Source organism: Pelecanus crispus, chromosome 11 (genome assembly GCF_030463565.1).
Source record: "Pelecanus crispus isolate bPelCri1 chromosome 11, bPelCri1.pri, whole genome shotgun sequence".
NCBI classification, from domain to species: Eukaryota; Metazoa; Chordata; class Aves; order Pelecaniformes; family Pelecanidae; genus Pelecanus; species Pelecanus crispus.
The window spans coordinates 27,305,460-27,377,548 of NC_134653.1; the positions used below are offsets into that span (position 1 = coordinate 27,305,460).

The window sequence follows — 72,089 nt, forward strand, 5'->3', positions numbered from 1 at the left end:
TGCAATTAATGGCAGGAATTGATTTGTGTTTATACATCAGTTGTCACAAAGAAACCAAAACTGCTGGTTATACCATGTGGTCCTAAACTCTGTATTATGCTTTCAAGGTTTGATCTTCCATATGATCTTCCAGGTATTCAAGGCTTTGTACCTCTTTCTTTTTGTGTTTTAACTATATGTATCTGATTGAAAGATACTCAACACTTTCAAATTCTTAGTCTACAGTATAAATTTTGTTTATGAAAGCTTACTCAGGAAAAATATTGAAAACATTTTAAATAATATAGTTCCAGGTGTACACATGAGATTTCAGTCTACTTGCATTTCAAGTTCAGAAGTAAATTTGCTATATTAAAAATGTAAAATTATCCAAATAGTCATTATAAGAATTTCTCAGCAGTTTTGTGAAAATGTTTGTGATACATACCACTAAAAAATAAATAGTATCTGTCTACAGAAGAAAATTCCATTAGGTCTATAACTTATAGATGTTAATGTTGTAAGCAAAGGATACTTGGAGGAAAAAATAACCATAAAGACTTCAGTAGAGCCTTTTTTAGTAGAAAGACTACGTTTTTCTGGAGGGAATGGGAAAACTATTCTGAGGCCTTCGGCCAAACATCAAAGGCTTGCCATGAAACCTGGAGGTATAAGAGCTTCTCAAAGAAATACCATAAAAGTGTTTCACAATGGAAAGTACTAAAGTGTTAGGCACTTGGCATGCCACGGTGATGCCAGCACATCAGCAATCACATCAGGTACATGCCGTACTGGTCCTGGGCTTTTAGTGCTTTCCCAGTCTCCATCCCCATGTAGAGTCCTGCATTGCTCCAGCAACCAAAATGTCCAAGGAAACAGGGACTCCATAAACTGGTTAGTGATTCACCCTTTTCCAGAAGGCTTGGAATAAAAATGTGGAAGAGAAACAGTATCTTACTCTTTTTCCTGGGGGAGGGAAAAGAAAATAGTGGCTGTAGATGGGAGCCTATCCATCCTGTGCCAAAGACTTTTCTCCTGTATGACTCAAATATATGTCCTTGGGCTTCCACACTGGGGTAGGTAAATGCTCCTCCCCTAGTGATACCAGGGTATTTAGGAAAGATTTGCATGCAGTTCTGTCTTTGTCTGCCAAGCCTGAAGGATTTTAAACTAAGTAATGAGTGTGCTGCTCACAGGTCTTGGAGGTGAAGGAAGATGCGGGTCGGAGCACAGAACTCAAATCAATAGATAGCCAGTCTTCACTTACCATCTGCGGTGGTCTGAGTGCCATGTTTTGTCTTGTGTTGATTGCTTAAAAATAACACAGTTCATCTGTTTCCTCATCTGTCTTACCACGTGGCTCCACAGAATATTGTGGCTTGGAAAGTGGTGGTGGATGGGCAGCAGTAAGAGGTTCATTTAAATCAGGGCTGTTGCTGAGTGTCCAAGAGGCTGAGACTGAATTAAAGCAAATTTAGGGCTATATCATCTCCAGAAGGGTGAGCCTTCCTTCTTGTTCCCAGTTCACAGTCCTGCTGCTTCCTTTGCATAGTATCTAGCAATTATAAGGTGAGTCAGATCAGTCCTGATCTGACTGAAAGACCAACTCATCAAGAAATGAGTTGAAATTTCATCAAGAAATTCAAGAGCTATGATCTCTAGAATTGAAAGAAGAGAGAGGACTGAGGAAGGGGTGGGACTGCCTCTTTTGGTGGCAGGGTGCAATTAAATTATTTTCTGACTAGCTTAAGCAGTCCCCAGCAGGCACTTCCCCCCTGCCGCCCGCCCCCAGCCTTAGCAAAGCTGGCTTGTGCATGGGCCATTCCCTTGGTCCAGCTGAGACCAGAATGGTCCTTTTGGGCTGGGAATCCCAGAGCCATAAGTACCTGGGGGCTAGGAAGGTCCTGGGGGGATGCATCTCTCTATGTTTCTCCTGTTCTCTTTTTTTTTTTTTTTTTTTTTTGGTGCAATGCCTTCAGGAATGTTGCCAGACCAGGTTGGTGGTGAAGTGGACATAGTGAGCACCCAGTCACCTCCCAGTTCCAGAAATCCAGGCAATAGAACGTCTTCAAGTTGAGAATACATTAGTCAACAGCTGGTAAGAATAGATTTGTCATCGTAACCATGCTGAAAACAGGATTTGGGGTTTTTGGGTTTTGCACGAACTGAAGATCTGATGGAGTGTTTTGGATGAACATGGAACCTGGGCGAAGTTATTAACTTACCTCGCAGGTTTTACCTGTAACATACTTGTGCTGGGAGCCGCTGGTCTAGCTCCTGAAATAGCACGTTGCGTGGCCTTTCTCTGTCCCCCTTTTTCTGATGGGAGCTAGGCTACTGCCTGCCTGCCTTCTCCTTGTGGACTTCATGCGGCAGAAGCCTTTGCTGCACTTGTTGATACAAGAGTTCAGCTGACAGCATTTTGAATGGACAAAAGGGAAAAGGTCACCACTGGTCACCTACTCTAGCTGGCACTTTTGGGAACAGCTGTGCCAGAGGCAGAGTACATTGCAATGAAATGTTATCTACTGAGCTAGTCAGCTTGAAACAAAAGGAAGCTGTTGTGTTAGTCGTGCACCATTTGTTCTGCTATTCTGCCAGATTCCCTGGTCTTAAAATTGTACATTGCTGGTTTTGAAAGTACTTCCCTGGTGGTGCAAGGAAAATTTCCATGTGTGCAGGGTTATCTGATTGTTGGTTAAGGAGTACAGTATATATTTAGGGTTATGTGACACTAAATACACTTTTGTAACTGGAAGGTTATTGATTTTCGTAATAACACTTGCTTTAGAGCATGCTTGGGATGATGATAGATAAGAATGCTTTCAGTTAACATGGTTGACTGACCAAGTATCACTTTTTAGACTAGCTGCTTTTATAGATAAAGCTGGCCAGTCCTTTGGGAGATTTATTGTGTTAATTTCCGCCCCCCCCCCCCCCCCCCCCCCCCGAAAATCTACAGTGCCAAAGTATAGAGTTGGTTCTATTTTATTGGAATGTTAACCTGAGGGGTTTACAGAGAGGGTTGAGATTTCTGCTAAGTTTGTTTAAGCCTTTAAAATCTGACATAAAGGTGTAATTACTATGCAGGAAATAGGTATGTATTACATCATCTGTTAGTTCATGGCTTAAAATTTGGATGCAACTGTGAAATTTACCAAAAGGAGTGAAAAACAACAACATAGCCAAAACCAGGTTTTAGTGTCCTTCCATGTTTATTGTACTACTATTCTACATATTATGTTCCCTCTTCTGTTTCCTTTGTCATGTTCTGCTGGTTGAGGTTTATCTCAGCTTGCACTTTAAGGGACACACAGACTGCCTTCAGATATAAGAATATTTTTCGTTACGTGTATTATCAACACCAGTGAAACAAAACCTGTATAATAGTAATGTGGATGGTATTCTCATCTGTAGTGTGAACAGCCCGAGTTAAGGGGTGTCCTACAGGGTACTTAGCCCACTTAGAATACTTTTTGATCAGCTCTAGGATGGATACCAATAAGGTATAGAATTACCTGCTCTTTTGTTCTCGTTTCCAAAACCGTAATTCAAAAAGAAAAGCTTCTGAAGGTGCAGTCAATGTAGAAGTTAGTACTCAGACCAAGTTATGGACAGTGCTCCCCTTCCTTGTGAAACAGATTCCCCATGCTAGGAAGAATCAGCTGGATTTAGTTGATGAACACTTGGGGTTTTTTTCCTTGGCAATGGTTTGAAATAGCAGCTGTTTAAAGTAGGAGCTTGAAAACAAGACTACATTATTTAATTTTGTTGTGAAAAGGCTTTTAGAGCACAGTTCGTAAGTTTAGGAGTTCTTCTGTAAATGTTCCTGTCACTTGTCTGGAATGTTAAGTATTGCAACGGTTACACATTGCTCACAGCAGTTACAGCTCTGAATTTTTCTCCAAAGAAGGAGTAGAGAAATTTAGGTGTATAACAGCCAATTCTTGCCCAAAGCTCTGGTCTTTCCTCCCTTCTGTTTAAAAGTGAAGTAGCAATAGCAAACGTGGCTTGAAAACAGTGGATGGATAATGTAACTTAAAGGTAGAATTCCTATTTTTGTAACTCCACAACTTGTAATGGAAAACCGTAAAGGCCCTTTTGAATTTTTAAGATAGAAAGTAATACGAAAGTCTTTCCTCTCTAAATAACAGTGGTTGTCCCAAAATTGCAGCACCCATAAATCATTGACATCTGTGTATTTTCCTCATGGCATAAGAAAGTAGCAGACACCATACTGGCTGGAGCAGGGATCCGTCCCACCTGGTGCTTTGGGTCCAGCCATGGCTGTGAGCAGATGCCTCAGGAAGAAAACCCCAAACTGAACTCTTCCCTCCTACCCTGACTATGTTCCCATCCTGCAGTTATTTTTGGCTCAGAGGGGTTTCTGAGCCCTTTGTGCTCAGCTATTTAGCATCCATTAGGGAATTTCTCTACCCTGTGCATGTCCAGTCTCCCCTTCCACTTGCGCTTCATGCAGCCACAAGATTCTTTCACTCTACGTTAAAAACATGGCTCATTTTTCTTATTTTGAACCTGGCTCTAACTTCATTTGTTGGTCCTTAGTTTTAGTACTGGAAGAGATGATTAACAGCCAGTCCCAGATCCCAATGTCATTCAAGATTTGATAGGGTTTTGTCATATTCCCTGTGTAATGTCTCATGGGAGCTATTATATACCTTTGATCTTATTTTTGCCCCTTGCTGAACCATTTTCAGGTCTGTAAGAAATCCTATTTTTGAGGTTGAGAGACCAGAACTGCACATACCAATTAAGTGGGTGTAGATGGGCAAAATATTGATTTGTTGAGTGCGATATTTGTGGTTTATGGTTTCTGTTCCTTTCTTTAATAATTCCTGGAGTTGCTTTGCTTTTTTTGCCTTATCCCAAACACCATACGAATAGTTTAATGAAGCTGTGAATCAAAACACTGAAGTCTTGCTGAACAATATTGATGAAGCTGAGGTTGCTTTTCTCCAAGAGATAGATTGCTTTGTGTTTACCTACACTTAAATTTATTTGCTGTTTTTATTGTCCAGTTAGTCTCATAAGGGTTTTCTGTGATTCCATGCAGTTTCCTGTTATCCTTGGTATCTTAAATAACCCTCTAGCATCAGCAAACTTTCAAGTCCCTAAAACTGATGTCTTGATCTTAAGCAAGAAAACAAATGCACTGCTTGCTCTGGGCTTTTGGAATCCAGTGGTTAATGGATTATGGTTTTGGAATTATTGAGCAAGAGACATCGTTTTAGAGTGCTTGTGCAGCTTGCAGGCTGAAAGTTTGAGCTGCGGACATTGCATTGTAAGTGTAGAGAACTCTGTTTCTTACTGTGTAGCTTATTTCATATCCCAGATGTTAAGTTGTTGGTGACTATGCTGTCTCGCCTGCAGAGACTTGGGGAAGTTCTGAATCTGTGTTTTACAGGGGGTTGAAGAGGCTGTATTTCATAATCTTTTCTTCGCAGTTCTGCCTTTTGGGACTGTGTAAGTGACCTAAAAATGCTATTCCCTAATTATCTGGGCAAAAGTTGTCAACCTAAATATATCAAACCCAAAGAACTTGTACAAATAGAGAGTGAAAGTGTACTGACTCCATTGGTCTTAGATGTGAATATTTCTATTTTCCTCTGTATTTTGGGTATTTGATGTTTCAAAAATGCTCAGTATCCTCAAATTTGAGGGATCAGTTGTTTCTATTTTTCTGGAACTCTTAAAAGATAATTCTAAGACCATTTATCATTTTTGTAGTAATTCACATTTTTTAATAGATAAAACTGCTTAATACCTCTTGATACTTTGTATTTTCAACCAAAGGCAAAAGGCAATTAACTTCTTTGCTGCTTAACCCTCTCTCACCTTACAGGCCCAGGAAACTATTTTTTGTACTCTTGTGATTGAACTTTACTTTTGTGACAGCAGTATTAGCATAAATAAGCATATTAAATAATGGGTGAGATTGAAATAATCACAGTAAGAAAACATATCCCCCCTTGAAGTTTTCAGGTTTCTAAAGAGTACGTAAGAATAACCCTGAAAGCATTTCATATTGGCTGGGTGGATGTATCATATCAGTTTACAGTAAAGAGCAGAGCCATGCTATTGGGCAAAACACTTTTAAATTATTATTTATGGAGTTGTATTTGCAGTTGGTATAAAATGCAGGACTGGTTTCACATGCCTCCACCAGAGCAAGGAGAGCACGCTCCTGAACAAGATTCCCTTTTGTTTCCTGTACTATGTGTGCTGCGGAAAGAGAGACATCTGGGAAAGGATACAGGTTAGATTGAATAGTTACATTTGAGTTTAGGAATGCAGGCTTTCTATCTGATATTTTGGGCTTGTTTTGGCTTTTTTCCATCCTGATTAATTTTATAATTGATACTGTAGCACTAGCATTAATCAAATGTTTTCCAATAACATCTTGTGTCTGTTGATAGATGAGTAATTTGTTTAGTAGTGTGGTATGAGGGACCGCCAAAAGTCTCTCTTGACTCTCTCATGGAGTTTCAACTCTTAATTCCAGTGCAACTTTTTAGTGTTAAGGTTCTACTTCTTTTTTTTTCCCTCTTTTCCCTCTTCTTTTCCCTCTTCTTTTCCCTCTTCTTTTCCCTCTTCTTTTCCCTCTTCTTTTCCCTCTTCTTTTCCCTCTTTTCCCTCTTGTCTTCAGTAATTCCTTCTTTCTCCCTAGGGCAAAGTATAAACTACAGTTTTATATGCAGTATTTGCTTTTTAAATCAATAGTGAAATAATATTTTAGGTCTCATTTGAATTATTTGTGTGGTGTGTTAATCTTCAGAAAGCTTCATTTGGCTAGTAAGCATTTTATTTCTTATTTTAAAATTTAGTGTTGGGCAGAGACAAATTTATTGTTGGTTCCTAATACAGTGTCTTCCTAAGGAATGTGGTGTTCTTTAGAAGCATAAAGCTAGTCTTTATCTGTGATATATGCCTTTTGAGAAACTGAGTGAAGTAGGGCTTTTTCCACTTACAGTTCAACAATATTGATGTCTTCTATTTTCAGTGCTGAAACCCCATCCTCTTTTTCCTTCCTGGAGAAGGCATGAGGGGAGAAATTGGTACCAAGAGGTCATAAATTCACTTTAGGAGCCTGAGTGAGCAGCTGCTTTTAGAATCTGTATGCTAATTAACGTCTTGTCCTTATTTTAAGTTGTTGGACTCATTTGTATCTTCTTCTCAGTTTTTAAACTATAATTACACAATCTTCTTTCAGTGAGAAAGTGACTTAGAGCTTAGTTTCTCTGGAAGAAAAACAGGAACAGTGGTATCTAACCCTCCCTGTCCTCTAAGTATCTTTGAAGTTTCTACCTTTGAGTTTCAGTAAATCACAAACGGTGTTTTTCAATGTCAAATTTACGGATATTTTAAAATAATGCTGTGATGAAGCATGAGGATTATACTTAGTTACTTTGTTTAGTTTCACATACTTACATCACTTTCCTATGCAGTTGCTGTTCTTGAAGCAAATACTGTTGCCTGTTTTCAGGAACACTTCTAAAACATGCTTTTTTTTTAAAAAAAAAAGCATTATGGATGAGAAACATTTGACTTTACGCATTCTTTTGTCACTGATGACCTCTGTGATACATTTGTAAGAGTATAAATGGTTTGTACTGTAAAAGCTAATGTTAGCCTGTATTTCTTTTTGAGTTTATACATCCAGTGGGTTATGTTACTATATTACTTGCTATAATAAGCAGATCCCAAAGGTGTTGGTCTTTTACTGTGCGTGCAAAGATCGCGTGTGCAATGTGTATCTGGCATGTTGTAAAATGTGTCAGACCTGATGAATGTGCTCTGTAGACTTGATAAATGTGTATTGCAAATGGCCATTGCTGGATGTCTGCAGGCCAGCTGGAGCTACTGCTTTGTCTAGATTGCCAGACAAGGTTGTCAAGCTTTGCCCAAACGTATGATAGCCATGTTGTTGCCAGTACCCTAACCTTCATTATAGCACTGGTTTTCTAGCTCTATGAGCTGTTAAAAAGCTATAGTTCTGATTTACTGGATTTGTTGCAAGAATATAGTTTTTTTCTTTAAGGTAATTTTTTAAATGCAGTCAGCTTCACAACAAGCTGTGCACTGAAAAATCATTTGATTATTTCTCAAGCATGCTACGGATAACTTTTTTTGTGTAGCCTGTAGAATATCAAAATATCATTCAATAGTAATGATGCCAGTTTTACTAAACAACTCTATCCTCTTTGGTCTTTTCAGTTTTAGTTTTCAATTGAATAAGATCAAAAGCACAAGTAAGTGTTCAACTCATAAACATGAAAAAGGCAAGAAATGTAAGTACGGCAACTTGGTCCTACCTGTAAACATTAGCATCTGCTTCTGGAATCTAGTAGGCAGTTGTACCACTTAAAATTATGTGTGTATAGCAAACATATTACCTTCATGGGGCTTTTCTGGTTTGGGTTTTGGTTTTCTTAGGAGTGTCTCATCTCAAATTATCTCTCAGTTATTTAATCTTCTGTGAAGGCGTTCTGATTACTAGTAGCCGTATGGCAAGACCGGTGCATTTTTGACATTCTGATGATGAAACTGCAACGGCAAACAGTTTTCTGTGTCTGTTCATGCCAGCTTTCAGAACTAAAGGGAATCTGGAGGCTATAAACAAATATTTTCAGTGTCTTAAAATGAAACTTCCTGTTGCTTCTGCTAACAGCACTTAGGGGTCTGAGGATGCAAAACTCCTGGAGTTTTACTGACTTTGGTAAAAGTCAGACTTGAAGTATACTTGTGTGCAGCTGAGGTGCTGATGGGAAGGAAGGAGGGTGTGTTAGTTTATGGTGTTAATTTCGTTAGCTGAAATGAATTAGTACTCCTGATCATTGTGTTTTTGTGTAGCACATCTCATGCACTCAATCATCAGTCTGCTTTTTGTGCCTTTGAAGTGCTTCACTTTTTAAGAGATGGAAACAACTAAATGTGTTTCGTGTTTCTAATCAGCCACAGGATATTAGGTTCAGATAAACTTGATCACTTATTTCCACCCAGAATCTGTAAGACTGAAAGGGGAGTGGAAGTTTCCTCCTCTTCATCTTCCATCCTATGTCTTCTGACTCAGGGGAGACAAAGAAAAGAGCAGCCAACTGTCCTACTCTTGCAAGAGGGAAGAAGGTCCCCATGTGACTAGTCCTTCTGGTAGTCCATGCTTCAAGTTACGGTAGTTGGCCAGTCTACCCTTTCTTAGGTTGTCTTCCAGGATTAGCAGTTCTTGTGATAACTGCAGCATTCGCGTCTCCTGCAGCTGCTTCTCATTTGAGTAAAGTCAGCTTTGTTTTCTGGGGTTTCATTTATTTGCTCATTGTTGGAATGACAGTATTGACAGTTGTCTGTTGTTGGAGAAAACTTGAAGGCAAGGTAAAGATGCTGAAGTGTCCTGACTGTGGAACACGGTGGGTTACTTCTGGTTTCTTCTTGGAGATAATCCTCATAATCATATGACTAGTATTACATTTTGTAAAATCCCATGTGTTTATTAACATGATTTTTAATAATAAATAGTTTCAGGGAACCTGAATTTTTCAACTTCTTTTAATTTTTATAAAATAATTTTTTCTCTGCAACTGCTGTTACTCTTGCAGTACTTTAGTTACCAAGCTGGTGGTAATCTTTTCTCAGATCCAGTGTTGTTGGTAATCAGGCTGTTGCCTGAATACTCCCACAGTATTTTCCTTTCCACAGTCAGAAATAAAGAACATTGCTGCCCTAGTAAGCCTTTCTTTTGCTAGCTAACAAACGAACTTGGCAACATGGGTCACTTATAAAATATCCTCAGTACAGTGCCATTTGTGGAAAGAGAAGTGAAAAAAAATTATTATTTGGAGTGGAGCTGTAGGAAGCACTTAGTTCTTGGTAAAAATTCCTTTTTAAAGAAAGCAAAAACCATTGGTCAGTCACATGCATTCTGTTTGGCTCTAATTTGTGGTCTTTACTGCTATTCTGGACTTCTGGTCTTAAATAGAGCATTATAAAAAAAGACATTGCTTTTCATTTGTATTTTATATTTAAAATTTCTTTCTTTCTGCTTGTAGATTTGTTTGTAAATGCATCATAAACAGACAGCCCAGAATGAAGAAAGCAAGCAGGAGTGTTGGCTCAGTGCCCAAAGTGCCTGGAGTAAATAAAACTCAAACAACTGAAAAAGCCAAACCAGAAAACGGCTCCTCGGTGTCTGCAGTAACAAAACTCTCCAAAACCGGGACATCAGCATCTCTTTTAAAGGTAATAAGCAATAGAATGTTCTGATTATTTATGTTTTTTACAATAAAGCTTTAAAGAGTAGAATTTTAAGGCATGTCTATAATGCAGCTTAGACTAGAGATTTGTTATACAGGTAACTGAAGGGAATTTGGGTAGTTGCGCAGCACTGGCCAGGGTAATAGGACTTTGTGTGGCATTCATGCTGTAGTTTTCATATTGCAATGTGTGATGTGATGGAAAGCAATAAACTTTGTAGAACTTGGCTATTCTGCAAAAGGAGCAGAGTGGAAGTTGCGTTCTGATGGATGTTATTAGTAGTGTCGTGTGTTATGCTTGAATGGTGTGTCAGTGACTAATGGGATTTGGTAAGAGCTATTTACAAATTCTGAAAAAAAGAACTAATGAGGTATCTAACATGAGAAACTTTTTGATATCAGTGATCCGTGTCAGGTCAGCGCAGCTGCATTCTTCTAGCTGTTTTGGCCTTTGCTTTGTGTGAAGTACTGCTTGAGATGAATTTTCACAAGTTGATTCTTGCTCCTAGAACAAGTTCAAAGGTAGAGGTTTTCTCTTATATTGGCAAAACAGGGCAGTAGACTTAGGAGCATATGGTTTTCCACAACCAAGAAAAATAAGACATACTGAGGTGTGCTTGTATGGAGTTTTCACCTGCGAGTGAACACACCTGCGTTGGGTGGATGGTACAAGCTTGTCCAGTCTGCCTCCCTCTCCTGGCATAGAAACATGGCTGGACCCACCTCCTTTTGCCTTTCTGCAGCCCAGTATGCAGAGCTGTGGTGCTGCTGCCGCTGCCACCCTGGAGCAAATGAACAGAACAAGGAAAAGGGCTGGTGTCTGCAACTGGGACCTGAACCACTGTCACCTACAGGAAGCCAGATAGGCCATTTAAATAACTGGCAAATAAAGACCTAAAATTAAAGAGGTGGTAAGGGTTGAGGTCTGTCTGTAGTAGCTATGCAGGATTACTGAAGTTGAAAGGTGTGTTCCCTTTCTCTCTTTTCTTCTTGCCCTTTTTTTTTTTTCTGGAAGAATAATTAATACTCTTGCTGATGAACTTGCGAGCCAGGTTTCAGCTGGCAGATTTTCTCCTGGTGCTCCCCCTTTCCGCTGCCACCCAACATATCTTGCAGTTTGCTTAACTTTAATCTTTTGATGCTTGTTGACGCTAATTATTTTGTATTTCTAGAAACTTCTCAAAGAATACGGAAACAAAAGTCCTTTGTAGTTTACTTATCAAGTTTCTTATGTTACACATCTCAGTGAGGTAAAGGAGGAGGATGATCTCACACTGAAGAAATTTGACCCAGTATGCTTTCACAATTTTACTTATATTAGTAACACTTCTGGCTATGTTTGGGTGTAGGATTAGAATTTATGACAATTGTATGATTGAGGCACAGTGAAAATTACTAAGACTTATCTCAGCTTTATGTTACAGCCAGGCTTACTCATACAGTTGGATGTCTTTTACTTGTTAAGCTGCTGTTGTGCCAGCTGTGTGACTTAATAATAGTGATGACTCTTTATCTTCTTAGATTGTTCCATACTTATACAAGAAAGTTAGTTGTTTGTATTTTTTTGACTTACAGATACTGGCACATCACATTTGTAATTACTGGCTTGAAAGGGGTGTTAATAACAAGTTGTATTTTTTTTTAAATAATTTTTTGTATAGTATTATATTTGATCTTGTTGATGAAGCATTTGATTTGTTGTTTTCCACATAGTGGTTGTGGGATCTTCTCTTAAACTTGATGAATTGGGGTGTGTATTACGAATTTCATCTAATATTCCTTGACAGAAAGACCCCAATCACAGCTAGCATTAAATAACTTTAATTGCAACAGCTTACTAATTTGTTTAGTCCTCAAAGTAAATGTGCATATAGATACAGAAAACTTTGAGTAGAATATTGAATGAAAAGACACTATTAAGGACCAGAAATACAGAGTTACCGTACTACAACAATCTTAATCCAGTCAGTAATAATGCTGAGAAATCGAAAATTATGTTCTAATTATAGTATGGGTTTTTTCTTATCCACTTCATGATATAGCCATAGGCCGGTGTTCAGCTTTGGGTGGGCTTCTTTCACTAGACGTTGTTCCATAGTGTCCTTTTTCACTGAGTTTTCAAAGTGTGTGGACAATGAACACAGGAAGAAACTGTGAGACCCACCCTTCTGTACAGCTGAACACTGTTCCAGAGGTTGGTCTGTCTGCTTCAGAATGCCTTTTTTTGTAGGTCACTTTTTCATAGGTTTTTGCCTCCCACTTTGCCCAGGACTATTGTAAATGTTCAGCAACCCCACCACCCCACACACATTATTACAGCAGAAGGTTAACTGCCAGCCACTTCTAGTTTTTAATCTGTCAAAAAATACTCTGCAAATAACAGCATGTTCTTGGTTTTTTACTTCTTCAGCTAATGAGCTTGTGATCATGCTAACACTCACAACTGTAATTAGACGGCAGCTGTACTTCATACAAAAGAACTGCAAAATCCTGTGTCCCTGAAAAGCCAGGACTTGGACACCAACATTTGAATATTAAAAATTAGAATCTGTTTTCAGTATTCATGTGTCTAGGCTTCAGTATTCTGTTTGCAAAGTGCAATAACTTAATTACAGATTGTTGTGAAGTTTGATGTTTCAAGCACTCAAATGCAGCAACAGCAAGCATCAAAGAAAATCCCAGGTAGGAATAATTAGATAGATATATAAATGAATTTGAATGAGATGCAGTAAATAGGATATACATGTTGAGAACCTAAGATGGAATTAATTTAGAGGTGATCATTCAAGTTTCATTGCACTGAAAGAAAGATGGGGGGGAAATGGAATATGAATTGTAGAATTATAAAGTTTTTTTATATAGAAAATCAAAATAGGTCTGGATGAGCATTTCTAATTATGATATTTTCTAATTTTTCATATTTTAATGTAGGGATTTTAATGGTAAGCAGGATTGCAGTTTTCATTAATTTAATTTCATTCATCACAGGAGAAACCATTCTTCTGTGAGGAAGAAGCTGTTTAATAAACATACGACATTGATTTTTCTTCCCTTAAAAATATACACTATGAAAATACTTTGATTTTTAAAGTCAAGAATGGTTGCCATTATCGAGCATTAAGAAAAGAGAGCTAGCTGCTGGTTTGTAATTTTTCCAAAGCTTTGCTAAATAGTTTTCTTTGCCAAGAGTATAGTGTTACAGTTTTGAGAAACTGTTTACTAATTGGCTGCAGAGGAGGCAATGCCTCCCAACCTAGACTAGAAATAGTTTATGGGTAAGTCAGAAGAAGAATAGCTGTCTTGAATTCCTTTGTTCAGAAAGGACTGGAGATGACTAATGTCAGAAAGTGTGTATTTTACGTACCACTTTTTTTTTTTCTTCAAGCTGAGTCACATCTTGACCTATTTGGCTTGATAACATGTACTTGTACTATAAGTGTCTAAAAGCTTAATCTAATTTCCTCACTCTTTCAACAGGGTAAAAATGCTGACAGCTAATAGTCCGTTTGAACTATCATATTTGCCGACTGATGGCAGATTCAGTAGCAAAATAGAAAATAACTGTTCTATGCCTCTTTGTAACACCTTGTTTTAGGTGATAGTCGCATAACAAGGTTGTTTCTGTCTCCCTCTATCCTCATGCCTGCAAAATTAGTTTAGATTAGATAAGAAATCTGATTAGATTACAGGTTAATGGAGGATTGTCATACAGTAGTAGTTTGTGCTCAGCTCTTCCCCCGTGCACAAGTAGCGTGGGCTTTGTCGATTTTGTAGCCCTCCAACATTTTCATTTTCCCGTTGGTACTTACATTGCATCTGGTGTTTTGCATGGCTGTGTGACATAGCAGATCAAGAACTGATCTGACTCCTGGGAGGAAGGAGCTCTTTGAAAAGGCTTCAGTTTACACAGCACCGTGTGTAAGCACATGGAGAAGAGCAGGATAGAACAACAGTGGCTTTTTCACAGCAGAAAAGCCAGCTTAGATGCACATCAAACTAGAGCCTCAGAGTAATGTGTTTTATTCCAGCCTTTTATAAACCTTTTTAGAAGGCTACACCATTTCCTATGTGATTCAATAAAAGCATTCTTGTCCTAGAGGATTTTTACCCTTCCAAATACCTGTTTCTATCTGTAAATTATCTGTATTTCTGACAACTGCATCCGGAACAAATATGTTCTTTTCTCAAGCTCCCTCTTGTTTTGCAGCTGCCCTTCTATGTAAATGGCACAAATCCCAACCATGCCCTTTCCACAATATCGTGATCAGTGTTCCTAACTGTTCTGAAATTCACACTCACAAAATGAAACTGTATAGAATGGGGTGAGATGTAGCTTTTTTTTTTAATTAAGCAAGTGTATCTTCATTCTTAATGTATAGAATCGGAATGTCTGGCATATAGTTTTTAACATGAATATATATGGGAGCTAGAAGTTATAAACCTACAGAATTTGAAAGTCATGATGTAAAGCAACTGGTTAAGTCCTAAGCACTACCTTCTAGCTGGGATGCTGGTTGAGGCTTCAAATGTGTTATCCAGCTGAATAATACAGTTACTCAAGGAATGCTGCTAACACAGCCTCTTCTTTTAATTTTTCTTGCCCTTATAATGGGAAGAATCTTTAGCATATTTTGATTTTTTTCTCCATTTGAAAAATTGCATTTTAAAGAGTTATGAAGTCTGCCAATTAATGCTTAAGAACTTAGTATTTCTAGAGTTTGCTCTATTCTGAAAGATGTATTCTCTATTTGGGAATCCAGTTCTTGAGATTCCTGTGCTTACTGCCTTGTCACATTCCAGGCAGCTTTCTTTGTGGCTAACAGTAGTTTCAGGAAGGATCATATGAGGTCAGACAAGAAGTCCATCAAACAAGTATCCTGTCTCTGAGAGTGGTTAGTAAAAAGCATGAAAACAAAGCAAGGATATATGGTGAGGGGCTTTTTAACCCCCTCTGACTACTGTCCTAGTCTCTAGTTATTTGTGGCTTAGTATTTTGAGCTAGAAAGGGTATTTTATTAATGTTGGATTGATTTTTTTTGTTGCTGTTGTTGCTGTTGTTTGGTTTGATCTTTTTGTTGTGAGCTTGCCCACCAGAATACGCTTGATCATAGTCTATTGAAGGACATATACTAACTTCCTAGTATTTGCTGGTTTAATTGTCTAAGAATTGGTTTCATTTTTATGCTTATGTAAACTTTCAGTCAAAATTGAGAAGTGTTACACTGTGTTGTGTTACTGTGCTTTTCTTAATTTTTTTTTGTCCTTGGTGTTCAAATGTTAATCATTTTGTCTGGGAGAGAGAAGACTCGGTTTCTGTGGTCAATTTGTAAGGATTTGAAGTTCAGTTTCGACTTGCCAACTCTGCACAGTGCAGTGCATTTATACTTTTCAGCATTCTTGCAGAGACACATGACTAGTCAAATATGTACTTTTTAAACTGATGGAATCTTGAACAGAAGAAAAGTTGGCTATGCAGACTTCTCAGCCAGCTGTCTTAAAGCTGCTTCTTCCTTTTCTTTCAGACTAAGAGTAATGATGACCTCTTAGCGGGAATGGCTGGTGGTGGTGGAGTGACAATGACCAATGGTGTCAAGGCAAAGAAGAGCACTTGTGTATCAACAGTATCTTCATCTTCAGGGACAACCATGAACAGTCTGGAAAATAAACCCAAAACTATTGCAGGTAAATCGATATATTGATCCTTAAAGAAGGTAGTTGGGTGGCTTTTTCTTTTCCTGTTACATATTGAGGATCCAGGCTGCCTAATGAAGTGGTCAGTAAGGCCATGGTCCAATCGAACAACTCCGGTGCTCTTTTCCTGTTTTTTAATAATGTAATTGCCTTTTTGGATGATATTCCTTTTAATTTTTTCAGTACTGATTATACAATTGCTATATAAAACTAGATAATAGAATTAATCTAGAGAATCCTGGATTTGTCTAAAGTAATTTAATTTGTCTAAAAAAATCCGTGGCACAAGCACTAAATCTTGAAGATGTGATCACTTGTTGCAGTCAACATTTTGGACATTCTGTATTGCTTTTTAGAAATAAAGTAAGAAAGCTTTCAGAAACTGTTTAGAAAAGTGAAATTATTTAGTGTGTTATCAATATGGATGGAAATATGTCTTGCCTCCAGATGTAAAGCATCTGGAAATAGTAATAATCTGTCCTCGTCTTTATGAAATGAGATGAAAATACATAAAACCCTAACTTTCGTTTTGAGGAATCATAATATGCAGTTCATCACTTAAAAGCTTGCATACAAATCTACTGAAAAGAGATTTGAACAAATTTGAACCTGTAGGAATAGTACTGCTGCAGTTTTCGTACAATTTATCAGAAGCTGTTGAAGACAGAAAAAAAGAAACTTGCAAATGTTTAAGGTCTAACTCATTTTCAAAATACTGGTAAAGCATAGCAATTGGTAAAGCATGTATCAATTAAAATATAACTGCACTGATTCATGATTAAGGTTGTGTAAATGTTTACTCTAAATGTATTTTATGAACTGTATTTACCAGTGTGATTCAGAAAATCAACCACTGTATTGCTGATACAAAATACACAGTCTTCTGTTACAGATACTGTATTTTAAATTAATGTTCCTAACTTTCAAAAAACATATAGGTACAAGTTCCACAACTAAGCGTAGCACTTCATCTGGAAATAAAGAGTCAAGCTCTTCTAGAGAAAGAATACGTGATCGTTCTCGTTTAAGCCAGAGCAAAAAGCTACCTTTGACTGGACAGGGGACCAATGATACGGTACTGGCAAAACGCTCCCGTAGTCGCACCAATCCAGAATCGGATATTCGAATGAGCAAGTCCAAATCAGACAATCAAATCAGTGACAAAGCTGCATTGGAAGCAAAGGTGAATGATCTTTTGACATTAGCAAAAACTAAAGATGTGGAAATCTTGCATCTGAGGAATGAGCTAAGGGATATGCGTGCTCAGCTGGGACTTAACGAAGATCAACTTGAAGGTGATGAAAAATCTGAAGAAAAAGAGGCCATTGTTGTCCATCAGCCAACTGATGTAGAGTCTACGTTGCTACAGTTACAGGAACAAAACACTGCCATCCGAGAAGAGCTCAACCAGCTGAAGAATGAGAATCGAATGTTAAAAGACAGACTAAATGCATTAGGGTTTTCTTTGGAACAAAGGCTGGACAACTCTGAAAAACTCTTTGGCTATCAGTCTTTGAGCCCAGAGATTACAGCTGGCAACCACAGTGATGGTGGTGGTACTCTGACTTCTTCAGTGGAAGGTTCTGCTCCTGGATCAATGGAAGACTTGTTAAGTCAGGATGAAAACACTTTGATGGACAACCAACATAGTAATTCCATGGATAATTTAGACAGTGAGTGCAGTGAAGTTTATCAGCCACTGACATCAAGCGATGATGCCTTAGATGCTCCATCATCTTCAGAGTCTGAAGGCGTACCAAGTATAGAAAGATCTAGGAAGGGAAGCAGCGGCAATGCAAGTGAAGTGTCCGTAGCGTGTCTGACAGAACGGATACATCAGATGGAAGAGAATCAACACAGTACAGCTGAAGAGCTCCAAGCCACACTTCAAGAGCTTGCAGATTTGCAGCAAATAACACAAGAGCTAAACAGTGAGAATGAAAGACTTGGAGAGGAAAAAGTAATCCTTATGGAATCTTTGTGCCAGCAAAGTGACAAATTAGAACACTTCAGCCGTCAGATTGAGTATTTTCGGTCCCTTTTAGATGAACATCATATTTCATATGTAATTGATGAAGATATGAAGAGCGGTCGCTACATGGAGTTAGAGCAGCGTTACATGGACCTTGCAGAGAATGCTCGGTTTGAGCGAGAGCAGCTGTTAGGTGTTCAGCAGCACTTGAGCAACACTTTGAAGATGGCAGAACAAGACAACAAAGAGGCCCAAGAAATGATAGGGGCATTAAAAGAACGAAATCACCACATGGAACGGATTATTGAATCAGAGCAGAAAAGCAAAACAGCAATAGCATCTACCTTAGAGGAATACAAAGCCACAGTAGCCAGTGACCAGATTGAGATGAACAGGCTGAAAGCTCAGTTAGAGCATGAAAAGCAGAAAGTGGCCGAGTTGTATTCTATACACAACTCTGGAGATAAATCAGATATACAGGACTTGCTGGAGAGTGTCAGGTTGGATAAAGAAAAAGCAGAGACATTGGCCAGTAGTCTGCAAGAAGAGCTGGCACACACTCGCAATGATGCCAATCGATTGCAAGATGCCATTGCTAAGGTAGTGTTTAAAACAAACTGTTGTATTTTAACATCCGGTATACACCATGACTTACTGTTGGTCACTGTAGTTCTTTTAGAAGTAAAGGATTAATTATGAGGTTAATCGGATTGCAGTAGTGTTAGGACTGATTACTTTCTCTTGACCTTTGTTATGAAAATGATGGAGGCCTTTTTAAAAATTATATGGATACCTTCAGCCACAGGGTAACTGTCGCATTACTGTTTTGAAGTACTGGTATTTAAACTCCGCAACTTTTTTCAAGGGCCAAACTTAAACAGTATTTAAGATACTATATGAAATTTGTGCTTAAATTGCATGCCTTCTGCAAGAGTTTCAAGGAGTTAGTGCCAAACTAGCGGAAGAGGAATGTCACTGAGAAAGTACTGGGAGTCAAACTTTGAAGTGGTAACCCAGCTGTTGATGACTTGTAGGACCTTTCACAGGTGTTGAGAGAATATTTTGAAGTTTCAGCTTACTTAACTTGGTTCAGTTAATTTAGAATAAACTAATGATAAAGAAAGCAGAAAAGTGTCGTCTTTCTCCAATTAAGAAATGACTAATTTTGAGGTAGATAGAGATTTTAGCAAATTTAATTTAGTTTACTGAATACATATTTTAGTTTTAAATGAAAAAAAATAAGCTTTTAAATAATTATTATTAAATGTGGCAAATACACATAGGGTTTTTACTAATGATCCATCCAGGAGGAGCTTGTGTGTGGACTGGGTTTTGGATCAAAATGTATATTTCTAGGTCTAGAACAGCTATTTTGACTCAAATACAACTTATTTATCTAGTAAATATGTCGAATAAAAGCATTTACCACAATTTAATATAAAATAAGAATAACTTAAATAACTTTAAGTATGCATTTAAAGGTATATCTTCCTGATGAGAAAATTTATACCAAATTTAATGTCTGAACTATATATTAGTTGCAAATCAACATGTTAGTCATGATCACCAGCCAGTTAGAATCAACCTTAATTTGGGAGGGGGGAAAAAAAAAATATAATTTTAATAATTAAAGTTGGGTAGTGCTATTAAAATAAAAAATACTGAAACAGCTGATTTAAAGCAGGGCATTTTGTCTATTAAAATTGGTGCCTGACTGTATCGACCCACCCTAAGCCATGACCTAGTTTCTCTTGGTTTTCGGACACCCTATTTTTGCTGTTGGGTTAATGTTACTGTGCCTCTGATCCCAGCTTGTTACTTACATTGCAGTTTCATGAGGTAGGATAAAATAGCCTCACTGTTCCTGAAAGGGAGAAGTCTACTACCTCTTCCTTTCCATGTTTTTTTTTTAATTCAGTTCAATAGCTTGTAAGACTCCTCTGGGAACTACTTCAACTCACTAACACATCTCACACACAGATGTGAATCCTGCTACTTGGTTAAGGAAATGAATCACAGGTCTAGCAAGCACAGAAAATGATGCACAGAAGACAGCACGCTTTTTTTTTTTTTTTTTTTTGGCAAGAAAAAGAAAGGGTAAAGAAAGGGTTTCCTCCGCCACCTCCTCCCTTTTCCATGGCAGCTAGATGTTAAATTGGATCAGCTGCTCATGAAATCACAGCCTTGGTACTATGGTATTGTTCCTTCACTTGAATACAGGATACTGCTGTTGAAGTAGCTGGGGAAGGCTGATATATTCAGCTTGGGAATAAAAAAGTTTAACTCTGGCTCAGGAAAATAGTTGTACTAGAACAATACTTTTTAAAGGCTTACACTTCTTGTCCCATACTTTTTTATGGTTGCAGAAATATATTGTAAGTATGGTAGTTACTAAAAGTGTGTTTTTAAAATGCAACCAATTTAGTTATGATAAGATACTTTCTTTTTCAGGTTGAAGATGAATACAGAGTGTTCCAAGAAGAAGCCAAGAAACAGATTGAGGATCTCAATGTGACTCTAGAAAAACTTCGGACAGAACTAGATGAAAAAGAGACTGAGAGAAGTGACATGAAAGAAACTATCTTTGAGTTGGAGGATGAAGTAGAGCAGCATCGTGCTGTGAAGCTTCATGACAATCTCATCATATCTGATTTGGAGAGTAAGTGTTACGAGTTTCTCTTGTGAGAGAAATGATAATTTAGGAACAGCTGAAGGAGACTGCTGAAATAGTGAAAATATTTTCACTTGTCTTTCATATGTCTGAATTCAGGTCAGACTGGGCTTTGCAGAACCCTTACACACTAGGGGAAAGGAATCAAGTTGGCTTTGCTTTTCCAGTCCCAGTAGTAGTTGGTGTGGGAATGAAAACCTGTAAATTGAGAATAAACGTGAAATCAGATAATGCTGTTTTCAAGTTGTTTTTTAAAGTAGAAGAACATGTAATTACAGACATGGTGTAATAGTGTGCTCCTTGTGCATTTTAGAGACTGGATGATTGATTTAGCATTTTGTTGTTGGATTTTTTTTAAGAATGCTCTCTTTTTCGAGTGCCCACATATTAGGAGTTATCAGGAGGCTTGAGAATGTGTATAATTAATGATTTCTCCCACCTGAAGAAAGGTTTTTTTAGTGGAGAAATGGGTGAATGGAGGCCCCAAAAGTTACAAATGTCAGAGCTGACTTGGCAGTATGGATGTATTATATATCTCTTTCTGTGTGGATTTGTTCAAGTCATGAAACTAATCTGTGAACCTAAAGATGAATCTGACAAACAAGTTAGAATAAAACCTTATCTGTTGGCTCTTGCCAGGATACAAGAAATGGTTGGGGTTTAGAATGAAATTCATGTTTACTGTATACTTGTCTAGCTCTCTGTGCCTTAGTTTCTTCTCTGATCTCCAAGACCTGCTCAGACATTCCTACCACGGGCTGGAATTCTGCAATTAGTCTCTGTCTAAATAAGAAGTTGGGCAACTGTACCCTGCCAAGCTGTATTTGCACAGTGATACAGAATTCAAATATCTGCTATTCTTCCATGGCATACAAAGACTAAACAAGATAGCAAAAAACCAAAGCATAATCTCTTTTAACAGCAAGGGAATATTCATAGAAAGGATTTTAAATCAATAGAAGGGTTTTTAAATTCACCTAATTGAGAAAATGTGGTGTCTTAAAAAAGCTAAATTGTTTATTCAGCTGAAGCTCAGTGTCTTCAGATGTGCGGCTGTCAGCTTGGTTTCTGTAAGTAACCCTTCTTTATCTTGAAAGGCAATCACTGTTTCTCTTTACAAAATTGCTTATGGTTTTTATTTTGCAGGGTTTTTTTGCTCTTTCTGTTCCAAAACCAAAGACAGACATTTACTTGGGAGCAGGAGCTCAGGCACATGGTTAGTGGCTCTGACTTTGTTCCTGAAGTCGTTTTGTAGCAAAGTCTTAAAAAGTTTGAACACTTTTCTACTTGCATTGTTTTGTCCATTAACTGAAATACATTCATACAGAAAACAGCACCATAGTCAAGTAAACATTTAGGTATCTGCTTAGTAATACCTGATTACAAGGCAGATCTAATTTTTAGATGCTTCTGCTTTGGGGGTACAAAATAGCTCTCAGATATTTTACTTAAACTGGTAGAAATTCAGGTGGACAAACCTCTGCCTGGGCAGAAATTTGCGACAAAAGTTGTGACAGTATTTGTTACTCACCGCTCTTGGAATAGTTTGGAAAATTCAACTGTGCTAGCTGATGGCCTGGTGGGATCCTTTAGGGAAGAAAGCAGTATTTTAGTTGTAGGCAGGAAGGAGAGTGGCATCTAGTGGCGGTAAGAAAGGATGGCACCCGAAGGATAGTGTAAACTTAAATATTTTTCTCTGACCACTTTAAAATGCTGTTCATTATGGGTTCATAATTAAACCTCGTACAGGAATTTCTTGGTGGTAGCCTCTTAAGCAGTGACAGCAAAGAATGGCATATCAGAAAATCTGGGCCTTGGAGGTAGTACATACAACATATAAGAGACAGAATTTTAATAATTTGTATTAAAGTGACAGAAAAGCACATCTTAGTAGTAATAAGTTATCTTACGCTGATCAGACTTTTGGTCAATTCTGGTATTCTGTCAGCCAAATGTATAATGCCTGTGCTTTTAAATGTGGAGAATTCAGTGTAGGTTTAGGTATTATAAAGCACTAGTTAGAAGAATGGTGTTTTTCCAGCCTAAATAACCAAGTGTAATAAAGAACCATAAAGGTTTTCTTTAGTGAACTTTTACTTTAGATTTTAAAATAGGAGGAAATCTAACCCACCCCTGAAGGAGAGAATTTGCCAAATGGTGAAGTTACTGAGTGAATGAAAGTGATGGCAAGACAACTGATAAATGACAAGTGATAAGTGATGGAAAATTATCGCTTAAAGAATTCACGAAAGACAGACTTTACAGTTAGGAGAAAGATGCTTCATAGATGAGGTGGTGAGTGTTCGTTCAATTTAATGGTTAATCAACACTAAATAATAATGTAGGAGCGTGAAATGCTCTAGCACTGGTACTTAGGGCACGCTTCATTGTGGGCTTTCCAAACACCAAAAGAAGCACAATGAACAGATAATGAAACATTTTTCACAGTAATTTGAATAATGAACTGTCACGTTTTAGCTGTTAATATGTCTGCCTGCAAAAACTGGGATCTCTTTGATGTGGACGGTGGGGATGTAAATTGCATTGATTAAAAACATACAGTATGTTCCTGATGTCCATCCAGATGTGGCAGGAGCTGTAGTCAGTGGCAGCTGAACTCATTACTGTTGGGACAAGGAGTTTTAAGCATAGTGCTTCTGTATTGTATCTAAAAAGTCTAAGAAAGATTAAAATAACCTGTATATTTTGTATCCTCACTAGTGCGCTGAGATGAATCTGTAGGTACTGGAGTGGAGGCAAGGGACTGGGAGAGGGGCAGGGCAGGCTGGAAGTTGGCAGGGGAGGTGGGCGTTGCGCTAGATGGCGTGTTTCCTCTGGTTTTCGTTTCTGACTTCAGAAAAACTTCCAGTAGTCAGGTAGCCAAGCTGTCACATTAGTCCTCTTCAATGACTAAGGGGAAAAAAGAAACCTATTGTTCTTCCAAGCAGTTAATAAGAGTTTGTGGGGAATTTTTTTAGAGAATTTGTCTCCTGATTTGTAGAAAATTGGTGTTTGTATGTTTATCAGTTGTCAGATGTTTCTTCTGAAGCCTGAAAATACTCGTCGCATGTTCTCTTAGCACAAGGTACATGTGCTAAACATATCGGTTCTCTTAGTCTGTAACTATTTGTCAGTAAATTTTTTGGACAAGGGTAGGTGAGCAAGATGGTTGATATATCTAATGTTCAGTGAATAAATAGTTCTTTTTGGAGCTGGCAGCATTAGTTTTTAATTCTGCTATATCTCATTTTGAAAAGGATCTTGACAGCGGTTGTGAAACTAAATTTTTACATTACCATATTTAGACCTTTTCTACCACAACGTTGGAAAAGTCAATTGGATGTTAGTTTTCTAATTGTTAGTAATTTTTTTTTTTTTTGCTAATGTTAGACCCTTAAAAAAAAGGGTCCAGCAACTTTCTTGCTGTATAGACCTACTGTCTGACAGCAATGAGCTCAAAAGCAAAACTGGTAAGCAAATTGCCTGAGCTTTGATATGTTTGTAGCCAGTGCTGCTTCTTATAAAAGGAAGCTATAATTCTTAAATTAACTGTATTGCTAGCACTAATCTGTGTAGATGTGATTATACTGGGATACCCATTTCTACGCTAAAAAATTGTAATACTATGCTAGTATAAAGCAGACCAATGTAATTGGTACAAAAACTGTGAGAATGCCCACTGTGGATTTTCCTGTGTCAGGATTACTTGATTTCGTGTTGCTTATCAGGAATTGTAGTGTCATGTTTTGAAACTACTATGCATATCTGAGTATTGTAAGTCTTTCTTTTTTCTTTTTTCTTTCTTTTTTTTTCCCCCAGAGGCAAATTAAACAATTGAATGTTGATACTAATTTTTATTTCATAGTGATAAATTCTAACTGCTAACTATAATCAGTAACAGTTACAGATACAGAATGCAGTGATACTTGTTTCTCTGGCAGCCTTATAAAATTCAGACAATCTTAGTTTCTTCCTTCCACCAGCCATAGTTGTAATGTTTTTCTTTACCATTTCTAGTCTGCATTTCCCATAATTTATCTGCTTTCTAAAAAGCAAGGAATTGTCAGTCTGGGATTTAAATCAATACTGTTTTGTAAAATGTAGACATAGTTGAATCCTCGGGTAAAACACAAGCACCTTGCTGATTTGCCATCTTTGATTATCTGATTCATTCATCAGAATGGTCTCCTTGTTCTTCACTTACCCTCAACAATAGTTACTTTTCCTTTTATCTCAATCGTCTTTCTTGTCTATGGTCCTTAAAAGGAGGAGACTGGATAATGGTAGAAGTACCTGTCCTACAATACTGAAAATTGCAGCAGGTACAGGTGGAAGGGGTTTGTGTGTGTTAGAGAAGAATCGTGAAGGTTGTGAGGATGCAGAAAGGAAAAATACCACAAGGCAGGTGTACAGAGAATTGCTGTCTGTGTGCCTATTTTGACTATTTGAATTTTCAGGCTGTAATTGGTGGCACAATGATAAGAAAGGAGTTCAGGCTATAAGAGTTGAAATAATTTATCTTAGTCTTAATTTCTCACTATGTTTCAAATTCAGTTGCAATTTGGTAGGGTTTGTTTTTTTTTTTTTTTTTTTTAAATCTCTTCAATTGATTGGGGAAGAAGACTGTTTCCAACAACTGCTGTAAAATGCTCTGTATTGTTTATAGTAACTGCAGAATATTCAGACCATTGTGTTTTACTTCAAAGCATAAATATACTAAAACTTAATGGTGCGTTTCATATCTCACAGAAGCTCAAAACAATGGCATTACACAAGCTTTAACTCTGGATGCATTTATAGTTTCTGGTTTGTGGTTATTTTTAGATGAACTGTAGCTTGCTTTTAGTAGTAGAACAAATTTTATTTTTAAAAATACATTTTCTTTGAACTGTCTTTAAAAGAGAAAATGGTCATCCACTACATTTTGTTTCAGAATGCTACTGGAAGCTCTTTAGGGCATGTTGACTTGCTGTCACTGCTGAAAGTTATCTAATTTGCAGCAGGTTTTTTAGCATGTGTTTAAAGGAAAGAAGGGTGGGGAGGGGGAGCGAATTTTATAACTTTGACCTGAAGCTGGCACCTCAGTGCTGACTTAGCTCAAACAAGTTATGTATACAAAGACAAGCTAAAAATTGGAGGGCTTTGCTTAAGTATGATGGTAGCATGAGATTTGAGTGGCATGCTCTGTTAGGCTTATCTTCAAAGCTGAAAGATCAGTTGGATGCATTTTAAAATGTCTTTTAAGGAGATAAATACAGAAATACCTGTCTAATTTTAGTGTTTCAACTTTTCCAAGCCTGAAAGGTTATCACGTTTTCAGGCCAACTGACTTTTATATCATTCTTATAAAGAAATTAGCTGTGGCATTAAAAGCCTCTGTACTTGGTACTGTTGAGGCAAAACTCAAGAATTTCTTCTGATGAAGAAACCAAAAGGAATTCCATGGTTGAAAAACTGAAACGTTCTTACGAGTATAGTTGAGGCTCCTGAATGTACACATCAGCATAAATCAGCTTAAATCTCTTCTTAGTCTTTGTTGCATCTGATTTAAACATTTTGAAATGCTTACCCTTTTCCATTTAGTCTGTAATAGCCTCATTTTTATTGTTAAGAAACGCCCTTTGACAAAAGACCAGGAGTACTGAAGGCATAGGCTTACTTGGGATGACACTGGTAGGTATTGGCAGAACAAGTAACTTTGAATAAACCCTGGTTTACTGTTTTTCCTGAGACCTGATACCCAAATAAAGGCACTGGAATGTTTTTCATGTTAGAAAATGAGAGCTGCAAAACTTCATCAGTCTGTTTGTATGAACCTATATACCTATCTTTTGACTATTCAAACATTTATTATGCAGTTCCGTAGATTTTTGCCAAGGTTTTGTGTTTTGAACAGCCTAAATTTATGAGGCACCTTCAATCTTTTTGTGGAAAGAGCATTGCAATACAGGAAAAATATTTGTTTCCAGCAGGTCTTGGAATAATGAACCTGAACAAAAAAATGCATTCAGTCAGTTGGTCCATCATTTTTACAGTTTGGAAATAGCTACACCATGCTATAGAAATAAAATAATCCTAGAATCCAAAGATCAATGAAGTGACACACTAATTAGAAATTTATGCTGTGTTCTTCTTCATTAGTTGCTTAGTTATAAGAATGGAGTAATCAATCACATTGTCCTTGTGTATTGAATGAAGTAACAAATGAATAATAATTGCAGTAGCCAGTCTGTCAGACGCCACATGAGGAGTTGGTGGTGATCAAGCTGCCTACTCTTTTGTATAGCTGCTGACAGATTTAAGGGACCATCTCTTTCATAACGTGATCTCATAGACTGTTTATCCCTTTGCTGTAAATATAGCTTGTTTCAACTTCAAATAGTAGCTTGATAGACAAGAATATACGATTCTTGAGGATGTGAGTAGACTTTTATCCTCGTTGAAAGGCATGGCTGTGAGTGTTATGTCAGCTGCTTTGTGGCAGGGAGTAAATTGTGAATCAAAAGGCTTTGTGTAGCTGCAGCTTACATTTGAAGAGGGAAAACCCCCGGACTTCCATGTTTTTAGGATCCTTCCATGTTTAATTACCTATCTTGTCTATTTGTTCTTTGTTATTGCTTTGTCATTTTAATATTGTGAAGGGTAGAGAAGAGACTGGGATTTGTATAAGAATTGAGCTTGCTTATGCTGTTCCTCTCACCAGTCATAGAGAAGTATGTACCTATTGACACTTTCTGTCAAATTATTTCTGCTCATACTATTTTGCTCCAGATGGCTTTGGTTATAAAAATGTATTCTCTGAGTAAGTTTTTAAAAACATTTGCAGGTTGTTTCAGTTACTCTTTTTTAAGTAAATAGATCCCTGACTAAGATCTTACAGATAATTTGACTTTCTTTCCAGATACAGTTAAAAAACTTCAGGACCAAAAGCATGACATGGAAAGAGAGATAAAGAATCTTCACAGGAGACTCCGGGTAGGTTAAAACCTAAAAACTCAATAGATTGTAGACTTGGAAAGTCATAAGACCTGTGAAAACGTAGTATGATGAGATGTAATACCATTAAAATAATTATTTCTGACACAGGCATCATATGGCAATATATTTACTAATCTACAGAGACTAAAAACCTAATTTTTGAAAAATCCGCAGTGTCACAAAGATACGGCTCTGGGCTTGGGAGAAAATGTTCCTGCGTCTTCTGGTACATGGTGTAATATTATTTTTTATTCCCCTCCACTTCGAACATTTTCTTTGTTTCTAGAAAAGAAATTCATGACCTTGGAAGTCTAGTTATTTCCAGCAAAACTTCTTCAATTTAACTTGTAAGTTAGGTTGTGCCTAGTGCCAGAGATGAGGGCCTTTATCATTCCTGTAAATTGTTTTCTGTAACAGCATAGGGAAACTATGAATAATAAGGATAACTTTTATTTTTAACTTCAAAATTCTTGCTGCTGCTGCTTTAAATTTAAAGTTTTATTTACTTATAGGAGGAGTCAGCAGAATGGCGTCAGTTCCAAGCTGATCTACAGACTGCAGTGGTTATAGCAAATGATATAAAGTCTGAGGCCCAGGAAGAGATAGGGGACCTGAAGCGTAGATTGCATGAAGCTCAGGAGAAAAATGAGAAGCTCACTAAAGAGTTGGAGGAAATAAAGTCACGCAAGTATGCAAAAGACAACAGGGATATTGTCTCTTTTGTAGGGGGGGAACAGTTCTGGAAATCCAGTATCTTGACTATTATTGAGACTCTGGAAGTTCATAAATCCTCTCACTGTGAGGTTCTGTATTTCAAAAAGCTACTTTACACAGGCTTTCAGGGGTCAAAATAGGTAAACTTATAAGAACAATATTTGTTTCTTTATACTGTATACTTAATCCATCCGAGAATATTCAGTTTGGCACTTTTGCAAAACCAGGTTGAAGTGGAGGATTTTTCCTATTTAACAGCTGGACGTGATTTAACTTCCCTCAGTGTGAAAAACAAACAGTCTTGGCTTTTCTGTACCATCATTAATACTTCTTATTAGCAGCCAAGGCTTTTGGTATGGTTAAAAATACAGCTGGATTTTTACCTGAGAAGAAACCTTTGTCTAATTCTGCATATGTCTCGTACTGTTCTCTTTCCACTGATAATTTTTTCTGGACATAATTAGAGATGCTTTGTGTACATTTTTAGTAAAAACAATTCAAACCGTGATGTATTGTGGCTTGAATTAGTGCTACAGTTATTTAGAAACTAGAGTAATATGTCTTTCAAAACTATTAAAGTCCTCAAATCCACAGAATAAGAATATCTTGGATGGCACATTTGAATCCTGACTACATTGTCTCTAGGGATTGAATACGTGTATAGTTTACAATTACAGTGGTGTTTGGTGTTTGTGATGTGTATACATTAAACAATTTTTCTCTACGTGGATGGGCATTTTATAAGATAGGTGACACTTAACCCAGGATCCAGTAGGATATGAGATACTGCAGGCTGTGGAACTTGGGAAAAAGCTGAGGGTAGGAAGAGCAGACTGGTTACATTGAAAATGGAAAATTATCTGGATAAATGAGTGGTGGGTGTAAGGCATCTTATCTGAAGTAAGATCACCAAACTAAGTAATATGAACAATTCTTAGTAATACATTTCAGCCAGAATTGTAATTGTTCAATTACTGCTCGCAAATGAACCTTTGAGGTTACAGTTGCACTTTTGAAAGTAGAATTGGCTTGCTGATTCCGGTCCATGTATTCATTATTATCTATACACAAGCATCTTTTGACATTTGATTCATTGCAAAGAACAAAGAGGCAACTGAATCAGATTCTTTGGAAGTGGCATAGCTACTGTATTGGAGGGAAGATGGTAGGAAAGTCTGTTACAGTGTCTGAAGCAAGAATCAGTCAATGTTTAATTATTGCAGACTGTGGAAAATAGGTTGCTTTAAACAATTCTTGTCTTGTGACACTGAATACAATAGCCACCATAAATAGTCTGTAGTAAAAATCTAAATGTTTTTTCGAAACTGATTCATATGCTGCCTAAAGGTGTGTGCCAGAAATGTGTTCTTACTTCCTTAGTATTAATTTAAATTGTCTTCTGTTTATGCAGGTGGAAAAAAATTCTCCCCTATGAGCTGATTATTTTCATGTGAAACGGTGAAATACTTAAGGCTCAATTTTTTCCGTCCGTGTGTGTGTGTGTGTGTTTGAGAGATAGAAGCAGAAATTAAGCCTTAGATCAAGTATTGATCTGATAGAATTTTCACCTGGTGCTTAAGCTCTCTTGCTGACAAATAGTAAGAACTTACAGTGATAATTTAGGTTGATAATCTATTTCTAAATTACAGTGGAAAGAAAACTAGGTTAACGTAATGACCAATTTGGACCATAGATTTTAATTTGGCTTCAAATCTGTGTTGAATTTTTTAAGACTTTGCATGTTAAAATGTTTTTTTAAATGCCTTAAATGGGCTGCATATTGATTTCAGGCAGGAAGAGGAACGTGGTCGAGTGTACAATTACATGAATGCTGTAGAGAGAGATTTGGCAGCTCTGAGACAAGGAATGGGCCTGAGTCGCAGATCATCCACCTCCTCAGAGCCAACTCCTACTGTAAAAACACTCATCAAGTCATTTGACAGTGCCTCCCAAGGTAATTATTTTCAACCAGTGTAATAGCTGTACCAAGTTATGATTTTGCATATGTTGACATGGACACTTCTAATGGCTTAGCTAATTCAAAGGTAAGTTGTTTTATTGTACTGTCATGATCTATAAGTGATGCCTGAAACAAACTAATGTAAACTAGATGGCACAACAGATCATTCACTGCGGTTAAGTGCAAGCATCCTTTTTTGTCTTGTCTTTATTTTCTCTTCACTGTTGCATTGCCAATGACTCATATGCTAGACGCTTTGATTCAATGCTTCCATATATTAGAAATACATAAACACACATTACACACATAATTGTAGCTGGAAGCACAGCAGATTTCAGCCTGACTATAAAAACATGAACTTAATGTACCAAATTAAGCATTCTAAAAGCCATGTAATAGCTAGAGCCAAGTTTGTTTCTTTTAATAACTGACATTCGTATAGTCAAAGTGCTGGTGAAAGTTAAAAATAAAGGCCACCCAGAATCATCTGTTAAATGATATAGGGAATATTTTCTAAAATGAAAAGGATCTCACTGTTGAGACAGTGGATTTTACTGTAGTTCTCTGATTGTGGAAACAGGTGCTGTTGGCCTTCTTTATAGATGAGCAGAAAAAGGAATTCAAGTAATTATCCTGAAATGAGAAACACTTGAGTTTTAGCTTTGACTGCGTATGAGACTTTGTATGGATTAAAATATTTCCCTTGCCAGGGCTTTTGGCTTTGAATTTCATTTACAATAATGTCGCTGTAAGTCTCTGATGTAAAAAGGCTTGGCTGGAAGTAGACTATATTACCAGAGAGACTTAAAGTACTGTACTGTGTATGGCAAATTATTTTTAATTGCTTATAACCTGAAAATTTGTTTAAGGTATAGAAGCATCGCTGTATTATTTGGTGATCTGTAAATGGTTCTATTTCCACACTTGTTCTCTTTGTTCATACGTATTTACAAATTTTTTCTTTGCTAGTGTTAATTTTGAAGGCTTTTTTAATCTGTTACTGGATAAAGGTGCTTTCGTGCCAGAATTAGTTTGGTAAAACGATAAAGCACCTCTCCCTTCCCTTTGATCTTTTATTTCAAGCTTCTATCAGCATTCGTGTCTAATCATGCTGTTAAATAATCAGATGACTGGCTCACCAACTCAGTATTTGTCTGTTTTCCTACATTTCTAAGCATGTTATTTGTTTAATCCCAAAATTTCAGGGACTAACATATTATATGTAGTACCTGTGGACTTCAGTTGGAAATGAGAAAGGAGGAGGTGGTGATATATGTTATCTATCTTGTCTTACTGGCAGACCCAGGAGCCTGCTACCATCTCTTTAATTATCTGGAGATCAGAGAACCAGTAATGCCATCATTTACATCTGCCAGGGTAGTAGTATCCTGCACCTTAGCCTTGTCCACTCCCAGTAAACATGTTTTTACTATGGATGATGTATTCAAGACAGAAAGTAATTACAGAGGAGTAAGTGTGTGGGCATACTTCTAAATGATTTTGCAGTCAGTCACTAACTGAAATTCTGAAATACGTGATCTGGTAAAACGAGTAATGTAAAGTACAAGGCAAGAGTTTGCTATAACAGCAAGTCTCCTGTTTCACCACAAAACAGTGCAGCGCTCACGATGGCTTCCTTTCTGTGTTTCTACTAGTTCCAAGCCCTACTGCTGCCGCAATTCCTCGCACTCCCCTGAGCCCAAGTCCCATGAAAACTCCCCCTGCTGCTGCTGTATCCCCTATGCAGGTAGGTGTTTTATGACTGCACTTAATCCTTCTTAGTAAAGAAGAGCATGTGAAACTACAGGTGGCAATATACAAAAATTACTGACTTTGTGGGGACATAATGATAAAATGTTGCCTCAAGTAATTACTAAAACATTCAGTCTAACAAAAGAGTCTTTCACAGAGAACCATGTTGTATTTACAAGATTTGGCATAATTTGGAAGTTCTTGTTAAATATTCCCAACCCTTACTATTCCTGTGCTACTGAGAAGCATGGGAGAAAAACTTTATCTGCATTCCTTAGTCTTAGAGCTGCTGTTTGTCAGTTCTTAGTCCCGTGCCTGGCATGGAAACAGCAGTAATCCCCTTCAGGCAATGGACTGAGATCTGTGCAGAATTTGTCAGCAATCATCAGTATAAATGTATCCCATGTTGCATGGGCTTTTGATAGCAGACCTGACGAGAGAGGAATGAAATCATTGTGAATTGATTATCTTTGTTCATTTTTTACTGACTGGGAGTTTGGCCAGTTTGCTGATCGTACTGTCTATTTTGTTCTGTCCCCTCTGAAGCTTTGTCCATTTGTTCAGCTGCTACGGGAGCCTCGGTACACTAAGACTGCGTCATCAGTACTCTAATGCTCAGCTTTGTAGATCGCTGCTGGTTTTATTATCTCACTAGCTGCATGAAGTGAGATTTTGGCAAAAGCCAACAAGTTTAAGGACAAAGCAGATGGGACCAGATTCACAAAGAAAAATCAAAGAATGTACTACATGTTTTACTCCTTTAATGTCAGTAATTCTCCTGTTGCCTTCAAGATATTACTAACCGGAAGTACCGCAACTTGATTTTTACTGTTGGTCAGCATAACGTTTTGGTAATAAATCCTCTCTGTGTGAACTGAAGACTGTATCCATATTGGCTTTTAGCGCTCAAGGAACAATGCCTGGAACAGACAGACTGCTCCTGTGCTCAGACTAGTGCAGCTTTTATTCATTTAAGAGTGAATTTCGTGAAACAAATGGATAGCCTCAAAGTAAAGAGAAAGAATTAAATGGTTTTTTGTGATAGCTTCTGCTATTTCCTGTGGCTCAGTCACTCTTGATAGCAGTTTTCTAAAGTAGTTAAATGCAACAAGTTCTCTGACAGATGCTTTGTTCCTATTGATCTGTCTTTATATTTCTATTTATTTCTGTGCTCTTGTAGGAAGAGGCAGACTGAATCTCATATTCTAAAAGGCTAGACCAGAGCTTTGGCAGACAGAAGACTTTTTGATGAAGCCTAAGGCTTATTTCACTTTATTTACCTGTAAATTAACCATGAACCAAAGTAATCTCTTAGAATACTGCAGACCTGCTCAGGTTTACAGCTCTTGTTTGATGTTCTTGATCTGCCAGAATTACTTGAATTTTGAATTCAACTTCTGGTATAGAACCAAGTCAATAACAGCTGGATACTCATTAGTGGGAAACATTGCCTGAAAAACAAAGGGGAGGGTGTGTAAATGAAAGGAGCTTCTATTGTCTTTTTAAAGATAGGTGGTTTTCTTGAAAGTATTTGTTATTATCCAGAAGGCAACTGGGGTTTGTGACCTCAATTATGTAAATTGTATTTAAAGAATATTTTCTGCTCAAGAGAGGAAGGGTTCTGGTTCAAAACCATTTTTCATCATCTTTTCCTTTTCTTTATTTTCATATTACTACTTGTTTTCTACTGTTGTGTTATATGCAATTTTTTAATATTTTATTTGTCTGTGGTTTTTGCTCTCTTGCAATTGAAAAGCAAGATTTTAATAAGTTAGTCGCTATGTGTATTGACCTGTTGGCTCCCACCTTATAGAAGTCATCCATGATTTAAGATCTTGAGTAAAGGTGGAAGGGTTGATCTCCATATGGGTGTTGTAGTGCTTATTATTAATCTCAGTTGCTTTTAAATGCTGTCACAGGGGAAATATTTACATGGACACCTATTGAGAAACTGACACAATTTTGATATAATGATAAGATGGATTGGTTGCAAAAAAGATTCTCCAAGTACAGATGCATCAACATGTGCCCTCTCTGAATTATGCATATCACTTCATTTTTCTGTTGGACTGTGTCATGAATTTCCTCAGTCTTGGGGAGTTTTTGTTTGCTCTGTTTGGTTTTCTTTATACTAATATGTATATGTATAAGGAGATACATTTTTGCAACTGAAAACAAACAAACCAACCAACCCCCTTCTGGCTTCAGGTCCAAGCCTGCAGTGGAACATAGCTGTTATTTACCATAGCGCTTAGCAATACTGCAAAACAATTTAGGAAGAGAGGTATGAAGAGAATGCTCTTCAGAATGTAAAAACAACCCTGCTGGGTTAGCCCATAGCTTAGCTGGTCTGGTATGCCACTGAGAGTGACCAAAGCAGATGCCTAGGGAGGAATGTAAGGACAATGAACCATATCTGCTGCTTTCCCTGAGTGCTATCTTTTTCTGTTTCATAGCTGGAGGACTCTCTGAAGTAGATGTGGTTTCAGATTCACTGGTCGCCACTGAATGTCCTGCTTTGCTTTGAGCATATAAACTTTCAGGCTCGAAGCAATTCAGTGTCAAAGACTTCCATACCTTAACTACTTAATGTGAAGAACTGTGTGTGTTTTGAAATTGCCATGTGTAGGTGCACTGGTGTGAAGTACTTAATTGAAGTACGTACTGAAGTGCAAAATGATCGGGAATAGGTACCTGGTAGTGATTGAAGCTCATGTTTCCTTCCATAGCTAACAACAGACACAAGGATGAAGAGTCAGAAGGAAAATATTTGGAGTTTAATGTATTAGTTCATCCTGCCATAGTTCTGCTGCAAATTTGAAGTATCAGGTGTTTGTCCTCTTTTACTTTTTTAATCTCACCTGTGTGCTGGTTCTTCTTCTGGAGTTGTTACTCATCTTACCAAAAAAAAAAAACCAATCTGAAGAGAGTCATAGGTAGCTAGCAGAAAGTTTATCTTCAAACTAGGAATGGCTGTGCAAAAGTAACTGTTGATATTAGCATCTTTAACTTTATCTGTTAGTGTAATTATGTTATACAGAGACTGCTACATAAAACCACATTAACTCTGTGAACAATTTTCTTTATACACTCCATCAGAAGTAGTCCTTAAAGTTTCTAGCATTTTCTTCCGCTAGACCTCAATGTTGGATGAAGAGGATCACAGATTGCAAAGCATCTTCAGTAATTTCTGCCCCATTAGCAGCCTCCATTAATAGCCTCAAAAGCATGCAATTCCTCCAAACTTTTGGTCTTTCATTTAGTGTTGAGGCGTTTGAACACTAGTGTAAAGGACAAATGGTGTTTAGCAGTTAAGTGAGTTTTAGAACATATTTCTAGTTGAAGGAAAAAAAGCATTTATAAAGGGATTGGTAGGACCCATACATGTTTGATTGCACATCAAATGTGTTTTGTTTTGGAAGTGAAATGAGGAATGGCCGATCTGCAAATTCAACAAAAGCTCAGTCAAGCAGAAAAGTTTCTAACACCTGTAAAATGTCTCAGGAAAAATTATTCTCCAAGAGACTTGTGCACTATTACTACTATATAGATGTTGCCAAGTGGAACTAGATAAACATTAGTTGGTTCATTTTCCTCTAATTTGCTGTGTATTAGTCACTACGTTACTACTGGTAGCTGTAATAGTAACATATGTAATAAGGAACTAACAACAGTGAAGGTAAGCCCTGTCTGCAGTGTCAACAGGAGCAAAAAGACAAACAGTTCGTTTTATAACAAGGAGACAAGACCAGTACACAGCAAGTTATCAGTTGAGTAATACAACCACTTTCTGATAATATCCGTAAAGGATGTTTGTTTTTAAGTGATATCCGGAAGCTGAGAAAGTGATAAAGGTGTATGGTTATCCAGCACTGTGTCTGCTCTGTACATAGCTTTGTTTCCTGGCTGAAGTTCTGTACTATGCTGTCTTTGTAATGACAATCCCAAAGCTAGACAAAATGAAATGTTTCTTTTTTAACCTCATTATCTAACTCTATTATAGTGGTTTCCTTTTGTGGGGGGAGGCTCTCACTTTGATAGCATCCTTGTCCTTTATTTAAAAAAAAGAAAAAGAAATGCTAAGTGGGTGAAGTGAACTTTAAAGTTAATGCAAGTTTGAAATACCAGCTCTTACGGGAAGCTGTTGTAGGCACTTCTGCGCGTGGCTCACAATTGCAGTCACTTTCATCTGCACGTTTAAAGCAATAATCTTTGTAGTGTACATGCAGGACTTTTGACACATAAAGTGATTAAATTCTTCATGCTGTATTTTGGAGTTAGATTCTTAGATGGTTGGCAGTTGTCTTGTCCGTTTGATTTCAAGCCCAAAAGCGTAACTCTAGTTTGACTCTAAATGATGAATAAGTAGCCCTGTAATCCTGCCTGTGCTACAGGATGCTGCAAAGTATATACTGTTAACTTTTTTTAATCACAATTTTGGATTTGTCTGTCTTGCCTACATGATTTGGCATGAGAAACATCTGACCTTTATTACCTTATGAAGATAAGGCTTATTTAGCCTTCTCATCTAATTTTGGGCCAGATGGAGAGCTGAAAGAGTTTTCACGATAAACACATTACTGGACTGATTGTGATTAAATATAGAAATCTAATAGAAAGGACAGAGCGAATAAAGAATGTACTATAATTTGCAATAGGCTCTTTGAAATTATTAATTTAAGAAAGAATAATTGTGGATGTTCTTCCCTGAGTCTTCAGCAACTGAATATGAGTTTCAGTAAGGGTAATTATTGCATTGTACAGTTCATTTGTGTGATACTAAAGTGCTAATTTCAGTGCTATCCAGTGGTTAATTATTGTGTGCAAGACTTAACACATCTGTGATCATGTACTTACACTTCAAGCTGCTAGAAGCCATGCATTGCTAAATATTTTACATAAAACTTGAAAAAATTCATTTCGTAGCTAGTTTAGAGCAGAACAGAAATTAAGGTGACCTTAGAAAGAAAAAATAATTATATTTGTATTTTGTTACATATTTGACAAATACTTAACAAAATGTCTCTCTTCAGTTGTTTGCAGAGCATCTCAGTTAAATAGGTGGTAGCATAAGCTGTTGACATTCTGAATAAAAAATAGTTTTTTCATTAGGGTTTTTCTTAGCAAAGGGTGGTTCATGTCAGTACACCGAATACACCATTATCCTAATTTTCCAGGAAAAGCCACAAAGCTGTAAAGGCATATGTTAATAATACACATCAAGCACTAAAATCTTGGCTACATGTAGGAGGTTGTATTAGTTTAAACAAACATGTCAAGTTTAACCAGAACAGGTTTGTACAAACAAAATGTAAATGAAGATGAAAATTAGTACAAAAAATGCAAGAGAATTCACAAGCTTCATTTGCAACATTGGTTTGAGGAACAGGTTTAGGTTTAAAGAAGTAAATGTTACAATATCAATACATAGCATTTGTATATACATTCAGATTGGCAAAAGCAACAGGTAAAGAGGACATGCCCTTTTTCACTATTTTTAAATGTTCTTTTTTTTTTAGTTCTTTTAAATCAGTAATAACGTCATATCTGAGTTTCTAAAACTGATTCTGCAATTCCATCTTTCTTGGTTTTTTTAATCTTCAGAGTATGTTTGACACAAGTATTTTTCCGTTTCAGAGGCATTCTATAAGTGGACCAATCTCGGCTTCAAAACCCCTTGCTACACTGACAGACAAAAGACCAAGCTATGCCGAAATCCCTGTTCAAGGTATTGATTCAGGTTCATTTAAACTTTGTTTTTAGCAATGCTATTAATACTTTTTTTGTATTTTATAGTGTTTAGTATCTAAAGTATTATCATATTATATACTTTTTATTACCATAATATTTTCATAGAATCATAGAGTATTTCGAGTTCAAGTTTTTATTACTTGTGTTTCACCGCACATGGTGGCATATCATAAAGACAATTTTTTGAATTTTCAACAAAGTCATGATTGCATCCTGATAACTCAGCATTGTTCTGATAGTTTTTAATGTGTGCATAAACTGAGATCACTTGCAAAATCAAGACAAGATGATTTTGTGTCCTGCAACCATCTTCCAGATATTAAAAATACACACTTCTGGGGTTACATTATGTATTGTGTGGTTGGGGTTTTCTTTTCCCCCCAAAATGGAACAAGGATGATGGCTGGCATTGCATTGCATATAAATAACAAAATATAAACTTACTAAGTATTGAATCTTCAGGAGCCAGATGAAAAAATTGAATGGAATTGAGTGTTGATTTATCTGTTTCCCAATATTTCCCTGTTCTGTGAACTTTGTTTTGTCTCTTAAAACACTGTTCACAATGTGCTCTTCCTGTGAGAATGAATGGCTATCATGTGTTGGGTGTAGCTCTCTGATTTATGCCTGCTTTAGGCGATTTTTTTTTTGTAGATGTTTCTCAAGATAATCCCCATATGACTCCAGGCTGAATATTTCCTCTCAATTTGGTGTTCCTGAGGTCTGATGCTTTCTAGAGGGTTGGGGTGGTTTTTTGTATCACTTCATAATAGTCTGTATGTGCCAGATTTCCTTCTTGCTTTTGTTGAATGCATATTGAGGTTATTTGTATAATGCAGCTGGAGCGTTAATTTTAGAAACTTTGATATTTTTAGGAATATTGAAATGCCTTTCCAAGAAGATAGTTTAGGATTCTTCAATTGGTACAGAGTTCATGGGTAGACGTAAGCTTAAACACAAAATCAGTGGTATGCTTTATATAGTTTTTCTGTTTTCATTATAGTCAGTTAATGCAGGAGTACATTCAAACAGAGAATGTGCCAGACAGAATTCCTGTTTACAACCATATATATTTTTAAAGTATCTCTGTAGCAATGTATGTTTCTTACGTTATGTTTTCAACTAATGAACAGGGTCTCATTTTAATACTCATTCTTCATTTTCATGGTTTTTTTGTGTTCAGATTACTACCTTCTAAGTGTTTCTACATAGGCAGTCTAAAGGTTTTATTTGAAGGAATATTTCTTCAATAATAGGAAATAGTTTGATGCTACAGAAAACTAATTTTGTTGTAGTTTGATTTTACTCATTGGCAGTAGGCAGAACTAATCTTTCCCTACAGTATGTAAAGGCATCTTTTTGACCCCACTGTATGGGGGAGGAAAAAAAACCCCATGTTCTTATTTAAAAAATAAAAAACCCCAACCCAACAAACCAAAGGGGAAAAAAAAATCACGAGGGACAAATCAATCTGCATTACCAGTCTGCATTATGAATGGTATATTGAATATTTTTGCCAATGTGCTAAATGGGGATTCCTTGCTCAGCCTTTTGGTTTAACAATTCATTTTTTTATAGACCTGGGCAAGTGGATTAGTAAGAGGCCTTAGGGAAAAAGGATTAAGAAGGTCATGATGTAATCATAGTGATCTGTATTGGTAATGAGCAAATTTAGGCCTTCTCTTTCATACAGATAAAATCAGTCGCTCTCACTAAAACAGCCAAACTCAGGCACTCGTAGATAATATTCATGATTTGTACTTAAATGTCTTAACTTTAACTGGAATCTTCGTTAATTATGTTCTCTCTTCTTTTTCTTTGTCCAGAACATTTGTTGAGAACATCTTCTACCAGCAGGCCAGCGTCTTTGCCAAGAGTACCCACTATGGAAAGTGCCAAATCTATTTCTGGTAATACCACATTTTTTAGATGATCAGTAAAATCTCATTTCAACACTGTACTTACAGATATACTTTACTTTTTCAAGAGAAAACTTTGGTCTTCAGACCACCAAGCTCTTGTCAAAAAAACTCTATTTGGATATTTGGAAAAGCTTATTTTTCAGTGTTCAAGTTTTCTGTTGAAATATTTGGGGAAAGAAACTGAAGTCCAATGGTAAAATAATATTCCATTTTATTGCATCAAGTGGAACTGAAGAGATTTTTTTCTTTAATTGCTCATGTCCTTATTGTTGCATATATGGTTTACACCAACATACCAGATGGATGAGTATGAATCATGCATGTAACAGTTGACTTCTATGTCATCTTTCCTTGTGTTACAAATAATTCTGGTGTGCAAGGTATATGTGAGGAAAGAACTGTTCCTGGCTGTTACCTTTTACTGCTTGGATGTAGGATTTTTTTTTTTTAAGTGAATGAAGCAGAGAAGCATATATTCTTCTCTGATTAAGCAATTCCATTTTTGTTTGTGGAAAGAATTATTTTCAATGGTTTAAAATAGGAGGATTTTTTTTTTTTTAGGTAACCAATACATCATTATACGTTATCTAATGCATATAAATGTTTTTGCATATTACCTAGCAAACCTTTTACCCATTCTGTAGGACAAAAGAATGTTTGCAGTGAATCATTTTAAAATAGTCCATTTTGTGACTGGCATAACCTACAGATATTTTTCAGTATTACTCATAGTGGTTGCTGCACATTTGATGTTAACTTTGGATTTTTAAAAAATACGAGTTGCTAAATAGAAGTTTATGTAGAGAGTTTACTATCAAGCTGATGCCTCAGTATCAGCAGGGACTTCTAAAACAATCTTTAAGATTTATAGTACAAATAGTGTGATCCTGTGAAAATGGTACTTTCTATAAACTAGGCAGAACTAATTTGAGAGAAATTTTTTTTTTTTAAAAAACACCTATATTTGAGTAAATGATTTCAAGAAGAAAATGTGTTTCAGATAATTTTGATTTATCCTAAAAAAAAATCTGCCCAAAAGTGTTTTTTCCAGCTTCTTGTGTTGAGTGTTTATAAATTAATGTACTTGCCCCAAGTCATTAGAAAATAAGTCTCTGATATATGTGGAGAGTTATATCTTTGATTTGCACAAACATAAACAATGGTGACTATTTAGGTATAAAAGGCAAACCTCATACTTTTAACTGGAAACTCTTGCATGTAGAGAAAACATAACCATTCCAAATTTAGTTTTACAGAGTATAATGCTTGTGCTTTCATTCAGAAGAAAAATTGCTTGTCCTTTGATAAAATGAAGCAGGCTCTGTGGAATGTGGCTGAGTGGTCTCAGGTCAATCTTTGATTTGCTTCCTGATGATATTTAATTAATGTCCAGAGCATCACATACATGCCAATTCTTGATTAAAATTAAGTGGAAATAAAGCAGCTATCATCTCTAAGCTGATTTGGTTTTGGTTTTCTTTTTTCTTAACTACTTGAAGCTTAGCAGTGTAACTAGAGAAAAATTAAATGGTTTGGTGTTAAAATTCCTTCTCATTCATAAAATCCTTCAAATGGAAGTAGCGATGTTCTATTAAGATACTTTCATCAGATTTGCTTTGCTTCAAGTTACAGGCTTGTTCACAAATGTTGGTAGTGTGGTCTAAATCCTTGATATTTCCTAAATGGAAAGTATAAAGAAAAACATTGAAGCCTAGTGTTGTATGTGGGTTTCCATGCATGGTTTCTGAAATAATGCTTGTCAGAAAACAAGAATGAGTTTGAAAGGTTTTATGTTTGAAAAGGATAAATATATGGGCATTTTCCCACTTAGTCTCTCGAAGAAGTAGTGAAGAAATCAAACGAGATATCAGTGCACCTGATGGAGCATCTCCAGCATCTCTCATGGCAATGGGTACCACCTCACCACAGCTGTCACTCTCATCTTCTCCTACGGCATCAGTCACCCCTACAACCAGAAGTCGAATAAGGTAAAACCCCTTTTTTGTGGTGCACTGAAATGTGTTAATTTCATAGCTGTTTGTCTGCATATATCTAGTATATAATATTAGCACTAAGACTGCAGACTCTACTGCCACCCATACAATAACGATCTTCAGTAATCTTTGAGAGCTTCAGAAAGCGTTTTCTGCAGTTCAGTATATGTTTCAAAAGTTAGACCAGAAGTTAGGCTTTTTAGAGCTTATGAGGTTAATGCCAAAACTTCATGCTCCACTAGAAAACCAAGCTAAGTCATGTCACTCAATGATAGCATCCTATCAGTTCAAAATACCATGAAGCCAAATTCAAGAAATGAGCTTCCGGCATGTTGAACAAATCTTTCAGAGTGGCTTGGACCCAGGGAGACCACATGATAAACCTTAACTTTCGTAATCACAGCCAAAGACAAAAAGCAGCATGACTAGGTCTTAATTCCAGACACCGCCAAGTCTTCTAAATAACCGTGAGTGAATGGGCCTGGGTTATTTGTCCCACAGATGAAATCATAATGCAAGTCTAAGTAACAAATGGCCAGGCGACCCCCTTTCATTAGTGAGATAAAAAGATAAGTCTGTGATAAATTTAAAACTTTTCCTATCTGTAGTGTTATCAGTCGAAGGACTTCAAAGTATTTAAGCCTCATGTTGTGTAAGTGAAGTATGTACTTAGCCCTGCTTCATAGATTGGGAAACTGGCAGACAAAGGTTGAATTACTTTCTGAAGACCATTTAACACAGAGCTTTTGTACAGCAGAAATATTAAACCCTTAATGTTCTGAGACATTTGCAATATGTAATAATTACATTATAAAATTGTGAAATTGTTTACAGCTGTGGGTGCTATTGAAAAATATTTCCCTGAAATCAGCTGAGTCATGCTTCAGTGCTGCTCTCCTTTCACTGTGCAGAAATTAAGTTGAATTTGGATCTGTGGGTACTTTACCAGCAGCAATTGTTATTGTGTGTGTTAGCACCTAAATTTAGACCAAGTACATCCAGAAATAAAAAAAGACTAAAACACCTGTATATGAACTTTGAACAGGTAATGTATAAAATTGCATTGATGGCAGCCTGCAGACTGTAGCAAATAGTGTGGCATTTCATGATAAATGTACAGTTATGATAACATTGCTATGCCGCCCAACCATTGACTGCAATGCTAAGCACTACAAGAAGACTTAGCAGTGGAATCTGCAGCAGTGGGTGCGCGGTGAGAAGCATGCTCTTTGGAACTGTCCTCAGAATGTCGCTGCTGGACTTCAATTTGTTATGTGATCAGGTTTCTCTTTTTTCCCCTACCATTTTCTGAAAGTTGTTGTAAAATAAACAGTTATTGCTGTAGTTCACTAAAACAAATACTTGCAGTTTACTGTTCCCTGTTCAAGTTGAAACTTCGTTGGCTCTTTGATTTGGAATACAGTTGACCTAATATACTAACTTGTAAGATTTGTATGTCAAACCATTTCTCATTGTCTCCACAGAACTTACGCTAATTTATTTTCTTCAGCACTGTTTTCATAACTGTGAGAACCTGATATAAACCATGTGCTCTTACTGGAATTTGAGAACAGGCTGTACAGCTCCCTCATGGCTAAACAGTATGTTTAGTGTAAGGAGAGGGAGCTTTTAATTTGAGTTCCCATATGTTGTCCCAAATCTCTGTTCTAAAGTTCTTGTAGTGTTGCATAATCTTCATTGTAGATTGAATATGCAATCCCATTGTTATTTATTTCAATCATCGATGAAAAAAATACAACTGTTTGGGTTGTTGAAATATGTATTGATTTAAAAACTGAAGTACAGAATTTCTTGAAGCATCATTCTGGCTGCGTGGTACCTCTGAAGTTTAGATACAGTAACCTATTCAGATAATTTATTTCATATTTAAAATAACACAATTAGCAACTTCCTTGTTGTGTTAAATCTCTCTGAGATTAGCAGTTAGGTTTGAGGGCTCATACTGCTCTTTCATGCTGAAAGGCACTTACCGTTTCCTGTTTATTGTTCTGCTGTGCATATATTTTCATGGATGTTTCAAATGCCACCACTGATATCTCTTTCTAAGCAACTTTGAGATCTTGCCAAATGTGTTTCAGTGAAGACTGAAGCAAATTGCAATACATATACAAGATTAGTGCCTTAGAACATTTCATTGTATGTTGGCACATGTTCTCTTCTTTTATGCATTGAGTGACAGATGCTGATATGTGGAACAGTCTCTGGTGTTCCAATGGTAGCACACATGCATGAAGAAATCCACGTTCCCTGGATGCTTCCTTTTCCTCTAGCAGGAGCTGGAGAGTTGCTACCTGTAAATCTGCAGCAGAGAATCCACTGAAAATACTATGTATCTCCAGCCTTCACCCCTCTTTTGAGTCACCAAATGGGTTGTAAAGAATGAAAGGTTAAACATGTGAGAGTGAATGTATACAATCTGTATGTCTTTTTGGAAATATCCAAAAGGAGTTAACTTAGGGTATCATCTTTGTGGATATTGTGAGAATCTTGCTTATATCTGCATAGAAGTCTTTAAAAAATGGCAGATGAGGAAATCTTTGCAGTATGGATTCACTGATAGCTATCTTATTTTAGTTTTCCAAATGGAAATTACTAAAAATATGAACAATTGCTGGCACACTTCATGTCCAGTAACTAAGCTCCATAATGGTGTAATACCTAGTTTTTTTGTCAGAGACTGTTCACTGGAGCATCTATAGAAATACTGAATCGTGTAACTAGGCCAGTACAAAAGTATTAATGCCTGTATTTTTTTAATCTAAGCACTCATTTCTGAAGCGTCATAAAGAGATGTCTGTAATGTAAGACTCATGTGAAAAACTGGCCATCCTGGCTATGATCGTTCTTTTCTTCCCCAATATTTCCTTAGAGAAAAAAATGACTTAAGATAGCGTGACAGACTGGAAGTGAAATTAATTGATAGCTTTTATTGGTAATTGAACATTCTTATTTCAAAAAAAATTAATCATTATTGTGCCAGTATATCAAATGGCAGATCAACCTAGTTAGATCTCCGCCCCTCTTTTTTAAGAACTCCAGATCTCAGGCACATGTTCTGTTAATAATGGCATGCTACTGATATGCAAACGTGTTGTTTCAAGGTGACATTTGTAATCAGCCATGAGATGCAAAAGAGATAGCATCAGTTTATTCTCTTTCTAAATACAAAATAAAGTCACTTGAGTTAGCTTAATGGTTCGAGCTGAAACTTACCTTGTTGTGAGTTTGATTTTCTGAACTCTTAGAAAAAAATATCATTGAGGTTGAAAGACCTAGGGAAAAAAGCTTAATTAAAGGAAAATGAAGGATGATTTGCTAACGAAAGAATTACTCCAAAATAACTCTTAAAACTCTGCAGGTACTTCTGTGTGTTTTGTTTTTCAGTCAGTAGTGCTGTGCCCTACTACTTTCACTGTGACAGTAATTTGTCCTTTTTTTTAAGCTTTTACAATACGTATTTCTGTTGCAAAAGATACATTGCGAGCTCTAAGTTGCACTTCTGCCTTGTTCCTAGGGAAGAGAGGAAAGATCCCTTGTCTGCCCTAGCAAGAGAATATGGAGGATCCAAGAGAAATGCCTTGCTAAAGTGGTGCCAGAAAAAAACAGAAGGATATCAGGTAACTGTAGAGCTGTTTAACGCAGCATACTTCTAGCTGCAACACATTAGAATCTGCCAATGGCATAAACCAGGCTGCTCCACAGTTGACTGCATAGATTGCAATGGCACTGGTATGTACTGTACTCTCTTCTTGGAACACATGCTACGAGTCCTAACCTAACTAACATTAATAGCTCTTTAGTTGCTTTGCTCCATGTTGATAATAGCTTTTTTTTTCTTAAGGAGGCAGCTGACCTCCTGTTGAAGCACTTTAAAACAGGCTTTTACAGATTGCACTTTTGAAACTGTAACTGAAACTTCAGCAACTTAAGGTTTAAATTAAGATGCAGGTAGAGAACCATCTCTCGGATTTTAGAGATATTTTTTGGATAGGTAATTAGTGTAGGGGTTTTTTTTGATCTTTCAATGTGCTCCCATTTAGCCTCTATTTAGGCATACTTTGTTTTGTGAAGGTCGCATTGTCTTGCATTTTGAACTTGGCTTTCTACTGTGGTTCCAGACTTTTTTTTTTTTTCCAGTTAGTCCAAATGTTATCAGAAGCTAAAAGAACTAACAAGATAACTATCCAGAGTTCTCTGATTACATTATTTTTTCAGAAGAATAGTGGCTTCAGCAAACTAAACCAGGATGTTAATAGTCTGACCATGATGTATTTGTTTGGTTAACTTGTATTGAAAGTGTTTGGAGTTCCCAACACAATCCTCAGTTTAAAACTTTACTCTTTCCCTGACTTGACTCACAATGCAGGAGGAAGTTGAGAGCCGCATAACAGGATGATCGCCCATCCATAGGAAAAGTCATCTTTCAGTACAATGGACAGGCTTGTGATATAAGCCCTCCCCCCTCTTCCTGTGGCACGTCTAGTACTAAACTGTGCTATTTCTGAGGATAAGCTTCTTTGTGGAAAGAGCCTTTCTCCTTCCCCACATTTTAAAAAAGGCAGGATGTTCTATTTCTTTATAAATCCTCTAAAACTGACTGGAAATATATTTTTGCATATTGTCTTGAAATGAAAGATGAATTTGACAGCTTCCTTATCTGGTTAGGAAAAGTAATAGAAAGTATTCCAAACTTTTCATTCTATAGTTGTGTGTACATGCAAGAGCATGCTTTTGCTTATGTAGATTGCTCCTTATAATTACTTCAGTTTTATGAACACGACTAGAAGAATAGGTTTTGAGACTTACTCTACTTGCTTCAACAACTGTAATACGGTTCTCTGCTTGTGTTGCTACTGAGAAACCATAGCACATAGCATCCATAGAACCAATGCATGCCTTCTTTTGAAAGAGTAGGATAATATCAGGAGGTTATATTAAGACATTCTTCTCCAAAAACTAACTTCTGCTTTACGCACACTCATTTTTAATATCCTTGTTGTACAGCATTTGATTATTTTCAGCATCCCCTGAAAGTCAGTTCTGGTTGAACACCATGTTAGTGGTGTTCTAATGTTTTAAACATATCTAGTATTGTATTCATTGTGAATAGTGCTTGTCCAGCTTTCTAGCATTTCAACAACATTATCAATGCCAGATAAGGATTTTTTTTTTTAAATGGACGATTTGCTTAGTTTTAATTTAAGTTTAAAACTATGTGGATTCAAAACTGACAAGCAGTAAACAAACATCAGAATAATTAACATCTCTCTTCTTAATTCAGTCCTGCTTAAGGTACTCTAGCTCTCTTCCTTCTTCCCTGTCTCCCCAATATTGACAGGGTGCCTTTTCTTACCTCCAGCTCCTCCTAGTGTCTTATACACTGCCACAATTCCCTTTTATCCCCAGCATTTCCCATCATCATAACTTCTACTTTTCTTCTATACCACTGTTTGCTTTTGTTTGGCTTAGCATCTGGGCAAGACCCAGCACATGCTTTTTAGAGCTACCTGCACGCTGACTGACCAGCCGTCTTCTGTCTCTGACCTGCTGCGTGAGCCACACAGAACGGAGGAGTCCTAAATTTCCCAGCTTTCTCCTCTGTAGGAATAGCAGTAGGTCCACTTTCTATCTAGTCACCAATTTGTACCCTGTTACCAATTTAAATCGATGTTAGCTATTATTTATTTAGTTACAAATATAAGAGGTTAGAGGAAAAATGCTTGCAAATTGAGTCTGTAAGAAGTTCTAAAATGACATGGAAGATTTTAACCATGATTTGGAAACAAGGAAAATAATAAGAGTCATAGACAGGCTTTTGTTTCAGAATCATTCTTTTGTTAATTTTGTCCTATTCATATTATATCAGTTTGTTTCTAATGCAAATCTAACTCAGTAAGCCAGTGTTTTTCAAGTATGTCTTTGCCAACATGGGAAGATGTGTTTACTTCTTCATCAGTTGCCAACAACAATCACTTTTTTGGTCCTGTTTTCTCCCTCTCACCTGGAGGTGATGTCTTACAGCTCTAGTTTTTTATGCATAAATACTTATAGAAAATTATACTTAAAATACTTATAGAAAATTATTTCAACTATTGGTGTTTCATAGAGAAGATGGAACCATGCACGTTTTGTTAAAGCCCCACTTCTAACAGAGCTATGTTTGCTCCTGGCATTGCTTTACCTTTCATTTCTGGGATTATATTTTGCACTGGATATTGGAGAATAGTTGAATTTCTGGTTTGTACATGGAATAATAAATAGTAATCACACAAATAGCCAGATACAGATCTTAATTTCAAAAATTTTGCTTAAAGTGTACAGAGTTATAGGTGAGCTGACAGTGGCTTAAAAATGTTAAAACCAGAGTATGATATAGTTGGCTTACCCTTATTAATGAGCAGCAGCAGCATAGGATTGAATGTTACTCTCTTTGGAGGCCAGCTGTAGTTCTTGAGCTGCTTTTTTAGTCCATGTTTTGAAAATACTAAAGAAGAAAAAAAAAAACAAAACACACCAAGGTCTGTACTGTTTCACAGGGAGAAGGTTTCCTTTATTCACATGACAGTTGTGGAGAATACAGTACTACTTAATTTCTTCATACAACTAGTATTTTTTTCTCTGCTGAAATAAAATGGAAGAAGAATAACTTCTGCTCTCCTATTCCCACTAGGAAATTACTTTCAAGCTTTTGATTAAAAGTCTTAAGTATCTCTGTTTTAGAAACTTGAAATTTTGTGAGTGCTAAATAATTCAAAGATGATCGTGTGGTGAAACTCTAATTTCAGTCCATTAGAGTGGAAGGATTTTAGTTAAAGCCCTTCACAAACACTCACAGATATCTATGCCAAACTGTGCTTTCCACCTCTGACAAATACATAGTTCCACATAGCAGAATTTTTAAAGGAATCTTAAGATTTTCTCTTGTGAATGCATTATGATAAACCAGCTAATGCCTAACCCTGTTAAAAAACTATGATAAATTGTACAGTTTTCTTGATTTATTCAAGCAAATTTGGAAGGGAATAAATGAGTAGATTTCTTGAAAGGTAGTGGTGAAACAATACTTAACTGTGTTCCAGATCTGGTATTTTTTAAAGAGTGCCTCAATAAAAAAAATAAGGTTAAAATAGCCAATGAAAATAAGAGAAATTCTTACTGATGTAAAAAACTGTATGGCTTTTTCTCTTACTATATTGTTGGTTTTAATATACATGCTGTCTGAATGTTGTTTACAAGCAGGATTTCTCCTTGAAGCTTAGGTTTGGAGAATGGCACTCTGCAGAAGGTCATTGCAGAACTAACAGCAGGCAGGTTTCTGTATAACTTTCATCTAGAGCCTGTTCAGTCTAGACAGTATTGCACTCACTAAGTTACTTGGTTTAATTATATTCAGGGCTGAACAGATCCGTAAGCTGTGGAAGAGGAGAGTTGCTCTCTTAAGACGGGGGTGGTGGTGGGGGGGGTGGTTTAAGCATTTAGATAAAAGAGGAATGAATCGCCTTTATTTTTCAGATGAACAGGCACAAAATACTTGAAATTTGATCATGTGTTAGCTTACTCAGGATCTGATGTACTGATTCAGAGTACAGTGCCAAGTGCTGCATTTTCCAGAGAGAAGAGAATCCTCCTGGCTCCTCTAAAATATGTGCAGTGTCATAAAACTGTCATAAATTCCAGATATCTTCAAAGCATGAAGTAATCCTGTCCAGCTGTTATGGAGCATTTACCCTAGCTGGAACACAGCTACTTTCATTTTGAGTCCACAACTAATGAGGATGTGAGCATGCATGTTTCATGTTAAGAAGGGAACCAATAAACAGGATACACACATCCTTACCCATTCTTATCTACAGCAATATTTCAATTTATTTTCCATTTTTTTGTCAGCATTCTGAGACATAATTCACTTCCAGAAGTCTGACACCAAAAAAGCAATGTCACAAGATAGCAGCGAGAATAGACTGAATTTTTTTTAACCTTTCTTTAACCTTTCTATGCTTCCTAATTACAGATACACTGGAAGACCTCCTTAATGTAGGCTTGTAGTACATAATGATGATTCTGGGGTATGCATGCTTTCCCTGGTGCTGTCTGGTTGATTCATCAAAGTAGTCAGGCTGCCAAAACACTTCTCTCCTTGGTTTAAGCTGTGATGCTTTAGCCAAAAATTGTTGAGTTAAGGAAGGACATGCTTCCTTTTTCTGTTTGGATTGGATTCTGATACAAGAGAAATGCCAACTTGTTAGACTTAATTACAGCAACATTTAGAATAAATTATGAAGCTGTCTATCTCTGTAAGTGCTTCAAATGTTAGTATCTGAAGCTATTATTGGGTGGTTTGGGGCTGTGTTTTCTTTTGAGAATGACTGCTCCTTTTATGGTTCTTTTTTGTGCCAAAACTGAAAAATAACATGTCTTTTGTATGGAAAGAAGCATTAACAGTCAATATTTAAGCGATCTGATGGTTTATATTTGCCATTTACTGCCTTTTCAGAAGCTGGGATTGAAGAGGCAGTAGTTGGGACTGCTGTTAAGTCTATTCCAGAAATACTTTTATGTTCTTAACCTACTGCCAGAAGTACTGATAGCCTCAGCTTTAATCCATGATTTGAGAATCAGTGAATCCTGATTCAGTGGAGCGTGGATAGCTGTTATTTTGTAGTTTATCTTTCTAATTTTTTATAATGGATACTCTTTCCTTTTGTGTGTGTATGTGTCTTTAAAGGCCTTTAAAAGCTTTTTAATAGTAATTCTCTGCCATGGGAAGAAGCCTGCCAAGGTCTGTACGCTTAAACCTCAAATCTTGTTTTAATGGTTTAATGTATTATAGTACTGAATCATATTAATGCTTTTGCTTTCTCAGCCCACTTATTTCATTAACTAATACAACAGAGACACAGACACATGTTTTTATTTTCTCCATGTCCTAACTCATTTGTGAGCCAGACTGAGTTAGGATGTGGGAACCTCTCCTCCTTGTGCAGAGCAAGGGATGGAGAAATAGCTGCTATGTAGTATGTTCCTCTGCTTAAATTGTAATACACATAGTTCAGGGAGATTGAAGACAGCTGTGGATATGTCTGCTGAAGAGACAGTTAAAATAACTTTGTTCTTAGTTTGTAACTATAAGTTAGAAACCGTGGTTTCTATAGTTGGGGTTTTTTGGTGTTTGCGGGTTTTTTTAGCTGTGGAGTTTTCAGGGGTGGGGGAAAGAAAGTTGAATCACTGGGTTATAGTCAATATCTGTTTCTTGCTTTTTTAAAAAAAAAAGGTATTTTCACTCATTATGGAAGACTTTCAGTTAACTTAGGATCATTGCAAAAAGCAATAGGAGACAGATTCAAAATTAACACTACACTGGTTAAAAAGACTTAAAAAATTGTGAATTCTAGAAGAGTCGCAGGTTGGGAGAGACCGTAGATTGACGTTATGCAGAGCCCTGTTAAGCAGTCTAGAATGTTTCTAGTGAGGGAGGTTCCTCCACTTCTCTGGGTAAGCTATTCCAATGCTTAATTGTTTCATGGTGCAGACTTTTTTTGTTATATCCAGACAGAATTTCCCTGGAAAGAATTTGTGCCTGTTGTGTCTTGTCCTGTCACTATCTGTCCTTGTGAAGAGACTACCTCCATCTTCTCTATAACTGCCTTTTTGGCATTGGAAGACTGATTACATCTCTCCTGAATCTTCTTTAGGCTGAATAAACTGGAGTCCTTCAACCTTTCTTCACTTGTCAAGTTCTCCAACCATCTAATCATCTTGGTAACTCTCTGCTGGACCCTTTTGTATTCTTCAATTACTATTTTGAACTGGGGGGACCAAAGCTCTATACAGTATTCTGAGTGTAGACTGACAAGGGCCCAGAAGAGTTTAAGAATCCCATCCCTCAATCTGCTGGCTGTACTTTTAGTGATGCAGCTCAAGATACAGTTTGCCTTCTTTACTGCAAGTATGTGCTTCTGATTCATATTCAAATCCAGTTCATTTACTGTTTAACCACTATTGTATTTCAGCCTAAGCTGATGGATTTTTTTGTTCCTATTACATTTCAACCTTGTTTCAGGAAGAATTTTCTTACTCTGTTCTATGTGAGCACAAGGGAATACTCATTTTGTGGTGACTGCTCCTACTGTGCACTTTGCAGTTTAATAGGAGCTTGAAATGTTTTTTAGCTGTGGATCCACCAGGGTGTTCCCCTACCATCTTTTTTCCCCTCTTTGTCATGGCTGTAGAATGGACTATAGAATTTGGTATGTTTGATTATGTAAAATGTTAAATTCTTATGCTCTGACTCTAGAAAAGTTTTAATTTTTAACTCTGTTTTTTCTTCCTGGCTGGAAAGTGTCTTCCACAGATCTTTTTATGACAACAGCCTGTTGCTCAACTCCTTTTGTTAGAATTGCCTTTTTTAAAAAAAATCTCTCCCAAATACCAGAGGTGACTTCACTCCCATCCTGAGTATTAAACATTAATAGACAAGGACTGATAAATCTCATTCTAGGTCACCTATCTCTAGAAAGGCTTATTCCTCATTTGACAATTTATCTGAAAGTATGTCCTTCAATTTCTTTCATACTTTGTGGTTTGAAATGGCTTGAAGAAAAATTCTGGATTAGATTGCAGCAGAATTCTCTTAATAGAGCCAATTACTTAATAAAAGCAGTAACCAAGAAGAAATTATGTCAGAGATTTTAGGCTGATGTTCTGTTTACCGTCAATTCTTTGAGAAATAAGAGCTTAATGCAAGATTAATTTCATTATACTGACCAAGCTTTTTCAAAAAACCGCAAGTAGTTAAAAGCATTTGGGAAATAAAATTGTGCTGTATTTAAATGTGCCAGTTATGTGCTCAAAACCCTACATAAAAAATTAAATTTTCAGTTTAAATTACAATCTGTCCAGTTTCTAGATTTGGTTTTTTTAGTGTCTGACCAATATTACACTTTTTTAGTCTGAGAGGTAATAATAATTCATAATGCTCAGAGCAATTTGAAACAGAAACCAGTCCCTTTTAATTGTTTCCTTCCGTTGTATTTAATTCAGCTTCTCTGGATACATAAAGATTCTTGGATGATGGGTTTGTTTTGTGCTTGTTGTCTTAATAATAAAAGCTGAACCCTACAGGAAGATGTAGAAAAATAAGGTATTCCAAGTTATTTTTGAGAACCAACCAAACTTGTAGGTGAACTCTTTTAACCGGCCCTTTTTTTCCAACGTTTATATTCAAAATTCAACATTCTATGGCTGCTACTAATATTTAAAGTGAAACTTTTAGTTTATACAACTATAATGTTTAAGGGAAGATGACTTTCTCTTGTTTTAGTTTCATTTACCATTTTCAACTTTATCCTGTTTTTCTTGCTGACATGTTGGGGTGAGGGAATATACTTATAAACCTATGAAAAATGTCTCTAGATTTTGGAGGTGAGCATTCCTCCTGGTTTTCAAATCATGTGAAGAGTTCTGTCTTCAGCCCCACTTGTTCTATAGGTCTATTTTCTAGCTCATCCAGACTGTTTTGATACCTTGCAATTTCTTTCTTCATATATTCTGAGCACAAGTCTTCCTTCTTCATCCACAGGATCAAACCTCAGGTGTAGGTTCTGATGATCTGATACACGTCACTGCAGCATCCTATTTTCTAATTTTGATGAATGCATTCTTGCCTGTTGATGCCCATCCTGACTGTTGCAAAGATCACTATTCCAGCTCATTGCTTTAACAGTATTGCATTGTTTGCTTCTCCTTTCTCTGTGCTCTCTCACTTCAAGTATAAGCTATTGTTCTCACTTTGAAGGCTGTGTACCCTTCCATCCCTCTTTCAGTACTGAGATCTCATCTGTGCTTCAGTGATGCTGGTGTTCAGGCCCAAACTCTTAAATTTTCAAATAAATATTGCTGTGTTTCCTCTGAAATGTATGGAGCAACCTGGAAGAGAAAAAAGATATTGTAAGCTCTGTTAGGCAAGGTACTATCAAGCTTCATTTTATTTGTACAGTGACTGGTGACTGACTTTAATGGACTGTTGGTCTATGGTAAACAGTATATTCTGCAATAATACCAATTCCACTTGTTGAAACTATATCCAGCATTAAGTCACTAGATCAGAAATGCATGTGTTAGAAACTGTTAATCAGATTCAGCAATGCTTCAGCATTCCTCCTTACTTTTAATAAGGAATGTCATATCTGTCCTTGTAGTCCTGAGACTTAAAAATTTGCTAATGCTCTTCAGTAGCTTTAACTAGTATCATTTTTTTTCTTAATAGTTTGGCTCAATGCGTGCATGTATGCCTGAGCAGATCTGTGTTTTAACTTAACTGTGACAATGCCAATGTATATTTTCTCCTCCCCTTCTCATGTCACTTGACCATCCTGGGGAAGGAGGGAGAATATTTCAACCAAGGGGTGAAAATGAGGACCAAGATTTTCTCCCTCAATAGATTGTGTAGCAAAGGAAACATGGTCATTCATATTTGATTTTTTTTTTTTTATAACTAGCTTGCCACAGATGACTGTGACAAGAAAAAGCCCCTCTACCTACCTTTGTCCATCTTATTGATAGTGATCTGAGGCATTACTGGTTACAGGGTAGGGGGAAAGAACTTTTCAAAAAGTGCCATTGTAAACAGACACAAGTAGGAATTTATTGGCTTTAACAATCTGATCATTTTTCCCTTTTTTTTCATAGAATCATAGAATCATTTAGGTTGGAAAAGACATTTAAGATCATCAAGTCCAACCATTAACCTAGCACTGCTGAGTCCACTGCTAAACCATATCCTAAGCACTACATCTATACATCTTGCAAATACCTCCAGGGACAGGGACTTGACCACTTCCCTGGGCAACCTGTTCCAATGCTTGACAACACCTTCCATGAAGAAACTTTTCCTAATATCCAATCTAAACCTCGCCTGGCGCAGCTTGAGCCTGTTTCCTCTCGTCCTATCGCTAACTATGTGGGAGAAGAGACCAACACCCACCTCACTACAACCTCCTTTCAGGTAGTTGTAGAGAGCGATAAGGTCTCCCCTCAGCCTCCTCCAGACTAAACAACCCCAGTTCCCTCAGCCGCTCCTCATAAGGCCTGTGCTCCAGACCCTTCACCAGCTTCGTTGCCCTTCTCTGGACATGCTCCAGCACCTCAATGTCTTTCTTGTGGTGAGGGGTCCAAAACTGAACACAGTATTCGAGGTGTGGCCAACACCAGTGCCAAGTACAGAGGGACAATCACTTCCCTGGTCCTGCTGGCCACACTGTTTCTGATACAGAAAGCCTTGTACTGTGTGTTGCATTTGTTTGCCTAATTTAAGTAACGTTGAAAAAGTTTTAACCAAGCATTAATTTAAATCCAATTTCCTGTCTCTCTTGAGGAGAAAGGAGGGAGAGCTTCTTTTTTTTTTTTTTTTTTTTTCCTTTTTTCTTTTAGATTTTCCCATCCCTGTGGCTTGAGGAAGCTGTGTGAAGAACATGTTCCCACAGACTGGGGGTCTCCAACAATGACATTTCCGTTTGCAAGCAGGCAGCAGGACAGGCTCAGACCACTGCCTTGGGCATTGTGAGCCCAAGCACGTACACTTACGTCACCAGAGTCTGAACCTGCATTTGGTGGACTTTGTATAAAAAAGTGCTAAAGCTGAGCAGGAAATGGAGATTTCCCTCACATTCTTCTAGAAATTGCCTTTAGTTTTGTTTTTTTCCTCTGTTGGAGTGGGTTGCAGTTGTTTTTCATTTGTAATCCAAATAATTGGTTTGACAAGAAATACAACTGCCTTCATTCCCAGCCTGTGTGGCATAGTAACACTGATTCCAGGTGGATTGTTCTGCATTAGGAATGACAAGTTTTACTGTCTTGTCAAAGACAGATGATGACTATAAAATGGCTGTCAGGTGAAAGGTTGAATTGTGTGATTGTGTTTCTGCAATTCTGTGACTGGAGGTTATAGTTCCTGCTGCATTCAAATTCTAAAAACTAAGTAGGGGAACTAGTTAGCTTCTGCTTAAGCCCAATTAAGTGAGTTAGATATTAAAGCATATTTATGTTTCTCCATAAAGGTCTAAAATATAAACTGTGAGTTGTCGTTACTGGTTGTTTCTTAATTGAAGTTTAAACTGACTGCTATCCACTTAGCCTATTTACCATTGTTTGACTGCCAACAGCCAAGTATACAGTAATTCAAAAGGTCACTGAGGCATCTTGTTCATAACTCTTTTGAACCAGGCTCTTTTTACAATAATACATACAGTCTCAGGAGATGCATTTACCAGTGCCACTGAGTTTCTTACTGGAACTCGAAGATCAAGAGTGCAAGACTGCATATTTCAGTTCCAATCCCAAAGATGATTCACTGCCACTGTTACTGTTAAATCTGTTGGAACATCTTTATTTCCAGCTGAAACTTAATTTTTGTTTGTGATCTTGTTCACATAAAATTCTGTATAAAAATGGTTTGTTTAGAACATAAAATGCTTGTCCTCATCAGTTAGAAATTTTGTCTGGATGTTAATGCAGTAGAAGCAGAACAGTAAAATCTTACATTAACAGAGATACTACCCCATGGCCTGTTTCAAGGATTTTAGGCATACATCTCTAACTTGTTTGCTTTTCTATTTTGGTGTGTACAGTTGTACCAAATCTATACTCTTACCTTCTGTAGCACAACATTTTACACATTTTAACACACACATTTTGCACTTTTGTGGGGGGGTGGGGTGCTTAATATTACCTTGAATTAATAGACAAGATAACTGACGTTCTTATCACTAAATATTTTTGTTGTTCTCTATAGTAGTGGATTTTGGATTCTTACCACAGAACTTTAGTATTAGGCTGTTTGCTTTCTCTGCTGATTTCTCCAAAGGTATTAAAAAACCCCACCAAAAACCCCACAAGTATTGGTGGATTGGTAGAACTAATACTTGTCACATTATGATTTTAATTTTTTTTTTAATTATCTTTTTCCTTCAAGAATATCGACATAACAAACTTCAGCAGTAGCTGGAATGATGGCCTGGCTTTCTGTGCAGTCCTCCATACTTACCTCCCAGCCCATATTCCCTATCAAGAACTGAACAGTCAGGACAAGGTACGACATTAAAAATCCCATTCCTGGGACTGAGCGACTATGTAAATATTGGTTAATAAAGAAGAATGAACAAATTTGAGTTCTAAAAAAAACAATATTACTAGGAATCATAATTGAAACACTTCAGACTACCTTGCTGCTATTCTTATTATAACCTTTTAATATTATGAGATCATTGGGTTAAACGGGACTTTGGAACAGATAAGAAAAGTAACAGAAGGTCATAAATTTAAGTCTTGAGGCATTTCATTCAACACAAACAGTTGGGAAGTGTTTTCAGTTTGAGTTTTGGAAGCAAGGAGTGTTTAAGCTTAAAGATTTTAAATCCATCAACTTTGCGTCTTGACATGTTTTGTTCATCTCTTTCAATATCACAAGGATGTTGTTTCATCTTATTTTCTTATACTGATAAGAGACTGTGATACTTTTTAAGTGATATGTTTCCAGTAACGGTAAACTAGAAGATGTTAAGACTGCAGAGTAGTCTGTATGTATTTTAGTGTGCTATAGTTAATACCTACTGGTGTGTTATCTGGAGATGTATTATTAATCATAATTCCTAAAAAGATACAAGAATATTTCATTCACACATGAAGAGATTTTTTTATTTATGCTTTTTAAAGAATAAATGATTTATGCTTTAGCATTTTATAACTCAGTCATTCTTCACTGACAATGATTTTTCAGCATTATCTTCTGAATGAGGAATTAATAAAATTTTTCCATAAATTTTTGGATGATACTGGGACATGTTCATTCCTATGGCACCTTAAATTGCTATGGTCAAATTATAGACTCCATTTGAAGCAAAAGTAGCAGCATTACTATGAACATTCTTAATACCACTTTATTATGTTTGAAGGAGTATTTCCTTGGATTCTAACATGTTTTTTATATCTCATGCAGAGAAGAAATTTCACTTTGGCTTTTCAGGCAGCTGAAAGTGTTGGCATCAAATCTACTCTGGTAAGTTTTAAATGCATACTGAATGAATTATGTCCCATTTATAAAAATCAAATTGTTCTCTTTTGTACTTTTGAAAGATTTTGATGCTTTGTACTTAAAAATAGCAGCAGCAGAGCTCAGCTAGAGGTTACTGCCCCTGTATCATACTTGACTGAAAAACATAAAAAGATACTCCCTACCTCAGTGGCTTTGTTTAATAAACCAACTGTCATCAACAACTTAATTGTTTTGTAACAAGCTTAATTGTTTTTTTGCATTAAATAGTGACTGAGATACTGACCTGTACTCCAGCAGCTGCAGCGAAGGCAACAGTGTGATAGCCTGTAGCAGATAAACTCTTAAGCTATAAAAGGAAGATTCACCAAAAGTCATCTCTCAATATCATAAGAAATAATAATAAAGGCAATGGATTTGTTTGAGAATAATTTGAGAAATAGTTATGTGATACAATCTTCAAGAATCCATTAATTCTCTCCTGTCTCTGACCTACTTTCAAATTATTTGGGTTTTTTTTTAATTCTGGAGGTGCAAATCAAGCTATGTAATTTGTTATTTTGCTCAGTGTAATAGGAGAGTCAAGATTTTAACTGTTAAGTTTAGACTTTTAATTTGTAATCATTGTAAATAATTGAAAGGTTTTTCAATTATTGTTTATCATAAGCTTTCTTATACAAATTTTAGCTTAAAATAATTAGTTTTCAGTATTATAGTATTTACTAGAAAAGGAAGATTTCTGAAGGTATGGAATTGGGAGTATCCCAAGCCCTTGTGAATAATCACAAAAATTCAGCTAAAATTGCCAGTATCCGAAATGATACTTAAGTGATACTTTTGTAATGTAAATTCTAACAGAGCTGCCAGAGTTAGCAACTAATAATACAACAAAGTCAGACATTTTTAAAAATAACACTTTCCCTGATCCTTATCAGAGCCTTTACCCCCCCCAGCATTGTATTTGCTGACAATAGCAGTGCAGCTGTTGGGCTTTAATACTTAGACTTTGTCAGTGATTTGAAACGTGGACATTTCTTACCAAGTGCTGATGTAAGAACTAGATTGTGGAATATAACTGCACTAATTCTTACATAAGTCAGCTTTAGTCTAAATGGTTGCTGTCTGTCCTTTCTTTTTGTAATGACTTAATTACAAATACTCTAAAAAGAATTAAATCTTCTAAGTGCAAATTGTATCCATCTTAAGGATTTAGTGTCTGTTTACATACCTACATACGCAGGGTGTATGATGTGTATGTTTGCGGACTTTTTGTCCATATTGCATGGGTGGAGGGTGAAGAAGGTTGTGAAAACTAGTGTATGTAAACAGTAGTGGTAATGTAAGGGGAAGTTATTTGTTCCCTGAATAAGAAAGTGTTCAGCTACTTTCCTGAGGAGAACTAAAAAAAAATTACTTTGTCTCTTTTGAGTTCTGGGGGTTCCTGGAACTTAGAATTCTGATAGACCTTTACAGTAAACAAAAATTAATAGAAACTACATCGTTCTGTTTTCCTTTGTACATGTGCTGAAAAGGGTAGATCAGGCTTTGTTTACCCTGCTTACCTGACAATCTCGTATACTGTTACTGTGAAATACATGTGAACTGGCCTATCAGTTAGACACTGATTGCCTTGTCTCTTGGATATACCCAAATTGGTAGTAAACTAAACTTCCCTCTTTCTTGCCTCTTTACTCAGAAATACATATAAAGTAATCTAAAGTTCAGTAGTCTACTGTAAAATGAGATTCAGTTATTTATTGATGCTTGACTCTTACCCTGATATGAATTTTGAACTCTAGCTTCAATTAGTATCTGGGCCTTGAGTCTGTGACTCACAGTTCCTAGGTAGATTGCATTGACTTGCAAGGCTGGTGTAGGGGTATGTGAACACTGAAGTCTTGACTGCTATACTAATTGTACTAAGTGGGGGACAACTCAAGTATGTACAGCGTTACACATTTCAATCTTAAGTCAACAAAATAACTATCTACAGATATGCTATTCATAGCTGTTTACATTTTGTAAGTAATACAAAGATGTATGGAAGAAAACAGAGCTGTCTTCATCAATACTTTAAACTGTGGAAACTTTACAGATTTACCATTCCTAGGAATTTGTAAAAACACTACCATATTACTCACAAGGTTATCATTCCTGATTCTGACCAATCTGTTTTCTGTGACAGGACATCAATGAAATGGTGCGAACTGAGCGTCCAGACTGGCAGAATGTCATGCTGTATGTTACAGCAATTTACAAATACTTTGAAACCTGAAACCCAAATAATTCAACAGATCCATGCGATAGAACCAACATGAGCTACAAGATGGAAATCTTACTGAAATGCTAATCCCCATTTCACTGAAAACTGGCAACAGTTGAGTCCCCTCAAACTTCAGTGACACTACCTTGGGTTGCCTCAGATTGCTTCAGCTACTAAGCCTGGAAACAACTGTTTAAAAAGCAAGAACTTGTTGCCACAGTGCTTGGAATAACCCAAATTATTAAGCTATTCAGATTAATTATGTAGCCTAAAGAGCCTGGACTACTTACACGCTGCCTTTCCAGCCAGACTTCCTGAAGCTTTCTTTCCTAGGAGAGTGAGATGAATGGATCCCCTAGCATATAGGAGACTGAATGTACAGCTAAAGCTTTGAGAAGGAAAAGGATAACATGGCATCATATTACTGAACTTCCTTGTAGCATCCTGATACCACAGAGTCTGAATATTCTACCCACGGCATATGGCACTCCGATACAGTAGAGTTCTTAATGGTAATTTAGTTACTGCCTTTGCAGCTATTTTCCCTCCTTTAAAATATGCACAATATTCTAGGAAAACAAGCTTTTATTCCGTAACGACAAACTGAGTGGAAAAGTGGTCTCAATACCTGAAAAAAATTGGCACAGAAGAACTCTTCATTCTAAAGCTTCATTATAAGCCTACCTCTGTCACAGTGATGTGGCTTCCAACTTTATCTTACACATTGTAAAGACTAGCACATACAGCTCCTGGTTTTCAGGGTATGCTGTACTTCAAGGAATCTGTCCAAACTCCCTGTGCTTCCATTATAACAGAAATGAATCAATAATCAACCCTGTACAGCTTGTTCTTTCCCCTCTTCCTCCTTTGCCTGTATAGCACACACAGCTCCCCCAGGCTTTACTCTACAGCAATACGAGCATACGTCATGGATTTCTGTGGTAGAATTTTGGAACTGGGATAGCATTTCCTCTGCAGAGAAGACATTTTCAATAAGATGTAATAATGAAGTAGTTTGTCTCAAAATCCAGCTTTGCCATGTTTTCTCTGTGTTTTTCATTATCTTGCACATCCTCATCTGACTGACAGAAGGTGAGACATTCTCTGACAAGAACTGTACAGGAACTGATGTAATGTGTATATACCCAGTAGTCTCGAGTATTGCGTGGAAATGACTCACTGTCACAAGGAAGGAGTTGAGAAACTTTAGTCTGCTCAACTTCTATTTTCCTAAAATGTACCTGAATTCATGTAACAGCTCTCGGGCAAAAGAGTTCAAGTAAGTGCCTTAGTGATCATTGAACTGATACATCCTGGCACTTCAGGGCCTCGTGCAGAATGTTAATGGCTCAGAATGATTTCATATATCCATTTGTCATAAGCTGTTTGTTGTAATCTTGTTTGTCAAATCAAGGGAAGACTTCACTCTATCACTGCTTCTGCCTCTTATTTTTCTGAATACTTATCAGCAGTTAAGCCACATCTCTCATTAATATTAAGCAGAAGCCTACTTCAGAAGTGAGTTCTGTAATAACTGCTATTTATAAGCACATGCTCTTTCAACACAGTAACGCTGTTATAAAGAAAATTAATCTGCCATTCCTATGGTGCTCTTATGACTGTTAAGGACAGTTTGAATGTCATAGATGTTAACCCAGTGAATGCAGCTGTGCTTGGCATCTGTGAAACTTCATCATGGTATAAAAGCACAGATTTAACTCAAAATGATTGCCAAACCTAAAAACTTATCATCTGAAGAACATAGCCCATGTGAAGAGTAATAATTCAGGATGTCTCTAGCAGATAGCATTATATAAAAATACACGCTTACACTGATACGTGCCTGTGAGAATTATGAAAATTTGCAAAATAACTACTTATTCCATGATGAGGGCCTTTGGAGAAGTTTTCAGAGCAGCAGTGTCTCATACATTCTTACAGTTCTTTAGAACCCTAAAGGTAGCTAGATACCCTTAGATTATTAATTGGTGCATTTGAAGAGCCAACATAATCTAAAGACCATTGTTGCAAGTGAGGCTTCAGTTGAAAGATCTTCATTGACAGATTTTAATAAAAGTCTGAAATACAATTTCCTCTCCCGTATATTTCTTCAAAAATTTTTGTTTACTTCATTTCTTCAAATAAGTTTCAATAAGAATACTCCTATTGGAAATACACATTATTGCTGTGTCACATTCCATCTCTCTCTACTAAATTCCAGTTTTTGCCAATTTGTGTTTAAAAAAACCTTCTATTCATACTCTGAACAGACATCCTTATCTATGATTATCTTATTCTTTGCCTTAGATTTTAAGAAAATACTTTTCTAATGAAAAGGATAGCATTTCTTGGTCTAAAGTCACTCATGACCTGTTTTAAGGTAATTTGAGCTTTAAGCTGATTCCCCCACCCCCCACCCCCGGTCCAATGGTCAACTTGATTTACCTGAAATGTTGTATTAGTCCTTAACTGACCTAACACTAATAGTATAACCATTTGTAAAAAGGGAAATCACATTTTCCAGATACTTTCTGTTAAAAAGATGAGCTGCTAGTCTTCAGAGTGAGAGAAAAGGTATTAGTAATTACAAAAATGATCTTGTTTTGAACTTCAGAGCTCTGTAAACTTCTTCTTGGTGTGATCTGTCTGATAAACCTCTGCTGAATTCATATCTGTAAAGGAATATTGGGCTCCATTAGGAGGTTTTTTTTATAATTATATATCTGAGCCTTTATGTATAAGATGCTGCACAGCTGTCCAAGTGGAAGTAATGAAGCAATGGAAGATCTAAACCAAACATAATTCCCTGCTGCACTCTGCAACATGTCTTTTCTGAAGGTTCAAACAGCATTATATTTTTCAAGAGGAAGAATAGCTGTAGCCCTTCTGGACATGGATGATACTGTTCTGTTTGGTTCATACCCATAGTTAATCCTGAAACAGCCTGGTTTTTTGTACATATGAAGTGCAAGTTTATGCCGATTTACTTTCTTTTTAATCCAGAAAATATTTCTGAATGTACTAAAAAAAGGACAAATATTTTATCATCCATTTATATTACTGCATTTTAATATGTGCCTTGCAAATGCCTGTGCTGTAGTATGTCAGGGTTACTCATTGCCAGCTGTAGGGGTGGGGTGGGCAACAGCTATGTCATCTTCTGGATTCTGTTTACTGAAACGCTTCCATAGATTAGAGAGGTCAGTTTAGAGCCAGATGTGTATTCAGTTTGGCTAGTTGTCATGCTGATGCAAGATCATCAGCAATAAACTGAATGAACAGTTGTGGGGTTTTCTTTACCAAAATAGAAGGGATGGGTGTAAAAATTTAATTTTGGTTATTTAGGAAAATTCTGTCAGAGAAGTTTTGATACAGAGTGTCCAACAATAACAGAACTGAGGTGACTTCAGAATGGATCACACTTGATTTGGTTTTCAGTTGTTTTTTTCTGAGCCAGTTTGATTTGGTTGTCTATTTAAATAGAAACACTAATTCAATATCTCTGGTGTGAATCTCAGTGACCCTCACAAAGATCTCATTCTCATGCCTCTGACAAATTGTAAGTGAAATTTTCCCTTTTAAATTTGTGTTTGTGGATAGGTTACCCAGAATATAGCATTTAATTACAGCATATTCTGATGTAAAAGTAAATTTTTGTCTCTCTTGCATAAAATATATTCTTCAAGTTGCATGTAGCATTTCTGATAATTTTTTTCTCCAGCTTCATAACATATTTCCACTGTTTGTGGGTTGGGGTTTTTTTTGGGTAAAGTCCGTCATCATGCTTTAGGGGCCTCTTAATTTGCCAGAGCTAAATGAACTCAGCTTTGATGTATTGGTGTAAACTCACATTAATACCACTGGCAACAGTCATACTCTAGTTTTACATGCATAAGGAGAAATAAGTTTGTCCCTTGCTCTAATGATGCAGTACAGGGGTTTAAACTGCTGAGGATCTGCCTTAAGAATTTGTAGCTGTGGCAAAACATTCTCATTAGCATCTCATGTCTTTTAATGGTCTCAACGTTAAGTTCTTATTTTTTCAGTTCCCTGATTCAACACTTCAGACATTTGGATTCTGTTGCATCTTTTGCATCACCAGAAGATTACTTCTACTCTATTTTCTCTATTTCTGTACAGTTTTAACCCAGGGTACAAATTTTATTATAGCCTAGTTTTAAACAAGATTATTTGGGAAGTTGTAGATATGGAGAACTTTGGGTGTTTTTCTTACTTTCTGTGTTCTGCTTGTGACTGGTTTGGGAACGCTGTCTGGTTTTCAGGTGATATGTGACAATATCTTCCAAAGCTGCCCCCTCTGGGTGGCTGGCCTGAAGCTATGCATAGTCTAAAGTTAAGCCTTTAAAACTGTGTTAATGTGACACATGTCACTTCTTATTTGGCTCTTGGAACTAATACAGCCACAGTTTAACTGTAGGCTGCATCAAGCAGGAGCTATTAAGGGGCAGAATTCTTCTGGGAAGGAATCCGATTGTACACCTTTACACTATTTTTTGCCTATTGTGAGTAATACTCTTGCTGAGGTGGCCTAAGAGGATTTTAAAACACTAGTGTTCATGTACAGACTGATTTAACTATATAGTTTGTTTGTGGTCCTTCCCTTGGCTTGGTAAATATTTCTTTCTGTTTTATTTTTATGTTCTGCCAAGCTCTATTTCTGCAGTTCCTTTCTTTAAGCTAGCATTAGTGTATGAATACTCAGTAATATTAACCAGTTTGAGAAATGATTCGGTGAAAAGTGGTATTAAAGTGTAGTCATCATCCATGAGTTCCTGGCATGCCACTGTGCTTTCCCAAGTTAGTGTGTGTTGTTGGCAAAATGTGTTAGAGCTGCTTAACTCTTCCATGTAGCCTGCATCACCCCAGGGTGTCCATCAGGTGTTCTTGCCCCCAAATTATCAACTCCTTAAATGACTTAAGGGTTAATAGACATCTTTTAATATATTTAATTGTCCCTATTTAGAAAGGTATTTCTCATAGTGTTCCTGCTTTCAAAGGAGAGTGGCTGGATGGGTTTTAAATTACCGTCTGGCTTGCTGAGCATTCCCTGTTCATTCTTCATTCATCTAAGCTTTTTTCTGTTGTATTCCCTATGACTTCAGTATCAGTGTTGTAGTACACTTTGTAATTGTTAAGCATCTGGAATATGTAGCAAGTATGCTTTTGAAAATTAATGCTAAATAACTTAGAAGATCAAGGTTTGTACAGTTCTGATTTCTGTTAAGAGTGTTGATACGAGTGTCTCTTTTTTCCTTATGTATTTGCGCTTGCCAGTTTTGGGGATGCAACACCCTTGAACTCAGTTTGACAAGGCCGCTATCCTAGCCTCCATAAATTAATTCATTCTGCGATAATAGGATTATTTTCTCACACTGAAACTTCAGTAAAACTTACGCATACCAGATTATTTCCTTCCAACTGAAATTTATCTTTTACTTGGAATATTCCTTACCCTTAGGCCACTGTCTGCCACAGAGTTGCCCGTAAAGTTCCCATCACTTCCAGCAAGACTTGTGGATGCAAAAAGGTAGGGTAGACTTTAAACTTTTGGCAGAATATTACAGCAACCTGATACAATTAAGCTGGTTTCATTTTAATCCCCTATTTTCAGGGGGTTTCAGTTTAGCCAAAGTCACTTACTCAAAAGCTGAAATGTGGCACGTTTGTTCTCCACTGGGAAGTATGCTTCTGTTTAATAATATTTTTATGAGACTGTATTTATGGAAACTGAAAGAAAAATGTCATGAAGCTAGTTTTGTTGCACTTTTCTAAGGCCTTTGTATTTTGCATAGAGTTCTAGAATATGAACAGGTTGTTTGGGGAAGTCAAGGCTTAAAACTTACTGTGCCCCAGCATAGCAACATATTACATGCATTTTCATTCTAGTGATATATGTATTATTTTAATAGCATGTAACTAGTGTATTTATATGGTAGTTAGGAAGCCCAGTGGACATTTCCTACTGCAGAGGAGCCATTGGCAGTCCTGGTTCCACAGTTCATGAACTGACCTGTTTTGACAGTAGACTGCATTTGCAATAATGGAATAGCCAATTTTTGTTTCTGAACTCTTATTTCAACAAATGGGGAGAAAGAGGCTCTTCCTTTTTTGTTCCATTGTTGAAATTTCTCTGGAGGCTTTTACTGGTTTCCAGTTATTGCATATGTTCAATTAGGATAATTAACTTGGGAATCAGCTCAGTAAAGAGGGCACAAGTACATGTAACATACTCAAGTAATTAATCCTTGTAACTTAAAACATTTCAGTTTGTTAGAAACTTTTGGTTTTGCATATATTGTAAGGTAAATTTTACTATTTTTAAGTAGCACTTTTATACATATCTGAAGGGTTTTTTTGAACAGAAATGTTTTTTTCTGTATGTTATCTAATGGAAAGAAAGTATAACACTACTAAACAAAGCATAGACTAGTTAGCCTCCAGACTATAAGTTCACTTTAGGTCAGTAATGATCAAGAGTTGTTCAATGTGTATGAAATACATCGGTGATCCCATTTAATATTGAACAACTCTCCAGATCAAAGTCAGAAGGGCATTAATTGGTACCCTCCAACTCTTGGATGAGGGTACTTTCAGTTCAGGTGTGAGGCAGAATTGACAGAACGGTGTGATGAATTTTGGACTTCTGAACAGAATTTTAGTGATGTCTCAGTCTAACTTCACAGCACTGTATTGGATAAGGACTAACCTTGTTTGAGATGACACTGCAGCCAGTACTAATATCTCCTAACTAGCTAATTCAAAGCTTATTTTCCATGGCCTTTAAAGATAATGTAAGAAACAGTGATTCTTCAAAGCTCTTCTCATCTATCCAGCTTGTCTGATTTGTATTGGTTTTATGCTCCCTTGAAACACAACTGTTAGACTGACCTAACAGGACATGTATGGGTTTAGTAATTCTTGTTCTAGACAACAAGCACTTTTCTCTTTTCCAGAACCCTTTCAAATGGTTTACATACACACATTGACATATATAGACATTTTACACATATAGAGGGATTTTACATAAATGTATATATGTACATATATATACACACACATATATATGTGTGTATACATATATGTACGTATGCGGGTTCTTAATAAAACTGCACACTTCAAGAAGTGCTTGTGTCTTGAATACTTAGGGTGGTGTATTAGCATATACGTTTAACAGGTAAGGAGGAAAAAAACATTTTGTTTGCTTCTGGTTAGAGATGAGAAATACAGGTTTGAGGAAAATTTGGAATTATGTTCAAATTGTATTTCACCCTGTTTCTGGTTTGAAAGGCACAAGCTGTTAATCATTGGAACTTAAAAGGTCAGCAAGCACATTTTAAGCTAAACCTTTTGGAGGACCAATATGCTTTTAGTTTGCAAGGACCACTAAAGATCTGGGCATTTACTTTCTCCATAATGTATTCTGTATGAGTATTTAGTATGTATGCCTTCAATTTGCCAATGTTGCCATGTTTTCTTCTTAATTATTCATGAAATAAAGATTGCAAATAGCAAAATGTGTGTTTATGTTTTATTGAGTGAAGCTGCGACAAAAGGGAATATTTTATGCTATTTGTGGCACCGTGGTTTTTCAAAAGTAAATGTTACAGGAAGTAGTTTGTGGAGGTTTATATGCTATGTATGAGAAGTGCATGCGAATGATTTGCATGCACATAACCATGTTTTTTTGGAAGTCATGTCTCTCTTGGTATACCAGCATACTTTACCGTATCTACTCCCAAAGGGTTTTAAATGATAAGATGGTGAATACCCTAGATAAGAGGTGCGTATTTAAGGCATCTGCTTAGCCTGTATTGTCCTAGTCTTTGAATATGTGTAATGGAGAAGGGAATTGTAGAGAATATGTTCAATATAGGCAACTTCTGTAATATATTGCAAGATTAGAATTGTTTAGATGTTACTTAACCCAGCCCAAGTAAGGCAATGCATGCGTGTGTGCTCGCTCCCTCCCTCTCTCTCGTTCTCTCTAAAGGAATTGGGCTGTGGAGTGATTGGGGACTTAATCTCTGTAACAGTGCAGAGTATTTAAAGCAGATGCCTAAAAATAAAATTTTCAGGTCAAAATAAAGACTGGAACACCTTAAACCTGATTTGCTCTCAGTCATCCTGGATGGTAACTGTTTTCAAATGCTGTTTCAGAGCTTTAATTTCAAGTGCTCTAGAATAAATTGCATCCAGAGGTTTGGATTGATCTCCTATTTATTTCAAATGTTGTTCTTAAATGCACTGACTCGTATAGGTATTTTTTGAACAGAAATGTTTTTTCTGTATGTTATCTAATGGAGAGCATAGACTAGTTAGCCTCCTTTAATTCTACCTATTTATTACATAATTTTTTTGAGATTTTGTATGTTTTCTGACTGTTCAGCAATCCAGAAAAGTCTTTGTCTCAGTAATGTTATTCTGCAAGAAAATGTCTCACTTCTTCTTTCTTGAGGTGAAATATTCTCCCTGAATTTGAGTGGTTTAAGAAAACTCTTCTTAGTTCTCAGAATGGATTCATATCCTGGTTTTAAGCATGGATCTTTAGTTTTAGTACTTCTTTTAAAAATAAATGTTTTAAAAGTGCATATAAATGTAAACTCATATCGGAAAATAGCTGTTTTTCTTTTCTGTAGCAAGTGCATGACAGCACTGTAGAAGTGACTTGTACGTCTGCAACTGGCGATCTGACAGTCCAGACAGAAGCAGCGAGCCAGACACAGGTCAGGCCTGAGGTATGCTAAAACAGTAGTGTCTGCACAATTTGTAGAGCTGCAACTTTTCTTTCCCATATCCACTGAAATACTATTCCCTAACCAAAGGGGTTTTTTCATGGATTGTCTTCCAAGCTGTCACTAGAGAATTTTGTTAAAAATGTGAAACTAGCTCCATAAGTTTGTTTGAGTATAATAAAATCAGTTAAATAATTTTGAAGGTCTTACTGTAATGAAAAACTGCAGCTATATGGAATAGTAAAATAAAAACCTCAGAAGCAACAGCAATGTAATATTCCATTGTATTAAATCACAGAAGCTTATATTGGAGTCATGGTTGTTCTGCAGTTGAGTTCTGTATAGGAACTAGGTTAGCATCACAGAACTTTCAGCTCAAATTCTTATCATGAAGGGTTTCACAATTGCTTTGCTCACCGGAAGAGACTTGGATTATATCATGTATGTTACCAAGAGCTGTGTGTACGTCCACAAAGTGCATAGACAAGAGGGGCTCATGAAGATGTAAGTTCTTCCCACACAAAATTCTTTCAAAACAGAGACACTAACTTATCATAAAAAGTTAATGCTCTTCTCCAGATGGGAAGTTATTAATAGCCAGCAGCTACTGTTAAGACTTTAAAAAAAAGAAAAAAAAAAAAAAAAAGGCACTGAATTCTGCTGAATTCTGTGCCTTTCATATGCATTTTGTCTACAGGGTTTTTTTCAGCACTATCTTTCCTTGGGCCCAGAATTTGTGTTCTTGTTTCTCAAACTGGTATGTTTTCTTTTTCATCCTCAATACTAAAGGTTGAATGAGGTACAGAATTATTCCTTGAATTGCTCAAAAAGTAGTGATGGTATTGTGGAAAGCTCCAATACCTTCTGTATGAATTACTGCTTGATGCTGCAACCCAACACCTTGAATGGAGAATTTGGCTAATTAGTGTCTCTTCCTGGCAGCTCAAGATTAGAAGATCATTTATGTCTAATTAAATGGTTTTTACTAGCTTCACTTTGGTTAGAAACATTGCTTTGAAACTTCTCCCATGCGTCTTTGTTGAGAAAAAATTTTGTCTATGAATTCTAAAAAAAAGAAAAGTGCTTTCAAAAAGTGCCATCAATCCTAATGCAAGTTAAGGTTTTTACTAGTCTTTGTCTGCCATTTCCCTCTGTATCACCATGGTTTAACTAAACTCTGTTTGTAGAACTGAATTTCTGTACATGAAATGCCCTGTTTGAAAAATACGATGTTGACTTTTCCTGGATGTTCTTTGCCCTTCAGGATTTCCAGTTCTTTGGAACCTCCTTAATCTCATTATGAAAATAGGGTTGAAGACAGTAGTGTCTTATCACAGTATTTTTACTGGTAGATATTTGCATTGATTATATAGTGTGAGGAAATATTTGAGCTTCTCTCCAGTGCTGTGCATAGCTTACTCCCTTGTTTATGCTTCCTTTTCTTAAACCATTTTAGGCTTTTTCCTCACGCCAGAAGCCTAAAAGTTAAGCTCTTAAAAATGAAAGAAACTTGAGAAGGAGACATAACAGTCTGGAGACAACATCACTGAGCTGTTGACAATATCATATTTTTCAAAAATAAATATCCCACAGAGCACCGAAATGCCAGCGTGTTAACACTGTGTGTCTCTGTGGGGCCACATTCAGAGTCCATCAGCTGCCATGGAGTAAAGCCTAGGGTAAGGTCTGTGGTGCACATAACCAATGATATCTCTTGAAAATCGCAACCTTGGACAGTATGGTCCTGAGGGGTGGTGAGCATCGGCAGCTTTGCAGTTCAGGACCTGTTAGGTGTTCAGTCCTTCGGAAAAATCTTTCCCAAAAATGGATGGTCTAACAATAATACAGCTGGACTATCATCAGAGAAGATACTATCGTCAGCTATCTACCAGCAGAGAAGAAACATAAAGGGAAGGCATGCCGCAGTTGTCCTCTTGGCCAGAGGTACAGACATTATACAGGCATTGGAACAGGGTGCTGAAACACTAACTTAACTTTATAAACCTACGAAGTTCCATCATTTTGCACCAACATTTCCAGCACACACTATTCCCTCGCAGGGAGTGGTGGGGAGCAGGGTCAGTAGCTACTTTTTGTCTCCAGTTTGTGTTGTGACAGAGCTTGGTTATACACAATGTGGATTTTTTCAGTTAAATAATGGTTGCCCTCTTATTGCTCCTTAGAATAAAATGGGAATAGTGTAAGTGAAAAAGAATCGTCTGACTACTTATGCTGGGCCTTGCAACTCCAACAGTTCATTTATTGTATAAAGGTAACTTCTATATATTACTATTATTGAAAATAAATAGCTGTTGCTCTGCAGCTCCCACATGATGATTCATGCTACCAGTTTTTTCTTCTATTAATAGTTTATAAAGAGTGCTTAAATTTAGATTGAACTCAATCTCATAGTCTGTCATGCTGAATAGCATTTAGAGAAATGAAGCCGCAGTCTGGACAGTGCCTTTTACGGAGCCTAGTCCAAATCTTGACATGAAATTACTGAAAGTCCTTTCGTTCCTGACCTAAGTGCAAATGGCAGGATTTAAACAGTGTTGTGGATATGGGTTTGCATTTCCCTGTGAGCACAAATCTTACCTTGACTTTAGCTTGTTTTCCTCAAGCTTAGGTAGAAGCTGAACTCCTATGCTGGAATGGAGCTGTTTGTGAGAAGGCTTCAGTCTTTGACACAGAGGAATGTCCTTTGTTAAGTTGTTAGCGATGGGCATTTCCAGCAAAAATTTTGCATGTGTAACTTTGTTAAAGGACTCTCTCTTCAGAAAATCTAGCTTTTTTTTTTAGTGTTGATTTTAAAATGGCTAACAAATATTTAATGTTGAACAATGTGAGAGAAATAATTGCATATATATGTACACACATATGGATATTTATTTATATCTATCTTATCTTTAATGTTGAGGAATTTGCTAGTGTTTTAGTGTTTTCAGAGGACCTCAAGTAACCCTGCTTCCATCCCTTCTCTTAGACTCACACAAGTGCTTTCACTGCTTTGAGGAGATTCAGGCGGTATTTGTGGGAATGGGATTGCATACAGGTCAGAACACATCATTTTAAGTGTCCTGTTTAACAACATTGCATATGTGTCCTAATGCAATACTCAGTTTGATGCTGCTTTGTAAAATATGCATCCCTTAAATGTAGTTTTGCATGTATCAGATGATTCAGTCTGGTCAGAAAGAAAAATTTCACGACGGAGAAGAGTTCCAAAACTGGTGAAGAGTAATTTCTTTCTTAAAGACAGAAATACTTTTTTCTATTTTAAAAAACATTAATTCTTCCAGATTCTGTTCTAGACAAACTGATGATCGTTTTCAGTCCTTCACGTGGAAGCCTCAAT

At 36.7% G+C, this 72,089-nt stretch overlaps 1 protein-coding gene across 3 annotated transcripts; it reads left to right on the forward strand.

The window, feature by feature from the left end:
* Positions 1–10,062: 10,062 nt before the first annotated feature.
* Positions 10,063–60,405, forward strand: SPECC1L (sperm antigen with calponin homology and coiled-coil domains 1 like). 3 transcript variants are annotated; one of them, XM_075718196.1, is made up of 16 exons: positions 10,078–10,230; positions 15,773–15,926; positions 16,874–17,230; positions 17,288–18,507; positions 20,359–20,566; positions 27,480–27,553; positions 28,069–28,244; positions 30,061–30,224; positions 31,886–31,977; positions 37,620–37,710; positions 39,560–39,643; positions 41,487–41,643; positions 45,185–45,287; positions 56,639–56,755; positions 57,662–57,721; positions 59,901–60,405. In XM_075718196.1, the coding sequence occupies exons 1-16, from the start codon at positions 10,078–10,080 to the stop codon at positions 59,988–59,990; spliced, it is 3,300 nt and encodes a 1,099-aa protein (XP_075574311.1). In that variant the 3' UTR covers positions 59,991–60,405. The 3 variants fall into 3 exon arrangements, with proteins under 3 accessions (XP_009491315.2, XP_075574311.1, XP_075574312.1); XM_009493040.2 differs by having other exon boundaries at positions 10,063–10,230; positions 15,767–15,926; positions 16,874–18,507; XM_075718197.1 differs by lacking the exon at positions 56,639–56,755 and having other exon boundaries at positions 15,767–15,926; positions 16,874–18,507.
* The last annotated feature ends 11,684 nt before the right edge of the window (positions 60,406–72,089 follow it).

What these genes read in the sequence shown, in the direction of transcription:
- SPECC1L (XM_009493040.2), top strand. Translation starts at nt 10,078, where the DNA reads ATGAAGAAAGCAAGCAGGAGTGTTGGCTCAGTGCCCAAAGTGCCTGGA. An exon ending in TAAACCCAAAACTATTGCAG is followed by an intron (nt 15,927 to 16,873) that starts GTAAATCGATAT and finishes AAAAACATATAG; the next exon opens with GTACAAGTTCCACAACTAAG. An exon ending in AAGTGCCAAATCTATTTCTG is followed by an intron (nt 39,644 to 41,486) that starts GTAATACCACAT and finishes TTTCCCACTTAG; the next exon opens with TCTCTCGAAGAAGTAGTGAA.